Source organism: Primulina tabacum, chromosome 3 (genome assembly GCF_025594145.1).
Source record: "Primulina tabacum isolate GXHZ01 chromosome 3, ASM2559414v2, whole genome shotgun sequence".
Classification (NCBI taxonomy): Eukaryota; Viridiplantae; Streptophyta; class Magnoliopsida; order Lamiales; family Gesneriaceae; genus Primulina; species Primulina tabacum.
The window spans coordinates 17,878,133-17,950,221 of NC_134552.1; the positions used below are offsets into that span (position 1 = coordinate 17,878,133).

The window sequence follows — 72,089 nt, forward strand, 5'->3', positions numbered from 1 at the left end:
ATATTTTTGAAAAAAAAAATGTAGAAAGTATTCGAACGTGTTTTTATCCATAAATTAGTAATTAAAAAACACACTTATTGTTTTTCATTAAAACTAACAATATACGAATGGTAAAACAAAAAATTTTAAGATAACTGCCCCACTTTCTCACTATTTCCTCATATTCATTTCTTAATCACCGATCCTATAGTAATTGAAATCAAATCATTTTAATAGAAAAATTATATAACTATTACTGTATTGTATCAGACACTCTTGGTATGTGCTTTCTCGTTGATATATTATTAAGCACAAAGATTGTATAGTTCACTTGTAAAGAATTCATTAATTACCAAATTAAAGAGTTCAACATCCATGTTAGGGCTACACATTTTTTTTCTTAAATAAAAACAAAACTAAACAAAATAAAATAAAAACTTCATGAACACAACGGCCCACCCGTCGGTTATCTGGTTTAGATTTTGACTTGACATGTTAAAATTGAATCAATCTGAAAAGTGAAAACTCTCCGTTCAAACGTAATTTTGGTTGCAATTGGGTTACAAAGCCATGATGTTCAATTATCTAACTTGCTCGCTAAATTTTTTTTTATCTAACTTGGACAAAAAAGCATTAGAATCTACGCAAATCGCAATTTTGTGAAGATCTTGTATCATAATATATATTTATATTATTTTTTTTTAAAAAAATATTCTAAAAAAGAATATTTAACAATTGTTTTTTTTTGGTAGATTCTAATTTTGGAATTTCTAATTCAAAGGTCTTGGCCTCTGTCAAACTCTTTAGCCGGCCTTCGGAAATGGAGGAGCCCTCGGCGGAGAAGAAACGGAGAGAACTGGAGAGAAGACTACTGGAGAAGGTTGGTGACGTCATCGCCGCAATCAATGGCGCCAGCCAAGTCGATCAAGTAGTTGTCGCTCTTTGTTCTCTCGCCGCTTCCCTCTTTCCTCTTGATACCAATTCATTTTCAGGTTTCCCCATTGATTAATACTGCCGCTTTGCTTTTAGTTACATGCATGTTCAGTGTATCTGATTTCAAACTTTTGGAGAATTTGTTTGATTCCATTGCGTATTAACAGCATGTCATGTTATTGTTTAGCTTATGATACTGTTTTTTTTTTTTTTTTTTAAATATGTAGGTTGTCTCGACGAGAAATTCCGACATGAGGTCCGTATAGATGTAAATTTGCCTAAATTTAGTTGTGGGGAATTTTCAGAAAATTTGAAAAGAAACGATTTTGATTTGTTATGGAACTTTTTGAGCAGTTGTTGGCTATGGAGTTTCCCAGTGAAGATGAGAGAATTGTGTGGTGGAATATTTTCTACAAGGGCTCCGCATTTCGAGCATTTGCCAGATTTTTGTTGTATGGTAAGGTTTTTTATCCTTGATAATTTTTTTGATTTGTAAAGGGTTGGTTGGCCCCATAATACTTTTTGTGGCTTTATTATGTTCCTGTACTTTCATTTTATCATGCATTCTGAGCCCTGCTACTGTTTTTTTCTCTTTTTTTATCTTTATGCTCATGGTTGAATGGATAGATGAATGCATTTTCATATGAACTAGCTCAGGCATATGTAGGATCGAGCGTTTGCCGCTTTACCAAAAGCTATATCTAGTGGTAATGGTGCAACTCAAATCTTTTAAACCGCACAGCAGCTCAAACACCACGGTTCGATCGCTCTACCAAGCAAGGACAATTATTGCACTCAACAATCTCCCTCCCAATAATTGCACTCAACAATCTCCCTCCCAATAATTGCACTCCTTGCAATCAATGGGAATCGAACCCGTGTCCTTGGAATCTCCCTCCCAATAATTGCACTCCTTGCAATCAATGGGAATCGAACCCGTGTCATTGGCTCTGATACCAATTGTTGAGGATTGAGCGCTTGACGCTTTACCAAAAGCTATAACTAGTGGTAATGGTGCAACTCAAATCTTTTAAACCTCACAACAGCTCAAGCATCACGTTTCGATCACTCTACCAAGCAAGGACAATTATTGCACCCAACAGTGTATTTAGCAATTGAGAGCATGCATACACAAGATTTTACACAGTTATATGAAATAACTGGAAATTTTTACTGCCTTAGAAACATGTTGCATGTGTAATAAAATTTTATCTTGCACGACTATTACGCAAGGTTTTTCATTTCCAATGCAGAAGAATAGTTATGTTTTCCTTGATCTTATTCATACTTGTACATTTATTCGTAGATAGATGAACTACAATACATTGTTCATGCTTCAGTGCTTGAGTAGTTTCCAATTTTCTGACTGGAAATTTAACCCATCGTTCAAACTGCCTCGTCTGTTGTGAAGTTTGAATTTGCTCAACCTGTATTGTTTCACATCTCGATTTCTGCTATACTTCATTTTGCCCTATGATGTGGCTTTAGTTGATCTCTAAAAGATATTGTTATTTCATAAAGATGTTGCTTCCAATTGGCTGGCATGCTTCCCAACTTCTGCAAGGAAACAGTCATATGATGTGTTTTTCGTTAACGGCTGTGCTGCTAAGATGGTTTATGAGGTGGTTCCTTGTCTACAACAGATTGGAAGTGGTAGTCATGATTCAAATGCTGTGTGCTCAAATGCTGAGAGGTAATAAGTAAATAATTTTTTAATCACATCCTTTTAATCTTTTGATGTTATCATTTGTTCACATTTTATTGTGTTTTGCATGTTGCTTTTCATTATTCTTATCTTAGCTTAAAATCATCAAACAAGTTTCATAAGAACTTTGTTCTATAATTCTATTTTATATGTCTCCAATCCATACTTATGAGTGATGAAGTCATTGATTTTTTGCAGATTTCTCTGGAATTCTGTCAATTGATTGAGTTATACTAACAAAATTAAAAAAATTTGTTGATTGAGGAACTTTTATATTTAGGGTTGCCTTGTTTTGATATTTTTTAATGTCTTCTGTGCAAGGTTGTAAATGGCGGGAGGCGGTGACGGGGCGGTCAGTGATTGTCTACCTCCTCGGCCGCCTAGGTGGTTGAATTTTTTTAAGTAATTTTTTATAGATAATCATATACAATCATGCAATATAATTACAAATAGTCATCATTTTTTATGCAAGATGTGTAATTAAATAATGTTCAACCACAAAGATGCTTCATACAATATAATAACATTAGATAATGTGCAAATAAATATACAAATGCAAACTAACAAGATAATTAATAAAGATTCATCATCATATTAATGCTATTATGCTAACAAAGTAATATAATTACTTTTACCAAAAAACTAAGTTTAAATTTCAAAGTTTCAATCCATTATCCATCATTAGAACAAGTATTAGACTAAACATAACTAATCTTCATACAATATAATGGTTGAGACTTGAGAGTAAAAACCAAATGTAAAAAAAAGAAAGTAGGGTGTTCTAGGGTTTTGAGATTTAAAATTAGTTGATTTTGACTAGATTTATAAAATTTGTTGACTACAACTTAAAAATCTTGACTGCCCGACTCGACCCGCCTTCCCAACGCCGTATAGCTTGGGCCGCCTAAAACACCCGCCCATGCGTAGGCGGTGCGGTCGAGGGCCGGTGCCTAGGCGGCCGCCTCGACTGCCATTTAGAACACTGCTTCTGTGGTATGTATGGTTGATAACTCACTCACTTTAGCAATTTCATTTGGTTGGTTCATAGAGTGAGTGATTAAGCTCTAAATTCCACCACTGACTTGTGTGGATTCTGTGCCGCTGATTTAGTTGAAACTGATTGGTTAGTTTCTAACGCTGAGCATTTCTTATTGGATTTTGCTTGATATGTGTTGCATAGGGCTTTTAATCTTTACTCGTATGCTATGATTTGCAACCTTTGATTTGTGAGACATAAATTGGAATTTTTCTATCTATTTGTCTAGAAGGGGTGAACTGCAATTTGGTCCTAGAGAAAGTTGAACCTTTTGACTATTAAATATAGGACAAACATTCTAATTTTTTAAAAGAGCAATTATGTCGGGGCTTTTGTTTCACCTTGTTTGCATATTAGCTACCAGTTAAGTATGTCTTATAAGTTACATGTGTAGATTACACCACACTACTTGTTTTTTCATTCATAAGTATGTTTAGGTGATAGAATTCTCTCTAAAAAGCATGTACTGATATTCTTGCTAACATATTGTGAAATAGATTGCTTGTTCTTTGCTTGCTGGAGAATAATGGGGTGCTTCAGATGGTTAGAGATTTCTGTGGTGGTTGTCAATTTGAAGATCTTGGCCAAGAACAGCTCAAGCAGGTTATTTCTAGGGTCTCGCAGCTAATTACATCTATTCCTGATAAAGCAAGACAAGGCGCTCCAACTTCACTTTCACCTCGGTATCCTCATCATTACAAACTTAAGACACGGGTTCTTGTTTGTTTATCCACAAAATATGTGTCCTGTGTTCATATGGACTGAAGTTTGCCTTCATGAATAGGGATTTTTTGAGATTATTTTCGATGAAGCGCGTGGAACATGTGTCTGCATTGTGCTTCACCTATAATCGAGCATCATTTTAGACCTTTGATTTTGTCCACAAGGGAAAATCACTTGTTAGAAAGGAGCATGAGAGCACCTGAATGTGTTTGATAAAGGGTTTTTACTTCCCATTGCAAAGCTCATTAAACTTTGAGTGGTGGCACTGGTGGAACATCAATGAGAATACAAATGTTTTTCCTCTTTAATGGATAATTTCTTATCTTTATGATCATATATTAAGTATTAACTTGTCCATGCTCTTCTTGTTCTGTTTTTATCCTTTACTTTATATTCCAGTTTGTTCTTTAAAAGAATCACGACTCAGCTTTTCCATGGAATGATGGAGTGGGATGATAAGTTAGTTCAGGAGTCATCTTTCGCAAATGACTTCCAGAAGAATAGTGGTATTCTTTTTGTTGCAGAAGCAATTGTCCGTATTTGTCGTCGAGGGTATACTGGTATTTTGAAATTCCTAGATCCTGAAGCTAAAATAACATGGAATGCTTATGCTCATTAAATAGCTTGCTTTTACACTTTTCAGGTGAGCTGTTACGCGATGTTATTCCATTGATCCTTGGAAATGTTCGCAGTATCTTAAAATCAAGCTCTGGGGTGGCCATCGATGAAATTTTTGTGTCACAACCAGGTGTCCGTTTCTGGTTGAAACTCATGGAGGCGGTGAATGATTCCCATTCTGTTGAAAGAATAGCTGAAGAACTCTTGCATCAACTAGCTGATCAAAATGTCAACGATGTTGAGGGTTATTGGTTTTTGTGGATACTTTTTGGTCGCCTCTATAAGCGCCAACCTTCAATCAGGTAATAAAGATTTATATGGCATGCACGGTCCTTGTAACAACGAAGTCTCTTTCTATCGTTCTCTCATGATTTGGCACTGTTATACTAACATAAAGGAACCAAGGAAAGATAAATTACTAATCTGCGTGGACATTACTTTTACAAAACCTGAATGAAATTTGGATGATCAATCAATAAGAAACAATGTGCAAGGGCATGCTTAACACAGCTCAACATTCTACAATTTATTCAAATAGAATTCGGAAGTAGTTTTCATTTTCTCAGCGACTCTATGATTTCTGCTTATCCATGAAGGTGTGATTATGTTTCTATGCTTTGCTGCTCGCAGGTTTGCTTTTCGAGAGAAGTTCTTACTCTGGAAAATGTTTCCTACCTGTTGCTTAAGATGGATTCTTCACTTTGCTGTACTTGAATGCAACCCTGAAAATGCTTTATCAGTAAAATCTCTTAATACTCGGGGTCTCTCGGAGACAGTGCAGCGCCTTGTGGCAGCATGGTCAAAAAGTGAGTTTGTGCAATCAGCCCCAATTGAGCGACAAGTTTGTATCCTTGTAATAAGTTAGTACTAACCAAAAGGTTGATGTTGTTGAGTTTACGATTTGTAAAAACCTGACTTCTTCGTAAAATCAGCCACTCTTATCTTCAGCTCAATACCCACTTTGATAGTTCGATTATTGAATTGCGTGTGTTTCAGTGCCATTTTCTTCTAAACAATGTTAAACCGTACTTTTTATTTCCTGTCATGACATCGTTCATGTTATTTTCTTAACATGAGATACAGATGTAACCGCTGCTTTAGGCCTTTGCCTGGAGAAGATGAGTAAAGAAGATCTTGACGCTACGAAGGATGCACTACCATCAATTCTACAAGGGATCAGCCGTAGGTTTTGGGTCTTTTTCTCTCCATTGAAATGCTTGTTAATTGGTGACCTATTGTGATCCACTAAATTCTTGTTGCTGACAGGTAGGCTGGAGAGCCCTGAGTATTTGGTTCGTAAAATGGCAAGCAGTATTGCTTTTGTATTTTCTAAGATCATAGACCCCAAAAATCCTCTGTATCTTGATGATAGTTGCCAGGAAGAGACAATAGATTGGGAGTTTGGGAAAGCAACCCCAATCAAAGGGCCTTCGACAGCAACAATGCCCAAATTGAATGAAAATTCTGATAGAGAAATTCCTCATGCTATGATCCCTGGAAATGAAATTCGAAGGAATGAAGATAATGGGACCAGTAAAGACTTAACAGCTATAAAAAACAATGTGCCATTTAATTTATTTGACCCTGATGAAGTTATTGATCCGGCAACTTTAAATAATGATTCAGCCTTTGATAAAGATGACAGTGACGATGGAAGTGAGGATTCTGGTACCTCAAGTGACTCTTTGAAACCATATGACTTAACAGATGATGACACTGATTTGACAAGAAAGTTCTCGCAGTTGGCTGATGTGATCGGAGCACTAAGAAAATCGGATGATGCAGAGGGAGTAAGTTCAAGGATATTTGCAACATCCTTACGTGTTTTATTTCTTCAGTATATAACCATATGGAAAACTATGGTTTTCTATCAGAAGATAAATAAGGTTGTGCTGTTAGTTGTCACAGGAAATACGAAGTATTTCATCGTGTGTTACTACTGCCTTTTATTTTGTTACTAATGCTCACCCCCTGATATACCAGAAATGGTTTATCATTTGCAAATTCTGATGTACATTATTAAAAGTATCATATATCTAATTATTTATGGGGTTAATCGCGAAGTGTTCCATGAGCACATTTCTTAATGAGGAATTTTTACCAATATGCAGGTTGAGAATGCCCTTGATGTCGCTGAGAAGCTGGTTCGAGCATCACCGGACGAGCTAAAATATATGGCTGGTGATTTGGCTAGAACACTTCTAATGGTCCGTTGCTCTGACTTCACTGTGGAAGGAGAAGAAGCATCAGCTGAAGGAAAAAGACAAAGGGCACTGGTTGCATTGATTGTCATGTGTCCTCTTGAATCTCTTGATAGTCTTAACAAGCTGCTGTATTCACCTAACATAGATATCAGTCAGCGGATAATCATCTTGGATGTCATGACAGATGCTGCTCAGGAGCTTGCAAGTGCAAGAATCCTGAAATCTGAACAACCGAAGTCCCTTATAACACAAACTTCAGATCAACCATGGTATGTACCAAGAAATGGAGGTCCTCCAATAGCAGGGTCCTGGAAGGAAATTCCGTCAGCAGGAACTCCATTGAATTGGTCTTACTCATATGAAAGAGAACTTCCATCCAAAGCAGGTCAGATCAAGAGAGGGAGGACCCGCCGATGGAGCCTTCGATCAGCAGTTCAAGATATCCAGATTGAGCATTCGCAGAACAGGTTTCCACCATATGCAGCTGCATTTATGCTTCCAGCTATGCGGGGGTTTGACAAAAAGAGGCATGGTGTTGATTTATTGGGGAGGGATTTTATTGTCTTGGGGAAACTCATCCACATGCTTGGTGTATGTATGAAGTGTGCAGCAATGCACCCAGAAGCTTCTGTTTTGGCATCCCCTCTTTTGGATATGTTACGGTCCAGGTATTGACATTTAACAAATGCCATGAGGCATGAGTGTTGAGGTTTGACTACCAATTAACTTGTTTTATTTGGGTAGAATTTTTTTTTGCACTGTTATTAAATTTAAAAAGAATTTGGCAATCTCATTTTTTTATCAAATTATTTAAATCAGCCTTTTAGGTGGATGCTCGTGATTCAGATCTTTCGCTTACTTTAAACAGGGAGGTATCCCATCATGCAGAATCGTATGTGAGGAGATCTGTCCTTTTTACCGCTTCGTGTGTATTGTTGGCCCTGCATCCTTCATTTGTTGCATCTGCTCTGGTTGATGGAAATATTGAGATCTCTGGAGGGCTTGAGTGGGTTCGCACACGGGCAGCGCAGGTGGCTGAATCAGACACAGACAAAGAATGCTACACGGTACGCGAATAAGACCATTTACATAGAAGCTGAATTTTCATATCCTCGTTCTTCTCATCTACCTTCTGTGCTCGATTAATAGACCAGTACAATTATGAGATGGTCCTGTTAATCCCTACAATTTTTGTTTCACAAAAATCGCAAGAAAATGTTGTAGTTGATTGTTCTAATGGGTGTTGTTGAAGCTTGTTTTTGTATTTTTGACTGATCTGGGGTCCACTTTCATCTCTTAACCCGTCAGGTTTTTTACTTATTTGCATTCTTTAGACCTTCGGTCTCTTTCACGGTCAACCTAGTTTTCTTGGATTTTATCTGAATGTGGCTGCCTTTATTGGATTTATATTTTTGGTTCCTTTGGCCACAGTGAATATAATCATATTTTTCATTTTAAAATGCAGCTAGCAATGGCGTGCCTGCAACTCCATGCAGAGATGGCACTGCAAGCTTCTCGAGCTCTTGAATCCACAAAAGATGCATCAAAACAGAAGAATATTAGTATATTCCCTACTTCGTCAAGTGGATCGATCAAACTCCCTTTCTAGACTCCGGAGATCGGTGTTTTTGCCATTCCTGTACATTCTTTTCAGATGTAGCCGTTTATTTTTAGAGAAACTTGACAAATATAGCCATGTCATCTTTTTTCCCCCATGCGTGCAGGTGCCTGCACTCTTCTATTTATTAATTACAGATACCGTGGTGCAAATCCCAATATTACACTCGTTCGATTCCTTAGTATCCGAAGAGGAATTCATCATGCATAAATTGTATTAAAAGGTGGATGCAAATTTAATACTTGAAGTGCAATTAAATTGAATCACGTTAATGATCACCATGGATTCCTTTTTGGATTTTAACAAGGATTTTGGAAATATGGCTGCGTATCCTTAGTACAGATCTCAAGTTGCTAACGAGATGTTAAATTTGGATCACGGTGCTCGACTCGATGCATGCCAGATTCAGGGAGAATAGAAGAAGCTTGACGAAATGTAAGATGTATTCTGCATATTTGAGTTTATTTTTCAGCTTTCAATTGGTTTTTTGTGGTTGACATTATGAGAATTGTGTGATTTAAGGATTTATTGATGTGAGAACACATTAGATGCATGTGGCATGATTTCGGTCTTATATTATATAAGAAGATAAACAAGAATAACAGGGACAAACCATATGTGTGGTATAAAATAATTTTATTTTGAATAATTACTACAAAACTTTTCTATATTACATTCACAATCCAACGTTAATTAGTTGCAAACCATAATGAATAAAATATCAATCAAATTATTTGACATTAATTGCAATATTTTTTTCCCCATTTTTTACACTCTCAAGTTAGAGCAAATATATTTATTATGCCCAATTTGCAGTTGAAATATTCAAACTTTTGTTTGAAATGACTCTTCAACAATCTGTTGGTCAGATGTGACAAAGGACGTACAAATTATTCCTCCTCCAAGCTTTTCTTTGATGAAGTGTCTGTCAACTTCTATATGTTTTGTGCAAGCATGTTGTACTGGTTTATTCACGATGCTAATTGTTGACTTGTCACATAATAGCATAATTGGCACTTCCCATTCAACTTCAATTTTTCTAGAACTAGCTTTAGCCATAGTAACTCACATACTCCATTTGCGATAGCCCTAAGTTCAGCCTATCCATTACCACAAACCACAACATTTTGTTTTTTTACCTTTCCATGACACGAGGTTACTCCATTGAAAAGTACAAGACCCTGAAGTAGACCTCCTATCAGAAGTAGAGCCTGCCTAGTTTACATCTGTTTATATCTTTACGCTTCTCTAATTGTTCTTTTGGAACAATAAACCTTTTCATGGAGAGCTTTTTAAATATCTCAAAATCTTGTAGGCAACATCCACGTGATCCTCATGTGGTGAACGCATGATTAACTAACCACGCTGACAACGAAAGTAATATCAAGTCTTGGATGAGAGAGATAAATAAGTTTTTACCTACAAGACGCTACTATCTTTCTTTTTCGGCGAAACTTTCTCTAGACGCTTCATTTAGCTTTTGATTTGGATCCATGGGTACATCATCACTTGGTCTGCATCCACTCATTCATGTTTCCTTGAATAAATCTAGAACATATTTTCTTTGGGATACATAGATTCTCTTTCTCGATCTAGCAACTTTCGTCCCTAGAAAATATCTCGAGGTTCTCAGATCTTTTATCTCAAATTCCAATGCGATGCAGACTTTTAAACGGGTTATTTCCTCTTCATCTTCTCATGTGAGAATTATCTTATCAACATATACAATTAAGATCACCATCTTCTTTTCTTTGGTATGCTATACAAACATTGTCTGGTCGGATTGTCCTTAAATATATCGTTGTTTCTTGACTGATTTCGAGAATTTCTCAAATCATGCCCGTGGTGACTAATTTAATCCATATGAAGACTTCTTCAATTTGCATTTTTTTCTCCAAATTGTTTTTTAGGCTTGGTGGAGCATTCATTGACAATTCTTCCTCCAATTTTCCATTCGAGAAGACATATTTTACATTCATATGATATAGGGGCCAATCAAGATTTGCGGCCGACAATAATATTCTGACATCATTTAGTTTTACGACTGATGCAAATGTCTCTTGGTGGTCAATCACATATATTTGTGTTAATCCCTTAGCAACAAGTCTTGATTTATAACGTTCCAACGATCCATCATAATTATGTTTCACAGTAAATGCCCATTTGCCTACCATTGTTCGTTTTCCATCAAGCATATGCATTAAATCCACACTTTATAAGTAAGAGATAAAACTCGAATAAGGTGCAGAAAAATTTTTGTAGGACATTATTTGAGATTGGGTCCTACTTACTCTCCCCCATTAAGATTAGTGGTGAAAAAAATTTTAGATTCAAAAAATGTGACATCCATAGACACAAAAAATGTTTATGTACAGCGTTCAAAACATTTATACCCTTCTGGATAGGAGAATATCCTAGGAACACACATTTTACAATACAAGGGTCTAGTTTATCACGAGTATGATGATGCTCATGAACAAAAGCCACACAACCAAATACTTTGAAAAGTAAATTAGAATACAAGTGAGACATGTGAAAGGAATTTTTAAAAACAGTCGAGGGTGACTCAAAGTTCAACACTCTTGAGGGCATTCTATTAATTAAATATGTAGTAATGCAAATAGCTTCCCCCATAAGTATTTCGGTCAATGTTGTAAATAGCAGGAGGCGGTGGCGGCGCGATGAGTGACCGCCTCGTGCCTAGGCGGTTGAATTTCTTTAAGTAATATTTTTTATAGATAATCATATATATATATATATATATATATATATATATATATATAGTCACAAATAGTCATCTTTTTTTTTTTATGTAAGATGTGTAATTAAATCACGTTTAAACATGAAGAAGCTTCATACGAACTAATATCATTTAGATAATGTGCAAATAAATATATAAATGCAAATTAACAAGATAATTAATAAAGATTCATTATCATATTAATGCTATTATGCTAACAAATTATATGATTACTATATTATACTACATTCCATATTCCCAAACAATATGAGTAGACTTCGGCATAAATTCCAACTCCGGTTAATCAGTCTTCAACAATAAATCAATAATAGTAGGAAAAAATAAATTTTATTTTTGAAATCACAAAATATGAAATATTATTAAAAAAAAGTATGTTAAATAATAAACATACAATGCCTAACCTAAAGCTTCTTACTGCTGACGGCGGCAGACTATTTGTGTGGTGGGCTTAGTAGTTGATAGTGAAAGGAGTGAGAACCAAAGTTAAAATAAAAAATTGGGGTTTGATTTAAATAACCAGGGTTTTGATTTTTAAAATTAGTTGACTTTGATTAGGTTTTTGAAATTTATTGACTACAACTTAAAAATGTTGACTGTCTCACGTGACTCGCCTGCTCGCCGTGCCGTCTGGCCCACCTGCTCGCTGCATCCACCTGTGAGAACCTGAATTTCCAGCAGTAGCTAGCATATTTCAGAAGCTAACAATTCCAGTTGAGAATCTGAATTTCCAGCAGTAGCTAGCATATTTCAGAAGCTAACAATTTCAGTAGCAACTAATATTCCAGAAGCTGGTATTTCTCCAGCAGACAGAATTTCAGCAGATAGAATCCAGCAGTCGAAGAGTTCAGTAGCGCGAGTTCCCAGCAGACAACTACTGATTCTGCTTTTGACTTGTAACTGAAACATTTAACATGTAATAAAGGTTGTAATGACACATAATGGCAGATTATGGCCATTTATTTGGGAGGCTAACAGTCAGAATTTGCCTATAAATAACACCCTCAAATCTATGAATTGATGCTACACAAATCTTGAGTATCACTTGAAAATTCGAGTTAAGAGAGTGCCTTTGTTCAAGCAGAAAAATCCAGTAGCGAGAACAACAGATTTCAGACTTCAACCGAAACTCCTAGCAAATTACAGTAAGTGGGCTTATGTATAAATATCTTGAAAACCGTTTGATGACTTCTGTTTTGAAGCAAAGTATATGTATTTTTGCATTCTGATATCTGATTTTTGAAGCACTGAAACCTAGTGAACTAATGGTAGGAATATATATTCTGAACACTACTGAATTCTGATTACTGGCCTCACCCCTTAGAGGAGAGAACATATAGGTGACTGATATCAGTTTAGCCATGAATTTCACAAGCGTGCTCAGTTCTTACTTGTTAAATTTCTGATTTCTGTTCTGAATACTGATTCCTTAATACTGATTCATGTTCTGAAAATAAGAGTTTCTGCATATTATTTGTATTACTGTTTCTGTTGAAAATGACTTTGAAAATTGGGAGTTATTCCCGTCCCCGCTTACTGAGTGATAACCATATCACTCACCCACCAAACTCATCTCAGATAAGAACGAGGAAAATTTGTTAGAAGAAGAAGAACAACATCAGTTTTGGGGCTGGTGAATAAGACTGTTGTTGTTAAATTCTAAGTTATGTTTCCACTATATCTGTAAGACGTTGTGATGTCTGGTTTTACATTTCCGCTGTAAAACATTAGTATTTGAGTTTGTATCAGACAATGAATTATTTAGTATTATGAATAAAAAGACTGGTTTCTGAATTTTGTACTTCTGAGGCTTGTTGCTTTAGAATGTAAATTTGAGAGCAACGTCGGTGTCAACTAACCCCGTTCCTGGGACGTGACATTGAAGTGGTATCAGAGCAAGCCATGTTTCATAATCTGGGGAGGATGGACTAGAAATAATGAGTTCTGATAGACTTCTGAAAATAAGTTCTGATAAACTACTGAAAATAAACTACTGTAACATACTACTGAAAATAAACTACTGTAACATACTACTGAAAATAAACTACTGTAATAGACTACTGAAATGAGTAGGAAAAAAAATTTCAATAGACCAAAATCAGTAGACCGGAACCAGCAGATGACCGAAAAACAATAGCATCAAAACCAGTAGTCTGGAACCAGAACCAGCAGATAGAAATCAGTAGATCGGAATGCAGCAGACTGATTTTAACAGTGCTGGAAAGCAGCAGACTTGATTGCAGTAGCATCAAAATTGCAGTAGGAAGTGAATTCCAGCAAGCGCATGCAGTAGGCCTTGCAAAATTGTATGGAAGTTGAGGTGTTTTTCGCACGAACTTCAAACGGCCATAACTTTTTGATCCAGGAGAAATTTTGACTATTAAAAGATAACGTTGGAAAGCTCTCGACGAGGAGAACCTAACCTAGAACCAATATTTTGTTCTAGCACCACCGACGAACCCCAAAATCCTTCGTTTAGATAGTGATATCATCATTTCCGTAAAATTTTCCATTTTTTTGAAACTTTGAGAAATTTTCATTTCCAAACGGCTCAGTATTTTTGCACCAAATTTGGTACACTTCATGTTCTTGATGTGAAGGATTTTTAGTAAATTTTTCACGGGATTCTGAGACCGAAAATTTTTGAGCTATTTTCTTTTATTGAATGTTATAAGTTGTACTAATTCTTTTCATTCCAGTAATTATCTATAACTCGACTTGTACTCTTGAGATCATTTCTGAACCTTCACTCTCATGTTTTGGATTAGGATATGACTGACCAGAGTATCTACATTAAGAGCTTAGAGAAGAAGATAGAGAAACTCAAGGGACATAATTATTGCTTAGAGCTGGACAAAGATGAATTACAACATAGAACAGAATGCTTAAAAGATGATGTTCAACGTTATGCTCATTATCTGCATAAGGCAGAAGAGAGGAATAAGAGAGCTCAAGAAGAGTTCGAAACCTCTCAAGAGACTGTTGCAGAGTTAATCGAGTTACGTGATACCTTGGTTGAGAAGATCCAAGTGCTTAAGGATCAAAATCACCAACTCGTGCACCAGCATAATCAGTATTGTGAGCATACTGATGTTCAGATTCAAGAGTTACAGAACACTGTTGAAGTTCTCATCGACCAGAATGCAGTTCTGCATGGTCATATTGAACATCTGGAAACAGTAATAGCCAACCATGAAGATGAACCCGAGGAGGATCCCGAAGAAGAAGTCGAAGAGGATCCTATGAATTTGGGATTAGGAGAAGTGATAGATTAGACCTTCACTAGTAGTTCTTCGTAATAGCACTTGTTCTATTTACATTTCTGTTAGCATTTTCGATGTTTAGTTGTAATTGCGCTTTCGTGGAAATCAATAAAATTTATTTATATCCATTGGTTTCATATTTAATTTTGAGCAATTACTCTATCATTTTGATCCCTTTGTTTAGTCTCTATTCTGCCAACAACCTTAGAAATTTCATATTTGTAGGAAATGGACGGAAGACCCGTGAGAAACAATCGCAACCCTCATTATGGAAATCGCAACAATAACCGCACGATGAGGCTGCACAACAACCACCACCAGCAGTTGGGCTCAGTCAGGCGGATCTGATGGCTATAGCCACGATTGTGGCAACCACGATACAAGGATTTGTCAACCCTAATGCTAATCAGCCACCGCCACCACCTCCAGCTCAGAATGGGACTAAGCAGCATTATGAGTCCCTCCGAAGAGCAAGAGTCCCGAACTTCGATGGAAGCTCCGATCCTGAGGTCGGACAGAATTGGATGAAGGAGGTGGAGAATCATCTTCGACTACTTGAGGTTCCTTAAGGGATCAAGGTAGATGTGATTACACATTTTCTTGTGGATAAAGCAGCCAAATGGTGGGAAGGAGTCTCGCTAGCTATGTTAGGGACGGGACCTATCACGTGGCAAAGGTTCCAAGAGGCATTTCTGAAGCAGTACTTCCCGACATCAGTTCGAGTGCAGAAGCTGTCAGAATTTGAAAGCTTGGTTCAAGAACCAAACATGACAGTGGTGGAGTATTCATCTAAGTTCCACTCATTGGGAACTTACTCCTCAACAATAATGAGAGACGAAGCCTTAAAGATACAACGCTTCAAGAAAGGATTGAACAGCCGTATTCAATCTGCCCTTGCTGTTATCGAGCCCAACAGCTTTGATGAATGGATGGGAGCCGCCATCAAGGCTGAAAACGACATCAAGAGGCGTGAAGGTGAGAACAAACTCAAATGTCCTCAGTCAAGCCAGTACTAACCGGGCCAACAATTCAAGAAGCCTAGGTTCTCAAGCAATTAGTTTACCAGTGCTCCAGCCCAAGGAACCACTTCTTCTCAATCAACCAGAGAGAAAGTCAAGTGCCAAACTAGTGAATGCCGTAGGAATTCTGGAGCTTGTTTCCGTTGTGGAAAAATGGGCCACCGCATTGCTCAATGCCCTTTTCCAGATCCAAGGAATGGTCCAGCAGGAGGAACAACTCCAAACAAGTCTAAGGAAAACAAGCCCAATGCTCGAGTTTATGCTATTACTCAAGAAGAGGCTGACAACTCAAATGATGTCGTAGCCGGTACCACTCTAATCAATAATATACCTGCTTATGTGTTATTTGATTGTGGTACTACGCATTCATTCATGTCTGAGAGATTTGCCAAGAAGTTAGGAGCTAAGCATGATAACTTAGAAGAACCATATAGAGTAGCAACTCCTGCAAATCGGATTTTAGAAACTCACACTCTATATCGGGATATTAGTGTTCTCATAGAAAATCAGGGCTTCAAGGCAAACCTAATCCAACTAAACATGGTGGAATTCGATGTAATTCTTGGAATGGATTAGTTAGCCAAGAATCATGCTTTGGTAGAGTGTCATGGAAAGACGGTAACCATCCAAGCTCCACACCAAGAGAAATTTTTTTTCATGGTAAGACAAAAGAATGAAAGACTCTTCTTTCTGCTTCTCAAACTTGGAAAGCAATGAAGAATGGAGAAGAAGTTTACCTAGCTATGTTAAGCGAGGTAAAGGAAGAAACCACACTTGCACTAGAAGAGATTCCGGTAGTACAAGAGTTTCGGATGTCTTTCCTGAAGAACTTCCTGGCGAAATTCCCGATCGCGAAGTGGAATTTGAGATTAATTTAGTACCCAATTCTACACCAATCTCAAAAGCATCATACCGAATGGCTCAGGCAGAGTTGAAAGACTTCAAAGAACAACTTCAAGAATTGTTGGATAAGAAGCAGATCCGACCCAGTGAATCTCCGTGGGGAGCCCCTGTACTATTTGTTAAAAAAAGACGGGAGTATGATGTTATGTATCGACTATAGAGAGTTGAACAAGATTACAATTAAGAATAAATACCCTCTCCCGAGGATAGATGACCTTTTAGATCAATTGAAAGAAGCCAAGGTCTTTTCAAAACTCGATCTGAGGTCAGGATACCATCAACTGAAGGTCAAAGCAGAAGATATCTCTAAAACAGCCTTCAGGACAAGATACGGCCATTACGAGTTTACAGTGATGCCGTTTGATGCCGTTTGGACTAACCAATGCTCCAGCAGCATTCATGGACCTCATGAATAGAGTCTTCAAACCATAGGTTCGTGGTCGTATTCATCGACGACATTCTGGTATATTCTTCAAGTGAGGAAGACCACAAAAAACATCTTCGTTTTACCCTCCAGAAACTGAGAGAAAATGAACTGTACGCCAAGTTCAAGAAATGTGAATTCTGGCTAGAGAGAGTCACATTCTTGGGACACATAATATCATCAGCAGGAGTATCTGTGGACCCTAAGAAAGTAGAAGCAATCTCAGATTGGCCTAGACCAAAGACTGTGACAGAAATTCGAAGCTTCTTGGGATTAGCAGGTTATTACCGAAATTTTGTTGAAGGATTCTCTTCAATAGCAATACCTCTCACCAAACTCACACATAAGAACTCTAAATTTCAATGGAGTGAAGATTGTGAGAAAAGCTTCGAGACTTTGAAGAAGAAGCTTACCTCCACGTCAGTGTTGGTATTACCTATGAAAGGCAAAGACTTCACTATCTACAGTGATGCATCTAAAGGAGGTTTATAATGTGTACTCATGCAAGAGGGAAGGGTGATTGCATACGCGTCGAGACAGGTGAAACCGTATGAACAGAATTACCCAACACATGACCTCGAGCTAGCAGCAGTGGTATTTGCACTGAAGATTTGGAGACACTATTTATATGGTGCTAGGTGTGAAATATTCACCGATCATCAAAGCCTCAAGTACTTGTTCACTCAGAAAGAGTTAAACATGAGGCAGAGACGGTGGATTGAATTCTTGAAAGACTACAACATAATGATAAGCTATCACCCAGACAAAGCCAACAAGGTAGCAAATGCTTTAAGTCGAAAGAGTACGAGTAAGGTGATCCTGGCATCACTTTCAGCACAACCATGTCTTCGAGAGATAATCAAGATAAGTCAAGATAGAGATTTCGTTTTGGCAAAACTGAAAGAGCAAGTTAAAGAAGGAAAATCACCAGATTTCGAGACGGATAACAAAGGAATCTTGTGGATGAAAGGACGATTGTGCGTACCAGATATCGATAACCTTAGACAAGAAGTAATGTCCGAAGCACATAATTCAAAATTTTCAGTCCATCCTAGCAGTACCAAGATGTACAGAGACATGAAAAAGAATTTCTGGTAGAGTGGGATGAAAAAAGATGTTGCGATATTTTTTTCCAAGTGTCTTGTGTGCCAACAAGTCAAAGAAGAGTACCAAAGACCTGGAGGATTTCTTCAACCTCTAGAGATTCCAGAATGGAAATGAGAACATATCTCCATGGACTTTGTTATCGGATTACCAAAGTCTAGACAAAGTCATGATGTCATCTGGGTAATCATAGATAGATTCACAAAATCTGCGCATTTCTTACCTGTCCGCATGAACTATAATTTGGACAAGCTAGCCACATTATACATGAATGAGATTGTACGATTACATGGAGTTCCAGCCAGCATACTATCAGACAGAGATCCTATGTTTACATCTCGTATTTGGAAGAGTTTTCAACAAGCCATGGGGACTAAGGTCACTCTTAGTACGACCTATCATCCTCAGACCGATGACCAAACAGAAAGGACAATTCAAACTCTAGAAGATATGCTAAGAGCATGTGCTCTAGACTTCAGTGATAATTGGAGCGAACATCTACCCTTAATCGAGTTCGCATACAATAATAGTTAACACATCAGTATTGGAATAGCACCATACGAAGCTCTGTATGGACGAAAGTGTAGATCACCACTATATTGGGATGAAGTAGGGGAAAAAGCCATCGTTAGACCCGAACTGATCCAAGAAACAGTGGATAAAGTTGCTATGATCAAGGAAAGACTAAAGACGGCACAAGATCGACAGAAAAGCTGGGCTGACATGAAAAGAAGACCCGTGAAATTTGAAGTCGGAGAAAAAGCATATGTGAAAGTGTCACCTATGAAAGGTGAAATCCGATTCAATAAGGCTGGAAAACTGAATCCCAGATATGTTGGACCTTTTGACATTCTAGAGAAAGTGGGAACACTTGCTTATAGATTAGCACTTCTCCCTGAGATGTCAAGGATCCATAATGTTTTACACGTGTCATGGTTAAGAAGATATATTTCCGATCCAAATCATATTCTTGAAGCTGGACCACTGTTGGTTGAAGGAAATTTAAATGAAGAACTGAAGTATGAAAAAATCCCGATTCGAATTGTGGATAACAAAGACCAAGTACTGAGGCGACGAACTATTCCATATGTTAAAGTACAATTGTCCAATCACACCGAAAGAGAAGCTACTTGGGAATTAGAAGAAAATATACGAAAACAATACCCTTACCTCTTCAAGGATCAGGTATAGCCAATTTTCGAGGACGAAACTTCTTATAAGGAGGGAGGGATGTGTTCTTCCAGCAGTAGCTAGCATATTTCAGAAGCTAACAATTCCAGTTGAGAATCTGAATTTCCAGCAATAGCTAGCATATTTCAGAAGCTAACAATTTCAGTAGCAACTAATATTCCAGAAGCTGGTATTTCTCCAGCAGACAGAATTCCAGCAGATAGAATCCAGCAGTCGAAGAGTTCAGTAGCGCGAGTTCCCAGCAAACAGCTACTGATTCTGCTTTTGACTTGTAACTGAAGCATTTAACATGTAATAAAGGTTGTAATGACACATAATGGCAGATTATGGTCATTTATTTGGGAGGCTAACAGTCAGAATTTGCCTATAAATAACACCCTCAAATCTATGAATTGATGCTACACAAATCTTGAGTATCACTTGAAAATTCGAGTTAAGAGAGTGCCTTTGTTCAAGCAGAAAAATCCAGTAACGAGAATAACAGATTTCAGACTTCAACCGAAACTCCTAGCAAATTACAGTAAGTGGGCTTATGTATAAATATCTTGAAAACCGTTTGATGACTTCTGTTTTGAAGCAAAGTATATGTATTTTTGCATTCTGATATCTGATTTTTGAAGCACTGAAACCTAGTGAACTAATGGTAGGAATATATATTCTGAACATTACTGAATTCTGATTACTGGCCTCACCCCTTAGAGGAGAGAACATATAGGTGACTGATATCAGTTTAGCCATGAAATTCACAAGCGTGCTCAGTTCTTACTTGTTAAATTTCTGATTCCTTAATACTGATTCATGTTCTGAAAATAAGAGTTTCTGCATATTATTTGTATTACTGTTTCTGTTGAAAATGACTTTGAAAATTGGGAGTTATTCCCGTCCCCGCTTACTGAGTGATAACCATATCACTCACCCACCAAACTCATCTCAGATAAGAACGAGGAAGAATTGTTAGAAGAAGAAGAACAACATCAGTTTTGGGCTGGTGAATAAGACTGTTGTTGTTAAATTCTAAGTTATGTTTCCACTATATCTGTAAGACATTGTGATGTCTGGTTTTACATTTCCGCTGTAAAACATTAGTATTTGAGTTTGTATCAGACAATGAATTATTTAGTATTATGAATAAAAAGACTGGTTTCTGAATTTTGTACTTCTAAGGCTTGTTGTTTTCGAATGTAAATTTGAGAGCAACGCCGGTGTCAACTAACCTCGTTCCTGGGGCGTGACACCACCCGCGTGCCCGCCGCTCTTGACCACCTGCCCACCACCGTATAGCTTGGGCTGCCTAAAACAGCCTCCTCATGCGTAGGCGGTGTCGTCGAGGGCCGCCTACCGCCTAGATAGCCGCCTCGACCGCCATTTAGAACACTGATTTTGGTACATTAGTGGTAAACATAAGTGACCTAGCTACTTCTAGAAGGTGTCTATTCTTCCTTTATTGCTACTCCATTTTGTTTTGGGTTTGAGCACTTGAATTTTTTCATGAATTTGTGTTTCAATCATTGCATAGAAATTTTTGAAAATTTGTTCGACTTCCGATTATCAACAAGAAAACCAAACTCAAACATGTATGATCATCAATAAAGGTGATAAACCATCGTTTTTCTGAAATAGATGTTTTAAATGGTCCTCATACATCACTATGAATAATTGCAAAATGTTTTGACACTTGATGTGGATGAACATGAAATGATGCACAATGATTTTGGCAAATTGACAAATATCACATTGAAAAACAGAAGAATTTTTGTTACTAAATCACCAAATGCTTCAACTAATGAAAATTCAGGTGTCCTAATCTACAGTGCCAAAGCATTATCTCATCACTACTAGAAGTAGAGTTTGGTATGAGACTAGAATGTTGGGCTTGTCCGCGTGGTGACTTTCTTTCTCAAAGTAGTAAAGGCATCCACGTTCCTTATCAGTGTTAATCGTCGAACCCCGAGTCGAGATCATGTAATACACAAAAATTTGAGGAAAACTTAGCACATCACTTTACATCATGAGTTAATTTGCTAATAAAAATTAGATTACAGGAAAGATTAGGAACATGCAAAACATTTTGAAGAGTCAAAGTTTTTGAGATGACAATAGATCATTTTCCAGCAATAACAGATAAAGAACCATCAGCTGTTTTAATATTTTTGTTTTCCAACACTCGGGACATAGGAATGAAACAATCAGGAGGGTCCCTTCATGTGATCAGCAACACCTTAATCTATTATCCAAGGACATATGGATAGGGTGAAAACATTAAAAACAGTAGATTGCGAGTTAGTACCTTTCTGGGCGATGGAACAAGCCACTGGAGTAGATTGTGAAAAAGGTGTGGATTGAAAAAGCTTATACAATTGCTCTAATTGTGCCTTACTGAAAGAGGCAGTCCCCGGAGATTTTCAACATTGTTTTGTTCCTCCAGTCCAATTTGATAAGCCCTTGAACTCCCCACTACCTGTTTGATTGAAAGACTTTGGTTTCCAGTTGGGTAGTTTGCCGTGTAATTCCCGACATGTTTTTGTATTATGCTAGGGCTTTTTACAGTGTTCACACACTTCTCCCTTCCTTGGCTGAACAATATGTTGTCGGTTTTGAGGTGCAGTAGGAAATTTTTTGCTAAACAGGGCTGAAGTTTCTGAAACTGATGATGTCTTCTCGCTCAACATGATTTATTCTGAATAAATCACAATACAACCTTACACTATACATACAAAACTTATTTCCATATTACATTCACAATCTAACCTTAATCAAATATTATGACACTGATTACAATATTTTCTTTCTACAATTATCACTACAAGAAATTTCATAATCAACAACACACATAGGACAACAGTTTAACTAAAACCGTTGTTAAAAAACTTTTAACAACGGTTTTAGTTAAAACCGTTGTCATAGATCATTTTTAGTCATGAATCGTTGTCTATTAGCGTGTTTTTTTGGACATTCAACAACAGTTTTAGAAAACCAAACACAACGGTATTAGCGACGAATTTCTTACAACCGTCGCTAATGTTAGTTATAGATAAATCGTCGATAATTTCAAATTAGCGACGGTTTAAACTAAACCGTCGCTAGTGTTAGCAACAGAATCAAGTAAACCCGTCGCTAATTTGAAATTATAAACCGTCGCTAATTTGAGCGACGGTTCAAAGAACACCGTCGCTAATTTCAAAAATTCGATATAATTTGACCATAAGCTCGTGCAAAAATGCAAAATGCTTCCAGAAGAATAATGTACAGTCTTCGGTCCTAGTTACCGAGTGTTGGTCGATTCAAGCTTGGTTCGGATGTCGATTAAAGTGTAGTTACTGTTTCTAGCTACTGTCTTCGGAATGGAACAGTTTCAGGAAAGTTGGATGGCAGAATCAACAGCAGGCCGACAGAAGTATAATTCCAGTGAGACCATTGGACCAAGTCCTCGGTCTCAAATGCAGATTCATTTTTAATATAACCAAAAATGAAAAAAATATATAAATTATAGGATAAAATGTAATTTTCTCTTTTTTCGAGGTTACAAGTTTTGTGAGTCGTGAAGATTTTCTATGCTTGCCTTGAGATACCAATGCGAACTACGCCCCTCTGATGTTCAAGGACTTTATTTATTTAAGGTTCTCAGCCTTAAATAAATAAAATGCATAATTATTTTAATACAAAACTCATATGAGATAGTCCAACATATCAATTTTACGATACATATATTATTCTCGACTCATGAAAAAATATTGTTTTTAATCACAAAAATATTATTTTGTATTCTAACTTATTATATATGTATAAATCTGTGATATCGTCTCACGAGAAATATATTCTATTTTAATCCATCAAGACAAAATTGACTAAAACACAATTTAACTTCTTGTTTCTAGTAAACCATGCTTCCTTATGCCAATTTTTGCAGTGCATAAAATTTAAATTATGATAATGATTAAAATAAATTATGGTTACTTGATTTCAACAACATTGAAAAGTAAATCACGTTAGTCAACAATATCGAATAGTCTTATATCATATGAGCTCATGGTATGAATAGTATTTGCACAATATTCTCTTAAATAAATGTTTTTTTTTGTTGAAACTCTCCAAAATTTAATGTGTCTGAAAACTATAATTTAATAAAAGCTTGAAACTTTTTATCAAAAATTCAACTCAATTCAATTTAATAGTTTTGTTGTATTTGAAGTCTTTAATGCTCGTGTTTTAGTAGTTCCCCATTGCATTGCAAACAGTCAAAAACTAATGGCAAAAACTTGTGTGAGACGGTTTCATATGTCGTATTTTGTGAGATGGATATCTTATTTGGATTATTAATGAAAAATATTACTTTGTATGCTAAGAGTATTACTTTTTATTGTGAATATCGGTAGGATTGACCCGTCTCACAGATAAAAATCCGTGATACCGTTTCACAATAGACCTACTCAAAACTAAATTTGTCTCATTATAGAAACATGTTTCTTTTTTCACACAAATTAATCAAATTATTGAAAAATTCATTTACACAAATAATTTTAAACTTTTACTCTTACTTAATGAGTATCTATAATATATTATTATTATTATTATTATTATTATATAAAGAATATGTCACACAGAGGACACCATCTTTTGTTTGCTAAATTGACCTTACACCAACATTTTTTTCCTCAAAATTGCCACACTTATTTTCAATATTACTTCTCTCAAATTGCACTATCAAACAAAAGCCGGCGACTTCTCGGAAAATTGCTCTTACACCAACATTTTTTTTCTCAAAATTGCCACAAAATATTTTCAAATATTATCTCTCTCAAATTGCGTTATGGTTCTTCACTAATTTCTATCAATTATTATTAAATTAAACAAGAAATCAAACGTTTAATAAAATAAAAATATATATAAATTATGATTATAATTTTACACAAAAAATGTTTATGCATAATTTACTAGTTTATGTAAATATTTTGTTATCTTTCGAATATTTAATTGATTATAAGATCTTAAATTAAGTAGAGGTATATTATGAAAAGAATAGAAAATTATTAAATAAACACACACACACATATATAAAGCCGCGTTTGGTTCGGATGATTAGCCGGGATAGATTATTTTATCCTACCTAGTCAGCTGTTTGGTACACGTGATTATTTAACCAAGTCAATACTTCATATGAATGATTAGGTTATATTAGGTAGGTTAAAATAATACCTCCTCACCCCCTAGGATTATTTATCCAACTCTTAATACCTCATATTTTTCCAATTTTACCATTCTCTTATATTCAAACTCATCACCACTTCCCGCCATCGACCGCCGCCGCCGCCGCCACGATCGCCGCCGGCCGACCGCCGGCGCCGACGCCGACTATTTCCGACGCCGGTCAAAATTTCCGGCCGGCCGTTTCTGGCCGTCGCCGTCGCCGCCGCGAAAGGGAAGGGCAATTTTGTCTTTTCATCATAAAATTCAAAATTATCCTACACTTAAAAATCTTACCAAACATAATATTATTTTACACCATATATTACAATCCTACCACAATCATTTTCTTTATCATTTACATACTAATCATTAGTTTATCATATCTTTCCAACCAAACGCAGCCAATCAATCATAAAATATATAAAATTTTGATGAAGGGATTAATTACTCTTTGGAAAATATATACTACTTTTTTCATCAGTCAATCATATCGAATTTAATTGAACTTTTAAATATAGCTTTTATTCCCTTTAAGAAATCTTAATTTCAGCAACATTGAAAAGTAAATCACGTCTCTATTTTCTTAAAAAATAAAATAAATCACGTGAGTCAACAATAACAGATGTACACGATGGATTTTGGGATATGAATTTAATAAAATTTTAAAACTAAAATTAGAAATCAATAGAAAATAATAAATCTAAACGAGAATTAAATTACCAAACTTTGATTCGAGGGAATTTTCACTATTCAATTGTGTCACTGTTCATCGGCTAACATATTATTTATTCATGTAGTTACAAGTAATTAACCTTAGAATTATAGGGATAGCCGCTAAAATCCTTGTGTTTTCCTAATTTAATTGACCAGACCCAGCATCCAGTCAAAACTTATCAATAACTAACTGGGCACGATAGCGTTCCATATTAATTAAAAATAGCATTTAGATCTGTGAAAACAGTTAATCTTGAAATCTAATAATCGAGATAGCTTCAATTGATAAATCCAATTTCGTTGATTTATTTAGATTAAATATATTATGATAGCACAACACATTTAATATATGTTATTCGTGTACCAATCATTCATGACAATTACGGATCACTGAATTCATGGATAGCAGTAGAAAATTATATATCAAATAAAATTTTCAGATTAATCAACATACAACTTTCATATAAATAAATCATAAATCAACAAATACTTGAAGAAACACGAATATTAAATTAAAACACAAAAAGTCTCACAGTGATATATCGAAATAGTAAAAATATCCCTTGAATCAAAAATTAAACTTAGCCTAAAGGTGTGGAGAGGAGGTGAGAAATTCTTGCGTCTTCTTCTTGTTCTTCACGTTGAAAAGAAGAGCTTCCTTTCTGCCTCCTTTCCCCCCTAATGTGCGTGATATTGGTTTGGGAGGATTGTTTCTTCTTTTCTTTCTTGATTCTTGCGCCTCCCTTCTTTTTTGTGAATAATAGTCAAAATCAAAAGGAAAAAATAGGTCTTATATGTGAGGTAGGTTCTGGCAAAAATGGGAGATTGGGTCCAACAAGTAATTAACCCAATAATCTAAAAATAATAACATAATCACTAAAATTAAAAGATATTTAAAAAATATCCTCCAAGAATATAGAGTTTTTTATGTAAAAAACTCTATCTTATATTTATTATCTGATATGAAAATTCCTCAATTCTCACTAGGCAGTCGAGGAGTAGTCACGTGGCGTGATCACGCCTTTTTCAAAAACCACTTTCTGAATTTTCCTGCTTCAAGTCTTCCACTAAGATCATATTGACAACTTTAATTGTGATATAAAATCATCTTTTTTAGCCCAAATTTATTGCAAGAGCAGAAAACTTCATTTTACAATAAAATCACACAAAAATGTATTAATTAAGCATGTTGGTAGTGGTAACAATGAGAGATATGACAACAAAAATACAAACTATTATGAGCCTATCATTATACGATTTCAAATTTATATTTTCGATATGATATTAGTTATAATGGTTTTCAAAAAATAAATGGAATGCTAGTATTGTTCGAAACATGTAATTCGAGATCAAGTCGCTACACAACATAATTTACTGTCACGTTGAATGATAATGATGTTACCAATTTACACCTGGCTATAGCAGACGAATTACTGTCAAGTATCTCTGAGATAATAACAACAAAATTTATCTGGGATACTATGACAAAGATGTTCGAGGTCAAGTCGCTACACAACATGATTTTCGTATAGAGAAGGCTTTATACTATTCGGATGACAGAATCCTCATCGATGATCGATCATATCAATACACTAAATATTCTATTTGCCCAACTCACTTCCATGGGACATAAAATAGAGAAAAATGAACGTGCATAGCTTCTACTTCAAAGTCTATCAGATTCATATGATCAACTTATCATCAACTTAACCAACAATATTCTTATGGGCTCTCTAAAATTCTACGATGTCTTAACTGCGATTCTCGGAGAAGAAAGTCATCGCAAGAATAAGGAAGATATGTTGCTAACTTCGAAGCAGACAGATGCTTTGCCGATGATAAGAGGAAGATTTATTGACCGTGACTCCAGTGAGAGCCAAAGACGAGGTAGATCAAAATCGAGAAGTAAGAAAAAAATTATTTACTGCTTTAAATGTGGCGGTAAATGGTACTTCAAAAAAGAGTGTACGAGTATCAAAAAAATTATCAAGGAAATATGGCCAATACTTCAGGCCGTGGTGAAATATTATTCAGCGAAGCGCCAACGATGGCAGAAAACAGGCAAATTTTGTGACAGATGGATTAAGATTCTGGAGCGACATGACACATGACATCTTAGAGAGAATGGTTCGATCATTATAAACCAGTCTCAGTAGGATCTGTATTTGAAACATCTACAACTTGAAAATTCTACAAATTTTTTTAAATACTTATTTTAAAATTTTAAAATTCTGCATGCATGCACTAATGCTGAAAAATACCTTTTTTATAATAATCGTAACCAAATAACAGATAAAATACTACAGTTAAAAATTGCCAACTCGGCCATCATAAATGTATGTAATCAACATGTCAAAAACATGTTTCATCATATCATCATATACGTATACTTTTTCCTTTTATTGAATTTAGTTCATTAGTTGTGAATTACGTATCAGCTCTAATCGTATCAGATCTATGGTATCGGCTCTATTCATTGGATCCATCTACATATAACAGTGGTACCCGGCGGCGGGGACGTCAGCGACAACATTACCCGTCCACTGAGTCTTAGCCTCAGCTCATCGTATACACATATCGTCAGTCACAACCAACTCTCATCCTTTAAAAACATCGTCATTTTCATCACTTATCAAAATCATGCATATACGTAATTTTCCTTAAAACCAAGCATGCAACGAAATTTTGCATAATTTCATGTAAATCTCGTTGTTCAATTTATTTTTTATTTTCATATTTATTATCTCAAGTTGTCGTACGTGGGACCAACATTAACAAACAGAAAGAAGAAAGTTCTCAATCATATTATCTCTGATTCTCAAAGTTATTTTACTCAAAGAAGCTGTATTACAAATAATGTTCTAATTGCTTTCGAAATTGGTCATTATTTAAAGCGGAAAAACAAGGTAAATGTGGTGAGACAAACATTAAAGATTGACATGTCAAAAACCTATGTTCGTGTTGAATGGACTTTTCTAAAAGAAATGGTGCTTTAGATAGGGTTCCTTAAGAAGTGGGTGGAGATGATAATGCTTTGTGTTACTATGTCCAAGTAATCCGTGATTCATAATGGTTATGAGATTGGTCTCATTGTGCCTCAACGTGGTTTGAGTTAAGGCGATCCTCTCTCACCTTATTTACTTCTTATATGTGTTGAAGGTTTTACTTCCATTTTTCTGTCCGAAGTTCTTTAAGGTCATCTCCAACCACAAAATATATTTGGCGCAAATTTTACATTAAAATAGTACGATTTCTGCATCAAATACAACATCTACTCCAACTCGTTTCCCTCAAATGGGTTGAAACACAATGTAGATGCGATTGTTTTCGCTAATTCAACTAATATTGGCCATAGCTGCATTATTCGAAATTCTCATTTCATCGTGATAGCACCAATCTATGGTCTTTTTGCTGGTAACTTCACTCCAACAATTCAGAATCTTTGTTCATTCAAGAGGCATTAAGTTGGCTTAAAAATTTGAACGTCGATCATGTCATAGTTGAATCTGATGCCTAGGTAGTTAACGAGTTGTTGAATACGTCAGAGTCGGATTCTTGGTGTTTAACACTAATCGTCGAAGATTTTAAAACTTTTATCAGGAATATATCATCTTGTATGTTTAGTTTTTCGTATAGATAAGCGAACCAAGCTGCCCCGTTTTTTTCAAAGCATCATTCAAATTAATTGCCCTTGTTTGAGTTGTATCAATATCAAATCCACTCGTCACAATATTGTGCTCATTTCCTTTTGATTTAAATGTAGATATAAGAGAATCCAAAATTTGGTGGAGATTCAAAATTCAAATTACTTAATGATGCATTTGAGGGAGAGTGGTTTGAAATCCATGGATTTTGATTACAATTTTATTGTTTGCAATAAAATAATAAATCAAATATTAAATTCATACTTTACTTATTTATATAGGCAAAAACTTGTGTGAGACGGTTTTACGGGTCGTATTTTGTGAGACAAATATCTTATTTGGGTAATCCATAAAAAATATTATTTTTTATGCCAAGAGTATTATTTTTTATTGTGAATATCAGTAGGGTTGATTCTTCTCACAAATAAAAATTCGCGAGACCGTCTCACAAAATACGAACTCATTTATATATTAGTAATACAAAGTATAATGTATTTTAAATGACATATTATTGAAATCCATCATAATTTCAAATGATACCATTATTGATATCCACAATAATTAATATGAAATAGTACATAAATATATAAGTGATAGATTTGGAAGTGTAGTCTTGCTTTCTAAAAAATAAAAAATACATATGAAAATATAAATTATACATTTGTATTAATACATAGATTTGAAATAATCGAAAACATAATCGAAAACATAATCGAAAATGAAATGCATAATATATAAATTGAGCACAAAAACACTCATGAGACGATGAGTCAATTTTATGAGATATATTTTTATTTAGCTCATTCATAAAAAAATATTTTTATGTTAAAAATATTATTTTTTATTATAAATATAATAATGGTCGACTTTCTTACCAATACTGATCCACAAGACTCGCAACCTACAAGCTTTAAATAGAGAGGATGAAGTAATAGATACGATGAAAATTTGAATATAAAATAGAATACGTGTCCGTTAAATTTTTTTTAAAAATTATTTTATCCGAATTTTAGAACCCTTTCTAATTTTTAAAAAATTAATGAAAATTCAAATGTAATAAAATAAAATAATTTTATAATTACGACTTTAAATTCAAATATTTCCCAGTTTTCGATCCCTCCGCCCAAGTTTCCTCTTGGAACCCATCGTCCAGAAATCACTCTCCGTCTCACATCCGAGTTCTGTACCAAATTATACTCAAAATTCAAAGCAATTTCCTCAAAACCCTAGAATTCCGCTGATGGGATTTGTGTAAGGATCATGGCAGCTGAATTTTTTGGTCAATGAATCATTTTCACAAGAAACAATGGCGACTTCGGCGTTTAAATCAACGACCAAGAGAACCCCAATAAGAGGTAGCTCCAGCTCCGAAGACTCCAGCTGCGCTAGCCGCTCTCTCCGCCGTTCCCGGAGTCTCAGCCGGTTTTCCCGGCCGGCCCATCCGGAGTGTGATACTGAACAGCCCGTGCTTGATTATAACAAGACCGGGCCGAGGGGGAAGTTCGTCAACACTGTGAGGGGATCGGCGGCGTTCCCGGATATCAGCTTAGATGATCTCGCGCTTGAGTTCTTCGGTTCGAGGACTGAAAATGAGAGTGATGCAGGGGTGGTGAAGGAGAGAAAGGAGAGGGAGGGCCGTTCGGTTGGACGATGGGCGAGTGATACGGTATCATCCAGAAGAAGGGGGCGTTCGGTATCCAGGAGCCGTGGGGATAGCATTTCGAATAGCTCTGCTTTCGAGGGGAACAAAGTTGTTTCTTCCTCCGACGCTGGTTCACGTCGTCGGAGGTCTTTCTCTGTGGCTCGCCATCAGATTAGCGATTCAGAGGTGACTTTGCATTTCCGTGTTTTTTTTTTAGCGTGGCTACAACTTAGAATTGCATGAGATATTGCTTCTGCACGGGTTGCTCAATTTTGAATATTAGATGAAGTGATATGATATACTAGGAATTCACTTTGAGAGCTGAATTTTTTTTAAAGTTACTGATGCTTATGTAACGATTAATTGAATTAAATGGAAATTCAAAAACTTTAGCTAAACATAACAAAGGAATCATCATTGAAAGAAACCAAGTGTGAGATGCTTAAGAAGTTGAATTTCATTGTGCTTTATAATTCTATTTGTTATAAAAATATATTTCAATCGAATTTCTAATGTTTGTCTTTCATGTTTATCACAAGTTTGTCTAATTTTTCCAAGTTAAAGTCACCCTTTCGTGTTTGATTAATTAATTATCTCCGAGGTCTAGTCTAAATGTTTAAATTACCAAAAACAAATAAACAACTATAGTTTAATGTCTGTGTTGAAATTTGACTCCTTTATTTAAAAGGCTAGTATTGCTTAGCAATCGATGTCAACTACAATCAATCAATGTTAGAGGTGGCTAATCAATAATATAAAATGTATTTAACTAAGAAAATGAACCTAAAAATCAAATTAATTGAGCCATCAATTCAAAAATCCAGTGTTCTAAATGGCGGTCGAGGCGGCCGCCTAGGTGGTGCCTAGGCGGTAGGTGGCCCTCGACCGCACCGCCTATGCTTGAGACGGTGTTTTAGGCGGCCCAAGCTATAAGGCGTTGGGGAGGCGAGTCGAGGCGGCTTGAGGCGACGAGCAGACAGGTCGAGGCGGGGCAAGGAGGGGAGCAGGCGGGCGAGACAGTCAAGATTTTTAAGTTGTAGTCAACAATTTTAAAAACGTAGTCAACAATTTTAAAAACCTAGTCAAAGTTAACTAATTTTAAATATCAAAACCGTAACATACCTCACTTTCTTTATTTTATTTTTGGTTTTCACTCTCAAGTCTCAACCACCACACAATATCTGCCGCCCGCGGCATTTTATTAATTGCACATTACCTAGATGATATTATATTTTGTGTTTAACATTATTTAATTGCATATTTTACATAAAAAATGATACTATTTGTGATTATATTGCATGATTATCTACAAAAAAATACTTTAAAAAATTCAACCGCCTAGGCACCGCCTGGGCTCCCGCCACCGCCTCCCGCCATTTACAACCTTGCATAAATATAATGTGGCATGTGTTTCATCGATTTATTTGTAAACATATTAGTTTATGGGTGTAATGAAAGGAGCAATTGAGAGATAAAATCATGTCGAAAGTAGTAGTAAACCCATTCCCAGGATTCCTCTGCACACTTAAATGTTCCTAAAGAATATTGAAGAACGTAAAAAGAAATTATATATCCTAATAATTTAATTTTTTGTTACTATGAGTAATATCTGTGATTCGAAATCCTCTTTATTGGCGTAAACCTCGTTCTAATTTGTTTAGTAGGAACTATGTCGAAGGGAACTGTTGCATTTTTTAAATTGCATCACCAGTTCATGACATATTCAAAATTTTAGCTGCTATTTCTGGCCTCCAGTTGGGCATATCCCTGAACACGAGATTGTTACTCAATTTTGAGTGGCTTCAATTTTTATGTGACATGCTTAATCCTTAGACATGGGGTCTATCCAGCATGCTACTCTCTATCGGACCAATCCAAGATTTTGATCCTCTTGTTCAGCACTCCTGACGAGTGCACAATTTGTTTCCTTTATACCGTGTCTGCCCTTTTCATTTTGTTTTGCCTTTGTATTGATAAGTGATAACTAATGCAAAAAGGTTTAATGCACTAAAAAAATATAATATTATTTCACGTGTTAAACATGGATTGCATCCACTTCATGAAGGGTTTGGGAGTGGATTTAGGCAAATAATGAGAACTCAAAATTGGCGACTTTTACTGGTCTCCTTCCTGCTCCAGTGATCAGGTCCAGTCCATGATCTTGGCCTGACTTGAACAAAAGACACCGAAACTCAAGCAAATGGATAATGATTTTGGTATACCGTATACATCACGTACCTATATCAACAGTCAACACCATGTCAATCATGATTAACAACATTTCCACCATCAATAGTCCACATTCAAAAGATTGTTATAAAAATACTAACATGAGAGCTAAGATCAACATCTACCAGAAGGTATGGCACCAGTGTTGCCTGGCTTGTTTAATTTTTTGCTCAGCCGCTTCATATTGTGGGTTAAGGCATTGATGCAAGATATTTTTTTGAATTTTCATACCTGAAATGTGTAACAAGCTTATTTTTCTCAAAAGGGATACATAAGTTGCCGTTAAATTTGAATTGCAGAGTGAGGTTGATTATACTCTGAGTTCAAGAAAACATTCTAATATGAAGGCTCCAGCTGATGGGAACTACCAAATGCATTTAAGTTCAAGCAACAGGCGACTTGGAAGATCTCGGAGCCACAAAGATCTTTCTCTATCACACGATGGTTACTCTGTAAGGTCTTTATCCCTTGTATGTATGTTGTTTGCTATTGTGCTTCCGGCTCGTATGTAATTGTGATGGCTACTATACATCATTTCTTTCTCGGGTATTTCTCAGTGAGCATTTCTTTAATTGTCAATCTTGACTCTTTTTCCCTTTATTGTGATTGCATTTCAAATTGAGCTTTTTAAAATTTATTAAATCGAACTGAAACTCGAATAGTGACTTTTACACTGAGATCTGTCAGAGTCAATCTTCTGTACTCACTGATGATGAATCAAAAGACACTCATTTTGGGAGAAACAGAACTGAGAAGATAATCCACGCAGTTTATGCTCAGAAGAAGGTCGATTTAACCTTCTTTGTTTGATTTAATTGCTATATTTTATAATTTATATTTTGTTAGTAAGATGGTAGTCCATTAAATTTCTATATCATATATTTTCAAATTATCCTTGGATATTTGTTCTTGCTTCAGGCTGAGCACCATACAAAGGATGTTCCAAATGGACTATATGAGGCAATGCGAAAAGAACTTAGACATGCTGTTCAAGAAATCCGAACAGAATTAAATCAAGTGGGCTATAAGAAATAAGTTTGCTGAAATAATTCAAATACCTGTTCTTAGATAGTCTTTTGATGGTAATACACAGATTGGTTATTCTTATTTAATTATCTGTACTATGTACAGGCAATGGGAAGAAATCAAGTGGCTTTAACTATTGGTGACTCCTTACAATCAGACAATTCCGAGAGACTTCCAGATTTGTCTGTTATCAGAAAAAAATACGCCACAAAATTTGAGCAGGTGATAGCTCTCGTTTTTTACTTTAGACTGTATCTGGTTAGTTCCTGTTAAATAAGTGTCTTGTAAAGTATGGGTAGGCAGAAGTTGGTTCTGGAAACTATTGAACACAAATCTTGAAGTGGTTTGGCTCGTATAACACTGAAATGATTTACTGTGAATGGTAGTTTCTTAAAAGCAGACTGTCTGCTGTATATTTGTGTGCTGTCTTAGCACTCCACTGACTTGTATGGATGTAGGCCTCCAAGGAGAGCCCCCAAACCCAAAAGACTGGGTGGAAGTGTAATATTGAAATATTTGGTTCAGTCTGACATTTTAAAATGAAATCCTTGGAGCATTTTATTCAAACACCCAGGTTGTGTGATTAGATTCTGGGAGAATCAAATGACAAAATAATAATAAAGATTTCTGTTCAAATGGAAGAATGATGCTTGGAAAACTTGTGGATAAATTTGGCAATCTATGTTGTTGGAACTAACTACTTTAAAATTCTGGGAAAAAAACAAAAATTCACCACTAGTTTGGTAATCTAGGTCGTGTCCTGGAATCAGCTCTTCTGATGAATTGTAAACAAACCTGAAGAACTAGAGTTCAAAATTCTCTTTGTTTTTACATTAAATCATTTTTATCTGTGGGGGTGTTTTAGAGTCGTAGATTTAATACCTCATTATTGCGAGACAGAATTTCTTTGTACTGAAATTCTCAAAAAGTGAATGAAACATTCTCTCAAATTTGTAGTTGGAAAAACGTAAACAGAATTTTTCGCCTGAAATGTTGTTTGAGGAGCAACGAGGTCGAGATGCCCATAAGATAGTCAAAGAACTTTCTGATACAAGGAGTTCAGCTGTAGAAGAGCAGCATTCACAAGCCAGAAAGGTATATCCATCGCTCAGTTTTAGTCCTATAAACTGTTTGGTTTTAGTCTAATTGTATTGTTTCTAACTGTTATGCTTTCTTGGTGTTAAAGAGAAGTAGCGACAGAAATTGTATGTCAAAACGATTAAGCGAGGAAGCAGAAAGATATTTCGAGGGCTTCACTTCTAATGTCGATACAGACATATCTTCACTGGATGGAGAAAGAAGCGACGGAAGTTCGACTTTAGGAGGGAAGGACAGAGGCACTGCAATAAATAGGAAAGGACCTTATAGTACCGCAGCATCTGTTTCTAGTCCTATTATAATTGATGATGTTAGTTTGCCTTGGTTGCTGTGGGAAACCAGTCACGATGCTTCTCTTACAGGCAAGAACAAGGCACAGACTCCTGTTACTCCAAAAATTCTGAATTTGGATTCAGAAAAGGTTAATTTTTATGTCTTGCTAGTAATCGTTTTGATAATGTTCGAATTGATTTCAATTTTTCCATCTCACTGTTGTACCTTCATAACTTCATTAACCATATCTCAGTCATTCAAAATACCTATGTTAGTGTAGTGTCATGTATTATGGAATTCCTTAGTTGTAGGAAGATTTTGATTTTGTATGTGTGAAACAGCGATTTTCCCTATTGACATTTTGGCCCTAAGCTTTAGAAAAAAATAAATGGTTATAAAGTTTTCAATGTTTTAGCTTAATTATTCAATCTGCTGAGGTAACTTTCTGTTTTTTCCCCTTTTTATTTTTGGATATCAATATGTTTTTTTACATCCACGATCAATTTTAATGAAATCAGTGTTTCCTGCAGGACGTTGTCTTAAATGATCCAGGTAGTCATTCTGCTAGCAGTCAAGGAAGCTGGAGCCCTGGTCGTCTTTCCAGTAGCCTGACGAATAAAAGAGGTGACAAAGGCAAAACTAGAAAAGTGGGTGATTCGCCCATTGATATGGCCGAGTATCATAAACTTCCCAATAATGAAGAAGTTCTGTTTGAAATGTATAGGCAGCAAAATAGAATCAATTCTGGTTGTCTATTTATTTGTTCTACTCAACTTCTGTAAACAATTGACTTCTGGATTGGGATAATTCCTCTCTCATCTTTTGCAACAGAATCTCTCCTTTTTTTTTTTTAAAAAAATTAGTTCTGATTTTTTGTTTTTAATTATCAAGTAATTAGATGTTCGCTTAAAAGATATCGTAATTCGGAGTATTAATAGAGAAGTAGTTGCTTACAGAAATATTTTGAAATATTTTCTCACAGTAGATAGTAAGGTGTAAGCAAATCAAATTGAGACAATATTAGTAAAATTTAATACTCGAATTCGAGCTCATATTTAGTATATTTTACTTCGAGCTTTGAAATTCAAATAATTTTTTTTAAAAAATTTTTTCGCTCGAGTTTGACTCAAAATTTTCAAACATATTCAAACTATTGTTTAGATAGAAAGGTTTTCGAGAAAGGTTCGAAAACGCAGTTTTGAAAGTTTCAAATGTCCGAAAAAGCTCGAAATATATATATATATATATTTAATATATAATTATATTATATTAATAAAATATTCAAGCTCGCGAGTTATCGAACAAAATAATTTCAACTCGAGTTCACTGTGAAAAATATTCAAACATATTCGAATTTTGCTCGAGTCCGATAAATTAAAATACAAATAAAATATTTATCGAATCAACTCGATTCGTTTACGACCCTAATAAGTAGTGTTAGTATATATGACTTTTTCTCACATAAAATTAATAGTAATTCATTTAAATTAGTAATAGGATATTATCATATCCAAAATCCTACCTAATGCAAATCATTAGAGATCACAAAGTATTTAATACAATTTATCTATATTAACAAATTGATTTATGAATAAGATGATATCTCTTGCCCCAAAAAACTGTAAGTCATAAAAAATATGTAGGAAACAATGAATTAGTCAAATTTTTTTTTTTTGTTTTTAGTTTTTGTCGATTCATTCGCTAAATATCCAAAAATTAGGATGCAATATTGTTACTATAATTTAAATAGAGATTTAGAAATTTAACTCACTTATCTTATCTTCTTATTCATAAATCTACTAAAAACAAAATTCTAGTGCTGATCGAAGTCTTATTTCTATAAAGATATTGTTAATATAAAAAAATTGCATTAAATACTTTGTGCTCTAATGTTTTGGATTATGAGATAAAATTTAATTTGGATATGGAAATATTTTATTAATTTATTTAAATAAATTACTAATAATTTTATGTGAAAAAATGTCATGTACACTAGCACTATTTAGTTGGAGAAACTGTTTTTTTTTTTTACAAACTCTATTAATACTCACCTAATTACTCGATAACTAAAACCATAAAATCAAAATTAATTTCCAAAAAACATAAAAAGAGATTCTGTTGGAAAAGATTTCCCAATCAAAAAAGTCTAGGAGAGAGATTACTTAACAAAATTTTCTTATATATACGAACCTACACATCTATTGAAGATAGTTAGCTTCATTATTCATACCATTTGCCAAAACCAAAAAATGGCTGCCGTAGAATCCCGTGAACAAAAGAAAGATTTGAATGAATGGCTTCCGGTAACGTCGTCGAGGAACGGGAAGTGGTGGTACTCCGCTTTTCACAATGTCACGGCCATGGTTGGAGCCGGTGTGCTCGGTCTCCCCTACGCCATGTCCGAACTCGGATGGTAAGTTCCTGAAAATTACTTGATTTAAACAAATATCGTGTTTGAGATTATGAACTTTTTTTGTATGAAATTGGATTTTTATGAAGTTTATTTTTACGTTTTTGACGTGCAAATACTTTTTATTTGAGTATGGTAAATTATCTTTTAATTCATAGTAGATGCATGTTTAATTTTTACGGTTTTGTTACCGTTTTGTCTTTTGATCTCTCTTTTTTTAGTAGATGCATGTTTAATTTTTACGAATGTTAGGAAAAATTGCTTGATTCTCGCTGTATTTTTTCAATAAATAAATTTTACCATTATTACGGCATATTGGAAAACATACATTAAAGAATTTGTCCACGAAATAGCACCGATTTATTTTATGAATGAATTATTAATTGTATTTTATTTTGACATTATAATGTATTTCGATTTATTATTAAATATAAATGAGTCTTATCAGAAATATTAATATATGCCACATGATCGAGCACACTGCATACACAAGATAAATAATATATTCAATTAAAGTTATATCATATAAAACCAAAAATTTATTAATTGATACTGTTTCGCAAATTTTAATTAATTTATTTTTTGAGATATCAACGTAATAAATATTAAATTTCAATCCCATTAATTTTATTGTAATATCACTAAATAATTTACAATAAATATCATCTTAAAATTTTAAGACATATCAATATGTTATCAAGTATGTGTATAATTTTTTTTATCAGGTTAAATATATTAAGAAACAAAAATAATAAGATGCTGTTATGAATTTTAGGGGAGAAAAATTTAATATGAATTTTTTTTACAATTTTTTAATATCAATATTCGCATACATGCAATTTTGTATTAACGTTGTTATTTTTTTATTAATATATTGTTACTTTTATTATTTATATTTACACAAGTAAATATTATACTACAGGGGACCAGGGGTGACCGTGATGGTTTTGTCTTGGATCATCACTCTTTACACTCTGTGGCAAATGGTGGAAATGCATGAAATGGTTCCCGGCAAGCGTTTTGACCGGTATCACGAGCTAGGCCAGCACGCTTTTGGCGAGAAGCTTGGCCTCTGGGTGGTGGTGCCGCAACAGCTCATGGTGGAAGTCGGTGTCAACATTGTTTACATGATCACTGGCGGCAAGTCCCTCAAGAAAATACATGACATTGTCCGCCCCCACCAATCCATTCGACTCACCTATTTCATCATGATATTTGGCTCTGTCCATTTCTTCCTGTCTCATCTCCCTAATTTCAACTCTATCAGCGGCATTTCCTTAGCTGCTGCTGTCATGTCTGTCAGGTATCACTTCTACTATATAATCTAATCTATGTTATTTTTAAGTTTAGTTATTTGTGTTTGTTTGGAGTATCAAAAAATCAATTTTCATGATTTTTCTAATATGATTTATTATAAGATGATGTTCACAAAAACATGAAATATTTATTGCAGCTATTCAACTATAGCTTGGGTAGCTTCGGTGCATAAAGGGGTTAACAAAGATGTAAAATATGTGCCTCGGGGATCGAACAACTCAGAAAAGTTCTTCGGATTTCTTAGTGCATTAGGGGACGTAGCTTTTGCCTTTGCTGGGCACAATGTTGTGTTAGAAATCCAGGCCACGATTCCTTCTACTCCCGAAAAGCCATCCAAGAAACCCATGATGAAAGGAGTTATCATCGCCTATGTCGTTGTGGCTCTATGCTATTTTCCAGTTGCATTTATCGGCTATGCCATTTTCGGAAGCAGCGTAGAGGACAATATCCTTGTATCACTAGAAAAACCTGCATGGCTTATCATTGCCGCCAATTTATTCGTTGTTATCCATGTTATTGGAAGTTATCAGGTAAAAATTTTGGATTCTTTTTTTAAAAGGTTGTTTCTTGGACACAATATCATGCAAGTATTTATCTTCATGAGTTCGTAGGTTTTTGCTATGGGTGTATTTGACATGGTCGAATCATTCTTGGTGAAGAAAATGAAGTTCAACCCGACACGACTTCTACGCATTGTCACTCGTACAACCTATGTAGGTGAGTGATAAACTTAAATTACATTTTGATGGTAAAATGAACTTTTGTTAGAGTTTATGACTTCCATTCTTTTGGTCCTAATCCAAAAAGCCAACTCCTCGCATTTCTTTGTTGCCCCTTGGCTATGAACTTTTTATTATTTTTGCGACACATGTTTACTATAGATAAGAAAATATGGAAAATGGTTTTTAGATGCATATATATATATATATATTATTCTGTTGCATTATTTCGTAATTATTATTTCATGTGTGTGTGCTACCTTGCAGCTCTCACCATGGGTTTGGCAATTTCATTCCCTTTTTTTGGTGGACTTCTAGGATTCTTTGGAGGTTTTGCTTTTGCTCCAACAACATACTATGTGAGCTATTCAAATATTGCTCTGTCAAATATATATATATTGTTACTATAAATTATAATTAAAATTCGGTGAAATTTATCTAATCATACATTTTCAATCATTAAAACAATACTCTCCAATTCTGATATCATTTAAATAAAGTAAACTAAAGTTAAAAAAAGTAAAACTTGATTGTGATATTTTCTTGCAGCTTCCTTGTATTATGTGGCTTGCAGTACACAAACCTGAAAGATTTAGCCGGTCTTGGTGCATCAATTGGGTATGCCTCTAATAGTTTATATTTAAAATTTCCACTATTTAGTACCATTTTAAATATTGGTGTGAAGTTAAGACTAATTTATGACAATTTTAAATTAAATTTGCAGATATGTATTGTGATCGGTGTTCTATTGATGATTTTAGCTCCAATCGGTGCTCTGAGACAGATCATATTGCAAGCTAGAGACTACAAATTCTTCTCATAAAATGAGCAATTTTTGTAAATTTTATATCGATTTCTCTAAAGTCAATCTTTTTTTCGATTCTAAGATTTTCCTTAAAACTATTAATTTTTTTTTAAATCTTGAATTTTTTTTTATTATCTCATTTTATTTGTTAATTTGTTCATTTGGACAAGAGCTGATTGAGCATTTAATTATTTATTGTGCAAGCTTTTGTGTATCTTAATACATTAATTTGTTTCCTCCAGTTTTCTGGACCCTCCCATATACCACCGATTCAACTCTTCAATATATAATTCCACCTATTATCTTTGACTATTTTTTTGAATGAATTATAATTATTATTTTTCTCTAATCATCAAATTAATTATTTATTATCATAGTTTTTCATATTGATATTTACCTTTACAAATATACATGTTGACTGAAATTTCAATTGTTGAGTGTATTACAAATTAATCTACAACCCTATATATACAAGTTGCCTCCAAGAATGTATGACTTGGATCATCCTAATCTAATGGTGGAAGTTAACTCCCCAAAATATTTCACACCACTATGCAATAAAATATTTTAGAAGTTTTTAATATTTACATTCTACAAAAAATTAGAAGAAAATCTTAGAATAGTCTAGATAATTCTCAAATCTATCCATTTGCGCTAGATTGTTTCGGAACCTTCTAGACTTAGTCTTCTCTACAACATTCTAGATCTTTCTACCCGAGCCTAGAATATTCAAGTTTTGTGCACCATATTCTAGATCATTTCATATGAACTTAGAGCTTTCAAGTTTTTCTCACTTCTCAATTAGTATAAAAAATTAATCTTTGAGAGAATCTAGATCACTCGAGAAATTTTTTGATGCGAAAAGAATAAAATTTATTCCTTAATCATGTTTTTCTTTTTGACAATATTGTGTTTATTAAATTATAATGTTTTGTCTTTCTAGACCATATATATTTATGATAAAAACTCCAGATATGATAGTATTGTTTAAAAGAGTTTAATTGGTAATAAAACTCTTGTTTTTATATCTTGTAGGCTTTTTTTTTTTAATGAAATAAACTTTAGGGCAAATGAAGCTTATAAATAAGAGAGAAGTCAAGAGAGAGACGCCGCAAGAGAGCAAGCACGAGAATTAGTGATTTACATCGAATAGATCAAGTGGTCAAGCCAATGCATATTGTTGTGTTGCCGTGAAGTGTTGAAAACACGAATACACAACATCTAATCACAGTGGCGATTAGTATGTTGTTCATCAAAAAGATTTTCGGCTTCAAAAACGCTGCATCTGTAGTTATGGTTATTTAATTTGATAAATGTTTTGCATGCGCTTTGCTTCCTCACGATGCTAAGAGAGTTATTTTTTCTTTGTTCACTAGTATTGATTTTGTAATATGACAAATTTTTTTAGTGAATCTTTTGCCCTGAGACACCACACAAGTGCGCTCGCTTGTGCATAATTCTTTGTGTCTTATTTAATTACATAAAGTTTTGTGTGTTGAGCTGCATGTTTTGTTAGGTGGTACAAGCAACACTTAACTGAAACACACATTCACGTTATTATATACTACTTTTATATCATGCAACCACCTTTCAAGTAGGTATCAGAGCAGACACTTGACGTTACTAATTGAGATTATGGTTAGTTTTGTTTGAGTATGAAAAAGTACTATGAACGCGCCGCTTGTCAACACGACACTACGGATACTTGTTCTGGATGGATTCAACTATGCTCTTTTGAAAGTCAAGATAATGGTTTACATCAACTCCAGTGAAAAATATGTATGACAACGTGTTATAGATGCTTGGACTCCACCAAAGATAGTTGATGAAGATGGTGACAGTTTGGTTAAATTAAAAAAAACGCATGGATGACTGATGAAGTCCAGATTTTGAACTTCAATTCAAAGACATTCAATGTCATCTTCACTTCTGTTGACATAAATATGTTAAGTTTAATTACTAACCATTTCTCTTCCAAGGATACATGTTATCCTTCAAATACACTGTGAAGGATCTGAAAATGTACGAATAACCAAGCTAAGGAAGTTAACCTCAAAAATTGAAAATATCATGATGAAATAAATAGAATCTATCACTGTTTATGATATCCGACTGTGAGACATTGCCAACAAAGCTTTTAGTTTTGGTGACCTGATCTCTAATGAGAGATTGGTCATCAAGGTGTTAAGATCACTTCCAAAAAAATTTAACATAAATATATGTGCAATCGACGAATACAAAGACACTATGACGGGGTATGATATAAATTAGAAATGAGCAGAAGTCGTACGGAGCCGAATTCCAAATTATAGATTTGGTTGGTTTTTTTTTTTTTTTAAAAAAAAAGAAAAACAATGGTTTTTAATCATGAACGCTTTGGTATGTATGGTCTACCACTTAGCAAAACCGATATAATATATTTTAACTCGAAATTTTATCTAAAGTAAGCCAATCCAGTTTGCTCACCTCTGATATAAACGATCATGAATCGCATTTGTAAATTCTATCAACAGAAATTAATACATCCAATTTTAAGGACTTGAAATAATAGAGCTACAAAGTAATTTTTCTTTACGAAAGAAAGACAGGTATGGTGATTCTTTCATATGTTGATGCTGAAAAGAATTTTACTTAGAAGCATATTCTAATGCTCTACATAAGCATACACTGCCACAAATTCGCACCTAGAACCAGAAGCAACCTTTTGTGCCCTGCATTCGCTGATAAATTTATAAACCCTCTCTACATTACCAATCGTGCATGAAGACGATGTGCCAATCAACAATGGTGATCTCTCATGAAAAAAAATTGCGAGAGATGGACCCTGTAACAAATCATGTGATGTAGAAAAATAAGCCCCAACTTCTATCCTATACGGAAAGAAACAGAAACGAGGACACACATTTGCCTTATATGCATACCAACACAAATTTTCATCAAACCCAAGGAAGATGGTTTTCATATATATATCGAGCTTAGTTCAAATTCACTTCTTGAGTGACCCCTGACAAATTCGAAAATTTTGATCAATTAATCGCCCCTTCTTCTGGATCGTTTGGAATATCAGCAAAGCTGTGAGGTTCAACTTCTTCATCCTCTTCATCGTTCTTCATGTACAATCCTAGTTGTTCCAATGGATTACAACTTGACTGAAATTTGAAACTACCATGACAGTTTTCAGAATTTTCAGGGCTCTCCTCCGATAAGTTCTGCAGGTTCTCATCAGGGGTCTGCAGGTTCTCATCAGGGGCAGCCCTAAACATTTCGAGATCTTCCATGAACCGGCAATTCTCATTGATTTCAACAGTCTGCTCCATCTGTTGAGAGCTTGAGGATTAAATAAAGAATATGGAATAGTGGATGTTCCTTACTTTTTCATATCAAGAGGAAATCTCTACACTATTACCTTCTGCAAAGCCTGACGCGCAGCTTCCCTCTCATGTTCTATTTTCTTTCTAGCTTCAGAAGCAGCTTCTGCTTCAGCTTTTCTTCGAGCCAATTCTGCAGCCTTAGCTTCAGCTTGCAAGCGTGCTTTCTCTGCTAATATAAAAACTCCACAACACCATTTCATGAGCAAATTTAATTATAACATTTCAATTTCAAGCCCAAGCAAGAATACAACTCAATCACATAAATTCATTCACATAATTGCTTTTTGACTCGGACCTTCTCTTCTACGCCTCTCAAGCTCGTCCCTCTCAAGCTTTAGCTTCTCTGGATCTGGTCTCTCTCCCTGAAATTTTTTAGCTGTTACTATTAGTAATACTGCATGGAATGCAGCAGGCTCCTATTTCACAAATCTATGAAATTTGCATGCGTACTTTTTCAATGGAATTCTCTTGGGCTTTAATAATAATGTCAGCAAATCGGCTTCTCAATATAGCTGCACGATAAAGCTTATCAGGGAGACTTGCCTCTCTGTTGGAGCACTCTCCCCTAAAATTATACAGCTTGTTGGTGAGATGATGATGCACTGTAATAGCATACATTTCCTCGTGGTTTTTCATTGCTTACCCTCTTGCAAACATTTAGGCTCGGTAGGGGGAGATCTTAAAAGTAAGTTATGCTCAGTTTGCCTGTCCGAAAAATCTGCAGATAACCCAAAATAAATGTTAAACTCAGAATGAAAACATAACTTATTGAAAGATTCTTCAAAACCCAAAGGTGACTACCTCCATTGTTGGGAAAGCCAACATTATTTTCCTTCTCATCTACATTTTCCTGGCGTCACGAATGGAAAGGAAGAAAATACGAGTTACAGGCCAATGAAAGTTCAAAAGGTAACAGCATCATAATGGCAGTTAAAAGAAACAATCAAACAAAAGGAGAACAGGAGGAGAAGGAAGCTATAGGCATACACAGGTAACTGAAAACTAACATTAGCAGGACTTGAAGGAACCACTTCCTTGGCAACATGTAATTCACCAGGAGCAGAACTTTCAGATTCTGTATCTGAATGAACAGAAAACCAAGAGATATTAGATTAAAACATAGTAGATTCACATCATTTTTTCATTCTCTACCTTTCATTGCATGTGTCACTACGAGTAAACTGCCTCCACCGAGAACAGTAGTACCTCTAACAATTAAGTTTGATGTAGAAAGTAAAAACATCGAATTACTATGAAGTATTTAGTGTGTAACACCACATGGTTGCACGATGTAACATCATAACATATCATGGTTTTTCAAACTGTGAACTAATTCAGCAAATGTTTATAACAAAAATTAAACAGATTGTAACATTAAGGCGTACTGAGAACAACTTTGGGGCTTTAGATGAACCAGGGGTGAAGGATATAAACGCAGAATGTCAAACATTCTCGATCATACTTGAATTCACGTCCCGAAACATGCATAGTATTTTTCTTCCCATTGTAGGTTATCAAGAAAAACCGCAATGTATTTCATATGGTTTAAGATGAGAACAATGTTATGGTCCTTCAAATAAGAAAAATAATAATTAGAAAGCATTAGAATGGAAACAAAGGGAATATCCACCATCTCCAAACAGAACGTTGTTAATACGAAAAATCAGGAAATTTTCAATAGGATAGATTCATATGCTGTTCCATTCAAAATCATTTTCCATTACATGTCTCAATCAGATACAAAATCAAAAAGTTACTTGACAGTTGCAAGTAAGCTATGAATACCTCAATAGCATGTATCAAACAACTACTCTTCTCAACATGATAAGGGTCATATATCTTTTAAATAATTAGATAGCGATGGAATGGAAACAAAGGGAATATCCACCATCTCCAAGCAAAACATTGTTAATAAGAAAAATAGGGAAACTTTCAATAAGATAGATTTATATGTTGTTCCATTCAAAATCATTTTCCATTGCATGTCTCAATCAGATACTAAATAAAAAGTTACTTGACAGTTGCAAGTAAATATATGAATACCTCAATAGCACGTATCAAACAACTCAACACATGATGAGGGTCGTTACATTGTTAAAGGAAAATCAGAAGTGTTAAAATTTAGCATTCACGAGTCTGGTGATCTGGTCTAAAATATCTTGAAGGTGGTTAAGACCACGTGCTGATTAAAGTTGAAAGATACTGGCACCCATAATATGCAACATGATTAGCAAATAAAAGTCCAACAAATTTTCACTTGTTATGCTTTATATTCTTCTCATATTTAATTGGTTTTACTTCTTTCTTCCACCTACTAGTCTATGATCCAAGCCTTTGGTATCATTACAAAATTCTCCCTTGCAATGCTAGGGATGTAACAGTGTTTATCAAATTAAAAATGCCTTTGAGCAATTGGATAGAAGAGAGAGTGTGTGTTCTTCTCGAAACTCTCAATTTAAGTTCCTAGCATGAAGGTATGGTAAAATGCCGCAGATATTAATTTCAAATTACAGACACACCAATAATCAGTGCTATAAAAGATCTCCTGGCTGAAGGGAAATTATGATATCTACCATTCATGATACATCCAAACATAGTAGGGCAAACATTGAAATTTCGTGAGATACTGAACAAGATAGAAAAACTTATAAACTGATGAGATAAGAAAGTGCATAAAGGGTTCATTAAAGCACAAACCATTGGATGAGGAGCCTAGCTCACTACTGGAGCTTCTCGAATTACTATATCTACTGACATCAGTTCTGGCAGCATCCTTATCAATCCCCATTGCAGGAGAACCGGACAAAGGTGGCCAACTGTCTGATATTTGTTAGGGAAAGCAAAGGAAAAAACAATGATGTTATACCAAGAACATATGACAGCTGCACTCCACAATCAAATGCAACATTGTCCCAGAAGGAAAATTACCCTTGCACGGCTGTACAGATAAATCGCTAAATCCTGAATGGTTGCACATCTGTAATGATACATTAAAGAATGGTCAAGAACAAAGCATAAGCGTTCGTTGTGGAGATAATTATAAGTGCATGAGATTATAAAACAAGTATTCAGATGCAAAGCACTTGAACATAAGCACCTCGAGATTTCACATGGCTCTACTTTTGCCTGATTTTTCTGTTTCTGTAGTAGATAAGCGTCCAGAAGCTTCCTCAACATGAATAGGTTCTCATTACTAAGAGTGTCAATGTCAATTTCAATCTCGTCCTCAATCACTTGATTCCCATTCATTGTACTCTCTTTCAAGAAGTCAATTATTTTGTCAGGCAGTTCTGCCAACAAGTCCTCCAACTCTGCACCCAGTTTTTGTTTCTCAAGATTACTCATTAATGGCCTATCAATCTCCTGATTGACCTGGTTTTTTAACAAAGTGGTTTTCTGCTTCTTAGAAGGTGGCACGTGTGGTTCAATGATAACACGGGATTTTGAAGCCCTGGATTCAGTTGCAGACACTGGAATTTTCTTCTCAATTGCTTTCCACCTCATTTCAAAGAATCTACTCAGTGCCTCAGCCATACAATGGACTTCAGTCCCGCGTGAATTATAAGTCAAAGCATTTTCGAAGGTAAGCCTCACATCTGCCGCAAACTCCATTGTACTGGAATAATGATTAGCACGTAACTTGTCTTTTATTGTACCCAAATCCATAGGATGCTTGATAATACTGCGATAATCCGGTATATTCAGTTTTACAACATCAACTGGCTCATTGAAGACCCATGCATGCTTTTGTGACATTAAACTATTTAACAATGTCACACACTGTTTCATCAACATAATGCATTTAGTATTCTGTGTTACGCACTGCTTCGTTATCTCATTTCTTCCAGATGCCACAGCTCCACCTTTTGCACGAAAGCCGTTTTTACCAGAAGGGGCCTTTCTCTTCCCTGATGGTACAACCACTTCATTCATAGTCATAGACAATGGTTTTTTTCCCTCCACAGCGGTTCTAACTGACCCACGTTGATAAATATAGTTATCAGTTTTGGGTTCATACACCATGGCACCTATTCCATACGAACCTATTTTCATCTGAAGCATCCTAACTTTTTTCAGATCAGTTTTTAACTTCACCTCCAAATCCTTCCTTTCCGAACTTGACATCTTAGACACCGACAACACCTGCATCTGCAGACCAGACATATCACAAGTATCCACATTCAAGCTAATGCATTTTCGTTTTGGAGCAGAAGAGTCGTCTAAGGCAGTGAACTCCCCAGCAACCTGGCCTGAGCTACCAAACCCTTCTGATTCAGCCATTGCCTCCACTGCTTGCCGATAATCCGACACAGACCTGGAGGAATAACCTTTGGAAAATTTCCATCTATTCCCATTCATGTCAGCTGACAGATTCTTTGGACACTTCTTTGATTCCCTCAGCCCAGTGTAATCTACTGGAATAGTAGGTGCCATAAATTTCAACCCCAAATACCGCAAACATCGGCTCTTCTTAATTCACAATTTCTCCTCAGAGCCAAAAAAAAAACAAAACAAAACAAACAAAAAACTAAGCTTCCAAAAAGAATTCAAACTATATCCGACTCGGTGCCAATGAGAGACCAACCTTTAGGACTCCACAAAGTAAAATTATATTTTCAAATTCAAAACGCAAAACTTGAAAAGGTTTTCCTTTTCCAATCATCTTACACGGATTAATTTCATATCCCCAAAGATTACTCGAAATCCTGCCCAAATGCAAGATAAACGGCAAAAGATTAATCAGATCGAAAAAACACACACGTCGCGACCAAGCCCTAAATCCAACTATCTTAGTTCAACCCCCGGACACAAAACATCACAACGAAGCCCTAGAAAGGTAAACCCACGAACCTAATCGCAAAAGCTGGGGGGGAATAGAGATCAAACAACACAGTCGGGGCTGAAACAGTGTACGTGAAAAGTGCTTGGTGGGTCCGACAGATTTCGCGTGAAACAAATACACGAAACCAAAAACAAAAAAAAAATACACAAAAAAAATTGACCTAGAATTTACGAAATCTATAGATACAAAACAATTTCTATAGAGAGGAGGGAGGAGGGAGAGTGCTTACGATTTTGGAGTTGAGATCTGTGATGTGCTCAGGCTTCGGTGGATCGCCACAACATTAAAGCCGATGTTGCATTAAAGCTGGCCGTTGATCTGATTGCGGCTGAATCCAACGGATAGTGTTGATTGCGTCTAATGATTCCTATCTAAATGTTTGATATATTTGAGAAAAATACACACGCATATGTTTTAAAAATGAGAAAAATTTGTGTGAGATTATCTCACAAATCGTATTTTGTGAGATATATTTCTTGTTTTGGTCATCCAAGAAAGTATCACTTTTTATGCTAAGAGTATTACATTTTATTGTGAATATCGGTAGGGTTGACCCGTCTCACAGATAAAGATCCGTGAGACCGTCTCATAAGAGACCTACTCTTAGATCACGATATATTCGTTTCAAAAATTTGTTAGACTTTTTTAAATAATTGATTTTTGAGCCATAGATTTTCACTCATTTTTACATAATCTCACATATATTTATTTCACATAACTTTGTAGATTTATTTTGCATAACTTTTATTAATCTTTATAAAAAAATTATAGCATTCTATGTATTTTTTATTTTATGATTGTGTTTTTTACTAACACTTGAACGTCAATAACTTTTATTTATTTTAAATATTTTTATTTTTCAAATAATATTTTTTACTTATTAATTTAATTTGCGAAAGACAATAAATAAATAAGTACAAATTTATTGCAATTAAATTTCAATTATTAAAATCAATTCAACATATTTATTTAATTAATTAATATTTTTAAAATACATAACAATAATTTCAATATTAATAAATAATCAAAATTAAAATAATTTCATTCATTTTAAATAAATTTCAATATAAAATATATCAATTTTGTTTTTATAATATTTCAAACAAAAAATAAATAAATAAGACAATTATTTGTATGAATAATAAGTATGTTAAAATATTTGTAATTAGTGTAACTTTATAAAATTTTAATATATTTAATTTATTATAGTTATTATTATATATGTGTTGATAATCTTTTAAAATTATATATCAATCACACACATATATATATTTATTCAAATTAGTAAAAAAAATATTCATAATTATGTCACGAATTTTGAGTTTCAATCAAAATTAAATATAGATTAACTAAAATTATAAAAAAATAATTAAACATGCTATATAGAAATTAATAAAAAAAATTAAATTTTACTAATAAAAATAATTATTATTTTCAATTTATAAGTCATTAAAATAGTATAATTTTTTTTAATAAATAATTTAAAATTTTACAAGGTTTTGTGAGTGAAACTCAAAAAATAAAATGAATGATATTAATAATTTTAATTTTAAATTATTATTAGCGATAAAAAAATATGTTTTCAAAAGTCCAAATAAACGGAAAATATATAAGAGAGAAAATAATGAAAATTTTATTGTTTGTATAGATATTATTTTTAATAAAATGAAAGTAAATATGTGAGTTTGAGAGATTTCTCAACTAAATTTACATCTAAATCTTTAAGTTGAACCAAAGATATTTTTTGTTATTTTATAGTGGTACCTCAGGCTTTAATTCTTGTACATAATAGAATTCCATGAAATCGTTAAAAATTTATTGGTATTTTGAATACCTATAGAATGTTTAAAAGTCAAGTTTAAATATCACATGATTTTTTAAACTCTATAAAAGTTTATATAGAATATCACTAAATTTTTATATAATATATAAAAGTTTAGATTGAATACGTCTAAACCTTTAAACTTTATGAAAGTAATGAAAAATGTAAAATTAATACACTCTTACATTTAGTTTGATCTATCTACTATTTTTTGTGAATTAACACATGACAAAGCTCTATTTTAATTATAACTCTTTCCATGAGCCATTTTTATTTTAGGCAAAAACTTGTGTGAGACGGTCTCATGGGTCGTATTTTGTGAGACAGATATCTTATTTGGATCATCTATGAAAAAGTATTACTTTTTATGCTAAGAGTATTACTTTTTATTGTGAATATTGGTAGGATTGACTCGTCTCACAGATAAAATTCGTGAGACCGTCTCACAAGAGACCTACTCTTTATCTTATTACCCTTTTATAATTGAGTAGATCTCTTGTGAGACGATCTCACGAATCTTTATCTGTGAGACGGGTCAACCCTACCGATATTCACAATAAAAAATAATATTCTTAGTTTAAAAAGTAATATTTTTTCATGAATAACCCAAATAAGAGATTCGTCGCACAAGACCGTCTCACAAGTTTTTGTCATTACAATTAATAGTTTTTTAAAATTCAAAATAATCAATTGTTTCTTCTTCGGTTCCTCTCCTCCTTTCCCGGCTAACCATTTTCTCCCTCTCCATTGGAAACCCTCACTTTTTCTCCTCCCCTCCCGACTAATCATTTTCTCCCTCTCCTATCCGTTTTGGTTCTCCCTCTGACCAAAACAATTTGCTCGCCCCCAACAAAACCATCGGCACCCTCACCCCCGACCATTTGCTGCCCCTTCGGAGGTGGAAGAATTCCAGAGGACTGCAAACAAAGGTAAAGAGGCTTGAATTTATGCTAGAAAATTTTTTCAGACAAACACCGATTGCACAAAGAAGCTCGAACAAGGTAAATATGCTTATTAACAATTTAGGGTTAACTTTGTGTGAATACATTGTAGCGCAACATTTTCATGTTGAATTCCTTTCCGGTTGAAATGAATACCAATGAAGATAACTTAGGCCACATTAAGTTCTTAATGAGTAGCTCGTGGAAATTCATATTATGTGTGAGTTTGTGTTTGAGAATTTGAGTCTCCATAGCTACAGGATTTACTGCATAAATTCATATTATGTTTTTTTTTTAAATCTTAGTTGGGTTTCCAAATCTAAATAATATGATTATTTGAGGCTCAAGTTGAAAAGTAACTTTTTTTTTTATCATTATTATATGTTAATAGTTGGATAGTAACATACACATGGGAGTTGTGGAGAGTTTAAACTTTTTAACTTTATTTGTGAAGCCAACTTATGTCTATATTCTTTTTCTAATTAATTGTCTGATTTTGTAAGACATTCATGTGGGATTTCTAAGATGAAGTTTTTGGTTTTACTGAATGCTGAAGAATCCGATGAATAAAATTATTGTGGCTATCTTGTACTGTAACATGAGTTCCATGGATTTTATTATATAGTTGTACAATTACCAAATTATTTCACTGTCTAACATGTATGATGATTTTGAATATATTATGATTTTGAATGTATTATGTAGATTAATATGTTACATTGTGTTTTCTATTAACTTATTTTTTGTAAATATTTGTTAAAATAATTGATATTTTTCTTCGTAGATTAGAAATGACAGAGACTAAAAAAAACAAGGAATGATAATAATGGAGATGTTGGACTGATTGTAAAAGAAGGTTACTCAAGGTATTCTCCAACAAAATTTTTATCTGTTGAGTGAACTACAATTAAAGAGGATAGAGTCTTCACCTCTTGCGCTTTGGTTGAAGATCCAAAAGTTTTGTATAACACCTCAAGAGTCTATGCAATGCTTGAACACTTTGAAGTAGAGACGTACAACTTTTGTTTTGGAAGCAATACCGTGGTATCTTCACTAATAGGGATTTCTCGATTGTTATAGGTTTGCCTAGTGTTGGTCAACCGGTTAACATCGATTTAAAATTGGGTTCTAACTACCTTCATCGCCATTACAAATGAAGGAATTGTTATGATCAAAGCCAAAATTTAGAGGGATTTGAATACCTTTAACCAAAAATATACTTCGTTAAGTTAGCAACATTGAAATTTGATTTTTATCAGTGGAGTTTTTTAGCAAGTTAATCGGTTGACCTGTACAGAAGTAGACTTACTGAAAATTGTTGAACAAATGACTCAACAGAAATGGGTGAAGAATGTTGAGTAAAATAAAAGAAAAAGTAATCTGAATGTGAACAATGTTTCAGGATGTTTGGAGATTTCAACACTCCTATGTTACCTCATCTTTCTCGCGAAAAGTTTGCACTAAAAGATTTTGGTACTTACAAGCAGTTTGAAATCACCCACTTCAGCATGCGTTAAAACACTTTCTGACTGAAACTCTTAGTAAAAACTTTGATCTAAAGAATTTTGAGAAATAAGACTTCTTACTTCCAATTACAAATAATATTGAAAACTTATCGGGGTGTGCTGATTTTTAAGTTGGGCTGTGAAAGCTTTATAAAGAGATTATTGGTTTTCTTCGTATGATTGAAGGTCGGGAGTGCTTTTGATTCAAGTCAATTGATCTATTTATAACTACAATTGGCAATGACAACATGCTCCAAATATATCCGTTCATGAATATGGACGTTCTTGCTTGCCAGGTCATCGTCCTTTCTGATATATGCAGAATTCTAACTGTAACTCTGAACCTTAATCACTGATCGGTAAATAAGGATCGATAAACAAGGAAAGCTTTATCAGTTGACTTTGTTCCTTAATCATTGATCAGGACTAATTTACCAGAAAGTGAAAAGATTTTATTCTATTTGATAGACTATCGGTGTATCTATATCAGTCGACCCAAAATCAGTTTAGCTAATGGTATCCTTCACACTAGATTTATCAGTTAGGTTTGTAACCAGTTAGATTTCTGAGTTCAGTTTACCTCTAGAATTCAGTTTGGTAAGGTTTCTTTTTCCAATCACCATAACTAAAATGTTCCAACACAATATGTATTATGAAAGAATACTAATATGTACAATATTAAATTAAGTATCATCTTGTTTCATTAATATCCATAATTAATATGAGTGTCTTAGAGACCAAAACAAGTTTTCGAAAACTCAAACTAGATGCTTGGTAGGTAAAACTAAATTATTAAAAAAATCCATTATTAGTTTTGAATTTGTTTTTTGTTTTTAAAAAATTTAACTAACATGAATAAGTCTTCCAAATACATTTTCCATGGAAAACACTAACACTTGATGAATTTACTGTGCTCACTCGAAGATCAAGTATTTTATTATTTATTCTGAGTATCCAAGAGACCTAATCAAGTATTTGGAAACTCAAATTAGGTATTTCGTACGTAAAATTAAGTACTTAAAAAAATAACATGATTAGTTGAGAACTTGTTTTCTTTTAAAAAAATTAAATGATATGAATATGACATCCAAATGTATCTTACGTGGAGATTCTAACACTTGGTGAATGTAGTGTGCCAACTCAAAATCTGGTATTTTATTATATATCCTGAGTACTTAGAGACCAAATCAAGTCTTTGGAAACTCAAATTACGTACTTTGTAGGTAAAACTAAGTACTTAAAAAAATTTAATGATTAGTTGGGAACTTGTTTTTTTTTAAAAAATTTGAACTAACATGAATAAGTCATCCAAATGCATCTTCAATGGAAACGTCAACACTTGATGAATTTACTATCTCCACTCGAATATTCAGTATTTTATTATATATTCTGAGTATCTAAGAGACCAAATCCAGTATTTGAAAACTCAAATTAGGTTTTTCGTAGGTAAAACTAAGTACTTAAAAAAAATTCAATGACTAGTTGAGAATTTGTTTTTTTTTTAAAAAAAAAAATAAAACGACATGAATAAGTCATCCAAATGCATTTTTCATGGAAACTCCAACACTTGGTGACTTTATTGTGCCCACTCGAAGATCCGATATTTTATTACATATTTTGAGTATCTAATATACCAAATCAAGTATTTGAAAACTCAAATTAGATACTTCGAAGGTTTTCATGATGGGAACTTGTATTTTTTAAAAAATTAAATGACAAAAATAAGTCATTTAAATGCTTCTTCTATGGAAACGCCAAAAAGTAACCGAATTTGTGGTGAATGCAAAAAATCGAGATTTAAAATTATAATATTAGTTAAAAACAAAATTTGGTTATCATTTTAGGGAAATTAAGTACTGACAGCTTAAAAATGGATAATTTTTCAAACCATTCTTGGTAAAAAATTGTGAGGGTTTATTTGTAATTGTAAGAAATCACAATAAATCAACAGTTTAATGATTAATGCATAAATCACTTCAAATGCATCTACGAATTAAAGTTACACAAACAAAATCCAATGTTTGTTGGACGACATGAAGTTTTTAACTCTTACTCAAGCATCAGAGTTTGATACCAACAAAGTGGTCTTGTTGAATGAAAACCAAAAATTAATTATGTAATGCTACCACATCTTGCAAGTCTTTTTCAACGACTTTAAGTATTACTTCCTTAGTTTAGCAACTGCTTATGCATGCAAGAAATTAAAACAAAAACTAAGATATTGATTTGGAATTTTGAAAATAAATAACATGATGTATTAGGATTCCAAGACATGTTTTAACTTGTGGCAAAATCATTTCCAATTAGAATCGTTTTCTGCATCCATAATTGCATACACAATTGTAAAAATATCATCGTTGGCATCCTTAACCATAGCGACTAATAAATATCTTTTGTACTTGTTCTTAATGTGAGTTCCATCCAAAAATATTAATATCCGACAACCACTAATATAACCAACAAGACATGCGTGAAAATATATGAATAATCGTCTAAATTTGTTTGTCACCGGATCAGTTTCACATTCAACAAAAATCATGAGATTTGTTTCTTTAACAGCATGAGAATACAATCACAATTTATCATACGACCTCTTATCAGGTCCATGAATATCATGCATTGCCATCTCTTTGCCCGCCCAAACTTTATAATACTCAAGTTTACTCCATAATCTCGTTGAATGCTCTTCATCATTGGCGATATGATGGTTCTCCCTTAACTTCTTATTCACAATGTTAGCTACCCATGATGAATCGACTTTAGGTTGACCTCTAGTCCGCAAATTGTCATCTCCAAAATTATGGCTTCGGTTGCACTTTTTTATGGCAAATGAATTGTCTGATTTATGTTTTGAGGCATAAATTTTCCACTTACCATTCTCTTTGTTGCAAACAACTAAGATCTTATTACTATCATTTTCATGCAAATAAAATATCTTCTATTAGCAATGACATAGTTTTGATGAAAAATCCTGAATTCTGCAGCATCTTTAATGTTTGGCTAACAACGCCTATGCAATGAATCCAAGAATCAATAGAATTGCTTAAAGTTCCTAACTTCAAGGGGAGAACCTCATATCGCCCATGTGTGATCAGTCATTGTTGAAGCATAAACTCAAATTATTCACATTATATTTCAACAAAATCATCCAAATATTTCGGTACTGATTTTAGAAATTGTTTACTTGCAAAATCATCATAATATTTCATCAATTATTTTCAAAATTGTTTGACAAAAGATAAGTAAAATCACAAAAAAAAAAAATCGTGAAGAAAATAAATTAATTGAGAAGCATAAAAAAAGACAAAAAAATCATTCAAATTAACTTAGTATCAAAACAAACTCATAATCAATAAAAGTGGTACTACCAACCGCAATTGAATTTTTGGTGACTACTCAAAAATCCAGTATTTTCATATACATATTTTGACAAAAATTAAGTATCTGAAAATTCAAATTAGGTACTTTGTAGGTCAAAATAAGTACTTACTCGAAACAAACTGATAACAATGAAACACAGATCGGCTGATTTGCTTGTCACAACTAAAACAAATCATCAAACACATAAAATGCATTACATGTGACCAACAATAGACTCGTATTCATGAAAATACATAGATTGAATACAAATCTCTCAAGACTTCTAAAATAAGTATGTAGGTTGAACAACAACAATCTCATATACATTATTCACATATAAAAACAATAAAGGTGGAAAAAATCATAATAACATTTTTCTATAAATTGAATTTCATATATATTTAAACTTGACTTTCAAATTTACTAAAACAGAAGGAAAACAATTGACTTACACTACTGACCTTGACCTTGAATCACTTTTTTTGAAGCCAAAAGGGAGGATGATAGATCGAGCATATGAATTTGCTTGGGGTAAGGGACGGTGGATTTGGTCAAGGGGAGGAGACAATTATTTGGGCAGATGTATTTGGTTGAAGAGAAATAAATTTATATATTTATGTAAATAACAAAGGATAAAAATGTAAATTTTGTTGTGGAGGGAGTTAAATATATATTTGGTGACTGTCAAGTATCAATTCCCAAATTATATTTCATGCCGAATTTGTAAACAAAGATTGACAGAGAGATTTTACTTTAGTTTGTCCCAAAATCTGCTCTAATTATATTTAAGTTCGTAAAAAATCTCATAAAATAATAAAATTATTTAATATTATTTCACTACATAATATACGAAAGCCCACACTCAAAATTTTATAATTTAGTTTGTCCCTAAATCTGCTCTAATTATATTTAAGTTGGTAAAAAATCTCGTAAAATAATAAAATTATTTAATATTATTTCACTACATAATATACGAAAGGCCACACTCATTAAAAAAACAAAATTTATTTATCGTGAAATTCATTAATATAAATATCGTCAGGCTAACCCGCCACGCAATAAAAAAATTGACACATTGAATTATTATTTTAGTAACACGTTTGGATACAGGTCAAATCTGTTCATTTGAGTAGTGGGTCATGGCGGGTCCAGCCAGTTTTTAAAAAATAGATTTTCTAATTTCCACTATTTCCTTTTGGATTGTTAAATACATACTTACATTTAGATTATCTATTTAGATAATTGAAAATTAGTATTTGATATGTTTTTAATGTCTTACATTTTTATTTTGTAACTAAGTTTCTTTTATGTTATTCATATTATTTGGGTACATTATTTTTTATTCCAAATATAATCGGTGATTGAATATGATTTATTTGATAATGACATTGATTATTTGTTACTGTGTAACATATATTGCACATATTTTTGTTCAAAATCAATATCAACGTTGTTTTCGCATTATTTATTTATTCATTAAAAAAAGCAAAAACTTATGTGAGACGGTCTCACAGGTCATATTTTGTGAGACCGATACCTGTCTCACAGATAAAGATTCGTGAGACCGTCTCACAACAGACCTACTCCTAAAAAAAATAACGGGTTGAGATTTTTTCAACTCACCGGATTTGCGAGCCGGCCCGTTTGACAGCCTGATCGACATCTCTGTCTTTCTCGATTCAATATTACTACAACTTATTTAAGCTTAGTTTCATCAGTCACATGCATCTATTTTAGCTAATGACATACATGGGTAATTATTTGAATTTGATTTTTATGGTCAAAAATATGATAATTATGCACATATAACACGGGTGTCAGTCAGCTAGTATTAAAAATACCTCGTTGTGTTCGAGCGAGATAAAGAATATAGAAACTAGACCGAAAATCAAAAGGGTGAGAAAAATTGAATAGGCAAGCATACTACCAAAACCAAAAGTGGGAAAAGAGAAAATTGACAACAAACATTTAGCTCCACTGGTTCTGGTTCTGAACAGCAAATGTAAATTTTTTCGACAGAGACTAAGATGATCTATAGCTGTTCGGTGCGCCTACTGGTGCAGTTCTGTTAAGTGATTTTAATGACAGGGTACGGGTGTTCGTTTTCATCATTCCAAAGAAATAAACAGAAATGCAGAGCAACCATTCACGTAGATGAAACTGCTTCTTTCTTCTCTTCTCCCAAGTACCTAAGATGAATGTGAGAAAATTGATTACATTTCTTCTGCAAGAGTTTCACCATTAGCGCATAAACGATGAAACTTGAGCAAAGGAAAAAAGTAACAACGAATTGGCAGGAAGAAAATAAAAATAAAACCGGGTGGGTCCGGAGATATACACGTGATGTTCCAGAGGGCTAAGAAGAATAAGATTTGCCAAGTTGTAAACTCAGGGAACTTACGTACCCCTGACCTTTAGCCCAACGGGGTAGTTGATAGAGTTGAACTGACTCATTTGAAGCATGGCAGGCAACTAAGAGATAGTTGCGAGGCTGTACCATCCATGCAAATCTCATGAACAAAGCCGAAGTTATACACATTGCTGTATCATAAAAGCAAAAAAGTTGGATATAATCGAAATTTTAGAGAATAATCAGTTTATGAAATTTCACTTCAAACCTCCAGTCATGTTGCCAGATATCATTTCTGGAGGTTTCTTCATGTCTACCAGCCCCTGAGAAACCAGTTTGTCAATATTTCAGACAAAAGTTCAACATATTATATATTTTGAAGCTCGGTAAAAGAAGCATACAGCAAGGACAAATCCCCAATTAGCTACAGGACCCCAAAAGTGAGTTGTTTTGGGACCAACAGGACTGTTTAAAAATGCTTTGAAGGAAGCCATAGCTAAGTATTAAGACAAACCTGCATAAGACAAAAACCTTTTAAAGTTTATTCATAAAACCAAAAGACATAGCAGGAGTAGAGATAGGCAAATTTGGTAGTTTGTATGTTGAGAAACGCAAAAGGACCCTATACTGCAAACCAAGCACTAGCCATAATGCTAAAAATAAAAGGTGGTATAATGAATAAAGAATAAATAAATAAATAAAAGCTGCTGGCAACAGTACGATTCATTATGTCATATAGACAGCCACCCATGGCAACAGGGGTTAATACCAATAGTCGACATCCCAATAATTGCAAAAGCTTGGAACTCACAAGAATCAAGTATTGTAAATTGTACGACAAGCGCTTACAACCATACGAATAACTATGGTTTATGCCAATGGACTATTCAAAATTTTAAAATTGCCCAAAAATTATATTTGGATCGTTATGTGGTTAACATGGGCAATAGTTGCATTCAAAGATATATAAATGAAACAAACACATTGTAATGAAAATATATATGGATGCTTACAAAAAGAGCGGGTTGATCTGACCCAACAAAAGAAGATGGTCTCACAACAATTCAAAGTACCGGTAGAAATTTCATGCACCGCCTCCAGTGGTGTTTGCTCTTTAAAAAGGACTTTCATGTGACAAATTATTGATCTTCATTCTCCCACTCCAGCGTTCATATTTTATAATCAGAACTATGGTTTGACTCAGTTTGAAAATGATCTGATTTAGATTGTTTATTTAGTCAGTCCAGCAAACTAGAGCCAGTACAATCTGGTAGGACCCAGATCGAATTTGTTCCTTCCATCTCAAAATTGGAACCGGCAGTGACCAGTTAAGAACTAGTCCAACTGGACCGGTAACATCCCTAAATAGGGCCTAGATTATGTAGAGAGGAATACGTCAAGGAATGAATCAACAATGTTGAACACCACCAGTAACTTAAAATCAGAAAAGATACCAAGATTGATAAACAAATGCAGACAAACATATATATTTTAGAGTAGGTGTCCGGTAAGCCAACATATGACTCCGGTTTTATTGACTCTAATGTAAAACAATCTTTAATTTAATAATATTTTACGATTTCATACGTTTATGACATTATACTTTATATGTATACTCATGCAAGCTGCATAGATAAAGTCTTTGAATATACAAAAGGTACCATGAGGTCTGCGTCACAACGTAAGATCATGAAACTCATTAAGAAGTGTACCGTATATTCTAAACAGGTTCTTAGTCGAATCAGCCTCCTAAAACAGGGATAAAGGTCACTCGAGCTCGAGACTAGCATCTGTGATGTAAACATCATGTTTCATTGGCAAGGGCATGTGATCATATGATGATACACTGAACAACCCTCTCTCGGACTATCCAAGTGGTTCTCACTTATCGAATGGAATAGTCCACAGTTATGGTTGCACACCATTAGTCCTTTGACCCGGGACAAGGTAGGGGCTATACGTATTAGCATGCACTTTGATCCATTTACCGACTCCATTGAGGGTCATCAGGTGGCGATGTTGGGTGTAGTTTGGAAATATGTATGAGCAAATGTATTGTGGTCGGGGATTCATCGTTCGCATACGGGTGAAGATATCCTATGTGATCTGATGAGTTAATAGTGCAAGGAGTCTCTGGCCAGAGCAAGAAGTGTGCTTTAGGGAAAGATGTTTTCCTAGTTGCACATATCATGCCACTGTTAGTACTCAGAGATAAATCGCATCGTTATCGAATTCATTTGCAAATCTCGATATACCAATAGTTGCAGATTCGATCGAGATATATATGTTGAAGTGACCGTACTGTACGCTAACCATGACTAAAGGTTCTTGCAGGCATTATCAGTGATACCTAGGGGGATCATGGGGCCATGCTACTAGACGTTCTTACCGTACCATGATCTGATGAGTGCAATCAGAAATGAGTTCTGACATTCTTGATCAAAGAGTTGATGAAAAGAATGGGGTTAACTAGGGTAAACCCGAATAAAAATAAACGTTATTCTGAATCACATGGAGATGTGAACCCACGGCTAGCTGTATCCTTGAACCATTGAGATGCACACAAGTATTGGATTATGTGTTCCCATTGAGATAGTCAAATTTCAACGAGTTGGAATTTGACGACTATAGTTTGATGAAGATCAAACATGAAGTTTATAAAGGAGCTTATGAGCTGATTCCATAGGATGGAAGAGATGGAAGTTAACATGATTGCTAAATAAGAAGGCGAGTGGAACTGCCTGTTTTGTGAAGGAGTTCATTAAAACTACCGGCTTGCCCAATATAGTAAATGAAAATTTTGATCTTCGAAAATTTCAATTTTCATTATATGAACAAGATTTGTATTCTTGGTACATCGGCGCTTTCGGATCGTCAATCGGGGTTATAATGAGTTCAGAATCATTTTTTTTTAAAATTTGAAATTTACTAATCAAATGATTGTGCTAGTAGTGGTGACTACTAACATGCACAAATTCTCATAAATATTCTAGAGGAGTCTAGAATTAAATTAACCACCGAGTTAGTTTCTAAATTAAATAATGATTATTTAATGTAATATACATATTATGTATATATTTTATATGGTGATATAAAATATGTGTATATGATATTATTATATAATGTATTATTAAAGGTCAACAAATACATTATATATTAATTATATGGGAGTTTAAATATAATGAAATTATTAGAGTACTTGTGGAGAGGAACTCCTAATTAGATTATGAGTCTCAATCTATATATATACTACTAGGACTCATAATTATTAACCTAATTTTGCACACAAAACAAAAAGTAAATTCTCTCCAATCCCCCAAGCAAACTCACGGCCATCACCAAAATTTGGGAATAAAATTTTGCCCAAACTAAGCAAATTTGATTTGCTTAAATTATTGATTAAGATAAATAATTATTTGGCTAATTATGGATTAAGAATAAATAAGATTTATTCAAAAATCCTCTCCAATTTTCTCCTTGAAAGTCTCGGCTACCATGAGTTTCTTATGAAGAAATTTTCGGCCACCTTGTGTCCTTCCTCCGCCGCGCCGACGCCGCTGCACCATCTCCGGATTTTGGAAATTCGAAGGCTACAGTCTCAACGCATAAATCGTTTGGATTTTCTAGTGCAAACCAAACGAGGAAAAAAGTCTCTGATCGTGGACCTAATTAGACTATCAAAGGAAGAACGTTTGTAGGGAATTAAAATAAGGGCTATATCCGCCTCAAACCAGAATATTTTGTTGTCCAGCGTAATAAACGCGAAGGTATGACTCTAAACACCCCATGAATGTTACTAAACACACGACACCCAATAACAAAAATTTTTAAACTTCCACTGCGTCTTGGGTGCGAGAATACGATGTCTCAACAATATCTGCTCCAGAATCAAGATGTAAAAACAACCTTGATGTAGTTAATCTCGACAACCTACGAATAGCACAGGCGACTTGAACATTTAAATACTGAACTAGTGCAAAATACATGATCAGTTGACGGTTATCTAAAGATAATATTATCGAAGTCGAAAGAAACTTATATTAGCTGCCTCCAACTCTTCCTGCCAACAATACATTCATTTCTGATCCTATAAAAAAAAAAACAAAACAAAACTTAAAATGGATCAGTTGATCCTATTACGGACATATTTTAACACTCAAACGAATTCCTAGAATTTTAGGTGGGATGAACATTGTAATTCTTTTTACTTCTCACGTATAATCACTGAAACCTTAACAACCAGATAAAAAATCATTTAGTAACGCAAATAAAATTTAAAAACTATATCATTGTTCAGAATCTTAAAAGCAATTAATTATGGAATTAATCCCAAAATCATTATATATATATATATATATATATATATATATATATATATATATATAACTTAGCCAAACCTATTTTCGTCACCCAGTTAAATATGCTTCCATCGAAGCAAAGACGCTCACAATCAATTCTTGTATGTCTATGTCACACCTCTCACAACCCCAGTGAAAATAATAAATGGATCGTAGTTCATCATCTATGTCTCAGTCTCACCTCTCACAACCTCAAATTAATTTTTCCGAAAAATCCCATGCATGGGTGGAAGCAGCTATCACCTCAACTAAAAGCCAAAAAAATAATTTTCAAAAGCCATCAGTTAAACATTGTATAGCTCTACACCCCCATCAGCATGGTTCGCCGGGACTGCCGCGGCGCGGCCGGAACGTGCATTCCAGAACGGGAACGATCACCGACGTTCCAAAATTCCATGGAAAATCGGTGATTGCTTTGTAGCGCTGTTCTTTGACGTTATAGCGGCGCTTTAATGGTGGAACGAAACGGTAACAGTCGGAACGTGAAAGTGCTAAATAGACGTACCATCTTCAGCAAGGCTCGCCTGAATCCACCGATCGGAAGGTTGTCTATGTGTTTTTACTACAGGTCTTTTAATCATCAACTGTGTGATGAAAAACATCGTTTATTGGAAACTTTATTCAGAATTATGTGCTGACAGTGATCATGGTTTGCTGAAAAGGTATCGGAACGACCGTTCCGAAACGAGAACGAGGCCCACCTTGACGAAGTTCTGGGGTGTGAACGTTGATGCTTTGGGGCGTTGTTACGTAGATAGAAAACATCGTGTTATCGGTGAAACGTCATGGATCGACGAAACAGCACGGAACAGAACGGTAAAAAGAAAAAAAAAAGGAATATAGGAGCAAAGTATTCTGGAATACTTGAATACACAAACAAACAATTGCAAAGCTTGCTGTAAAGAATATTTAATTGTGAATCTCCCGCTCCATCCATCAAAGAAAGAAGAGATTTAGCTATTTATATTGGAAATTTTCATCAGAATGTGTAATAATAAAATAATTAAATTGATTGTAAAATATTGATTTTAATTAATGTATTTTAGTTGATGTTAAAAAATATGTAACTCTAAGTAAGCTTTAAGAAATTTGATTCCAATTTGGGTTAACATATGTACCTCCAATTGAAATTTTTTCAAAAGTTTAATTGATTACTAACTCAAAACTTACTTAATAGTATATTTCAATTTTGAGAAGATTGTGAAAATTTCGATATATAACAAAGATATGTTTTGTGATTCAATAAGACGTGAATAAAATTTAAAAAACATATCTACTATATAGTTTTAATCAAATAATCTATTTAAATGATATTTATTTTGATTTACATATTTTTAAATATTTTTCCAAAATTTTCAATTTATATTAATTTTTAAAAAATATCCACGCCGTGACCGTTCCGCGAAATATCATGAGAATTGGAACGGTAACCTCCACGACGGTCTCCCCGATCGCAAACCATGCCCACCAGCTGTGTTACACATTTCAGTGTCATATACAAATCTTGGTTGACCCACCATATCCATGACATATAACACACAAAAACCTACAATCTAAACTAAATTGCAGAGATTATTTAAGACCCATCTCCGTAATATACCTCTAATCAAACCATACGATCACCAAGATAAGTAGATACACAGTACATACACTGCATCTGTCACCTGATATGCGAGATTAAGGTGCCAAAGGCCGTACCTTTACCGGGTCTTTCTCAGTTCTGTGAGCGTAAATTGATTGTTGGCGGGACGCCTTGACAAGTTGTAAATGCTTTAAGATCTGAAAACAACAGTACTAGGAAAATTAGTCGCTTCCTCTTGAAGATTGAGGTCCGTTATGGTTGGGTTGACAATGTAATTAATAAACTAATCTGATCTGACTTATTTCTAACATTGATTATTTATCAATGTAATAATTATTATAATATTTATTAAAATCTTACTACTTTATTTCATATTTAATCAATAAAACTCTAAACATATTATTAACGTAATATTTTAATAATCACAATATTATAAAACCAACTAAATGAATATAAATCCCCCATCCATTGACTCAAATAATTGCGTGCTTCCTCAAGCAATTCCATCGGCCCATCCAACGTATTCTCTTTTGGCGTCAAAAAATGCAATTTAAGGTCAAAGTCAAGCTCAGCAGTGTAAGTTTCATACTTGTTTTTTTCTTAATTTCTAAAGCCACAACTCCAAAATCGAATATACTTGGACGATTTTTCATGTGAAATGGTTGAAATATGAAAATTATATATGAGTTTATACTTCTAGTTTGAGTGTGTTTTTCACGAGTCATGTCTTTTTATGTGTGATATATTATCTTGAATTTATGATCCGAGTTTAACTATATTGTTCAAATGTCATTTTTTAATTATTTGATGATTTGCTTTAGTTGTGACTAGAAAATCTGGCTATTTGAATTTTATGCCTTTTATTGTTATTTCTTCTCAATTGATTTAAGTTTTTCATAATTTTTTTGGTGGTTTCTCTCGTTGCAGGACTTGGGATAATACTTCATTACAAAATTTATTGTAGCTGCATAATAGAAGAACATGCAAAAAACTTGTTTCATATATATCTTGTTTGAGTCACTTAGGAATAAATATTATATCTTTTCATGGAATTAAATTGATTATATCATTTTGTTAGTTATTTATTTTCAAAATTCCTGACCAACATCATTATAAATATCTTAACACGACAAACATTTAATCATACAACAAATTCTTGTGGTGTAATAAATTTTTGTCATGTTTTTCTTGAGTTGTTCTACGGTTTAAATATCGAATTTGCATAATTATCTCTATTCTAGTTTTTGTAAAATGACAAACATTTGATCCTAAAATAAATTTTCATGAAAGTTAGAAGAGTGATATTCACACACTAAAAAATATTAATAACACTGCACATCACCTAATTAACTTTTTATTAGACAAGATTGTCATTATAATATCTTTTCTTATATAAAAAATATTGATTTTTCTAAAAAAACTCAAATACAATCAACTAAAATTTTAATATTTTTAAAAGTTTTTCACATTATTATTTAATATATAAATAAAATATAAATAACAAAAAGATTTAATTTTGATCTTTATTATTATTTATAATTTATTCCAAGTTCTAGCATGAATTTTTATTGGTAGATTTTTCACAAAAATACATAAAATTTTAAGATGTAAAAATTTTGATTTTCAGGAATTTTATTCATTTTTTATAAAATACAAAATATCTTAAAATTTAATAATAAAATTAAGATTTCCGAATTATTTTATATTTTTTGTTTTATATTATCTCTTCTAATGATTAACAACTTAATTTCCATAATATTAAAATATTATTCTAACTATATTTATCTAGATAAATACTTAAAAATGTGTTGTTATTTATATTCCATTTTTTATTATTTGCACTAGACTTGTAAATAAATTTTATATAATAAGCGGAGTGTAAATAATAAAAAAGAAGTGCAAATATCATTATCCATGTTAAATTAATTTATATCTATTGTGTTTTTCTATTTTCAAGAACGCTCATATCTAAATATATTAATTATAGATGTGTTATTTTATTTTACAATAATAACTTGTTAGTAGGCACACCTCTTTCATAAGATAAGATTAAAATAAAAGTAATAATTATTTATTAATATTTTTTTACCGTATCTTTTTACATTTAATGATATTAACAAATTTAACTATAAATTATTGAGTAAATAATATTTTAGATAAATTATTATAGGAATTGACACTATTAATATATTTACTTAAAAATAAATTAAATCAATCGAGGCCTAAAAGTTTTATTGGCAATTATGAATATAAATATTAAAGATGGAGTACATTAAACAAAAATTGAAGTGTAAATAAATACACCTCTTTTTGTTTATATTGTCTTTTTTCGTCCACTTCAATTTGATATATAAAAAACTATTGGTACATGGGATAATGGAAGGATTGATAAATAATCCTCTTTGTCTCAGGTTTGGTACTTTTTTAAAAAGCCCAAGATAATATCATGGGCCCTGATAAATAATTTGTTAGAAGGATAAAATGCCTCTTCTAATATATAAATAAGATTTATGATATTATATTTAATGTTTAGTATGATTTTAATAGGAGTGATTAAATTTATATGTTAGATTGTAATGACAAAATTAACCTTATCATAATAAATTTTATAAATAGTTGTTGCTTGAGTTCATATTTTTTATCTGTTCATGCGCCGACAGTGCTTGCATGATTTATTTATTTTTACCTAATTTTATATATTATATAATATGATAATTGAGCCCTTGATTTTGTTAGTCAAGTCAAATATCAATTTTTAAGGTTAATCGAGTGATACTAATAATTTTATTGATATTTATAAAAATTATTTATATAATTATCTCGAATTCATTTATATAATTATCATATTTTATAATATATAAAAATAAATAAAAATATTTATTTGATTTTAATTTCTACCTACTAGCATAGATTTATAAAAATCATATATAAATTGAGGGCAATTAAGTCATTTGTAGTGTATTTTATCATTAAATTAAAATTATCACACTTAATAGAAGGGACATTTTATTCTTCTAAAAAATTATTTATCAAGGCCCATGTTATTATCATGGGCTTTTTAAAAAGGTACCAAACATGGGATAATGATGATTATTTATCAATTCTTCCCTTATGTCATGTACCAAACTATACCTTAGGGTATTCCTAACAGCTTAGCAACTTGAGAGTCACCACATGATCCAACGAAAACAATTTTGGTTTTTCTATTTTCTTGTTCATTTTGTCAAATAATGAAAATAAATATTAATTTTTTAAAAGAAAATAATCTTTGAATCGGACAATCATCTCAGGATATGAAATGTTGGTGACTAGGGATGTAATTGAGTCGAGTCGAGCCGAGCCGAACTCTTGAATGTTTGAGCTTGACTTGTTTATAATTGAGCCGAGCTCTAGCTTTATTTAACAAATATATTCATGGCTCACGAGCTTATTCAAGCTTTTATGGAACCTAAACGAACTCAATAAATATGAATTGTACATTTAAATATTCATTAAATTCATTAAACGATAAATTATACATTTAGAAAAAAATATAATATTCTTATTAAAATTTGTTAATTTATTATAATAAATAAATTTAATAGATTTTTCTATATACTTCATAATTAATGTGTTAAATCAATAAATTAAATATCAAAATTATTATTTTTAATCTAAAATATTACTTATGAATTTACTAACGAACATGTTCACGAGCTAACGAGCCGAATATTGTAGAGCTTGAACTTGGTTCGTTTATCTTAACGAGCCTCATTAAACGAGCTCAAACGAGTTTTTATCGAATCGAGCTTCGAATAACTCACAAACAGTTTGGTTCATTTACATCCTTATTGGTGACCCATTTTCTCATGTGGGAGGTGAAATAATTAATCGAGACTGCATTCTGTATATATTATTTAATGTACCTCACTGTTTAAACCTGAAATTTGGTACCAAAATTAAAAATTGCTTTGAATTTTGTTGACATTTGCTGCCCAAGTCAATTGGAGAGGGCCAAGTTGCAAAAAATCTAAAATTTATGGCAATCCTAATATCGCCAGCTACCAATGAAAATTGGAATTATTGCATGGAAAGCTTTTAATTGCAAGCGAATCGTGACACATAAGATATATGTATTTTGTAAATAATAAGATCAATGTAGTTTTTTAATTTAAACAAAAGTTATAAATATTAAGAGGTAAAATAAAATATAAAAAATGTTATTATAATATATTAAAATCATGTAGTTAGTTTGACGAAATAGATGATGTTTTAGGCAACTACAAAATTATATTATGATTCCATATAGTTATTAGCGCACCCACAATGGGGTGTTTGTGAGTGGGCGTTATAACGCCCACTCACAGGAGAGAGGGTATGAGGCGTTCAATTCTTTGAACGCCCCTCTGTCAGTTTATTTTTTTAAAAAAATTGGACAATTAAAAACCGTCTCTAAAAAGCCGTCGCTGATTTGCTGACACGCGGGTCCCACATATTTTGAATTATTTTAATTATATTTTATATTTTATGAACGCCCCTCTGTCCGGTTATTTTTTTAATAAAATTGGACATTTAGCGACGGTTTCGAAAAAACCGTCGCTATTTGCGACGGATTTCCACAAACCCGGTATATCCAGATCAAATATTTCGAAGACGATTTCGCATGCGAAGAGAGTTATTCTTTCGAATAGTGAATGCACTTGAGGATCGTTCACCGTATTTTCAGCAAAGGGACGATGCTGCGAGGATTTCATGAATATCTCCGAACAAATTCCGAAATACGTGACACTCATGTGCATCACCAACTTCGTGCCGACTTAGTTGAACATATTTGGTCACAATACAACAACAATCATTGAATTAGTATTTTTCATGTTCTCTTAAGTTTAATTTATTTTCTTTTATTTTTATGCAAGTATTATTTATTATTATATGTTGTACCGTTTTATTTTAGGTTTATAATAAATTTTTAATTTTAAATAACCGACACTCTTAAAATTAAATTATTTTACGTACTAAATATATAAAAACATATTATTATTAATATAAAATAATAATAATTTAAATTTCTTAAAAAATTTGAAATTGAATTTATTTAATTTAAAGTAAGAATAAGATGAATGAGTGGACAGCGGGACCTACAAATAATGAGTGTGAATGTTAAAATGAATGTGTGAGAATAGATGTGTTAATGTAATGTGTATGTGACATGTGGACCATACGATTTTTGATGAGATGGTGGGTGTTATAACACGCACCAATGCGGGTGCTCTTATAAGGTGATATTGTATTATGGGCACCCACAATGGGGTGTTAAATGAGTGTTATAAGAGCACCCATTTAACACCCCTCTCCATTGTGAGTGGGCGTTAGAGAGGGTATGGGGATTGAACGTCCCCGTGTCAGTTTATTTTTTTCAAAAAAATCGTCGCTATTAGCGACGGCTTTTTAGAAACCGTCGCTGATTTGCTGACACGCGGGCCCACGTGTTTTGAATTATTTTAATTATATTTTATATTTTATGAATGCCCCTCTGTCCGGTTATTTTTTTAATAAAATTGGAATCGTCGCTATTTGCGACGGATTTCCACAAACCCGGTATATCCAGATCAAATATTTCAAAGACGATTTCGCATGCGAAGAGAGTTATTCTTTCGAATAGTGAATGCACTTGAGGATCGTTCACCGTATTTTCAGCAAATGGACGATGCTTGCGAGGATTTCATTAATATCTCCGAACAAATTCCGAAATACGTGACACTCATGTGCATCACCAATTTCGTGCCGACTTAGTTGAACATATTTGGTCACTCTGTCCGGTTATTTTTTTAATAAAATTGGACATTTAGCGACGGTTTTTTCAAAACCGTCGCTATTTACGACGGATTTCCACAAACCCGGTATATCCAGATCAAATATTTCGAAGACGATTTCGCATGCGAAGAGAGTTATTCTTTCGAATAGTGAATGCACTTGAGGATCGTTCACTGTATTTTCAGCAAAGGGACGATGCTGCGAGGATTTCATGAATATCTCCGAACAAATTCCGAAATACGTGACACTCATGTGCATCACCAACTTCGTGCCGACTTAGTTGAACATATTTGGTCACAATACAACAACAATCCTTGAATTAGTATTTTTCATGTTCTCTTAAGTTTAATTTATTTTCTTTTATTTTTATGCAAGTGTTGTTTATTATTATATGTTGTATCGTTTTATTTTAGGTTTATAATAAATTTTTAATTTTAAATAACTGACACTCATAAAATTAAATTATTTTACGTATTAAATATATAAAAACATATTATTATTAATATAAAATAATAATAATTTAAATTTCTTAAAAAATTTGAAATTGAATTTATTTAATTTAAAGTAAGAATAAGATGAATGAGTGGACATCAAGACCTACAAATAATGAGTGTGAATATTAAAATGAATGTGAGAGAATAGATGTGTTAATGTAACGTGTATGTGGCATGTGGACCCTACGATTTTTGATGAGATGGTGGGTGTTATAACACCCACCAATGCGGGTGCTCTTATAAGGTGATATTGTATTATGGGCACCCACAATGGGGTGTTAAATGGGTGTTATAAGAGCACCCATTTAACGCCCACTCACAGGAAAGAGAGTATGAGAAACCGTCGCTATTAGCGACGGCTTTTTAGAAACCGTCGCTGATTTGCTGACACGCGGGCCCCACGTGTTTTGAATTATTTTATTTATATTTTATATTTTACGAACGCCCCTCTGTCCGGTTATTTTTTTAATAAAATTGGAATCATCGCTATTTGCGACGGATTTCCACAAACCCGGTATATCCTGATCAAATATTTCGAAGACGATTTCGCATGCGAAGAGAGTTATTCTTTCGAATAGTGAATGCACTTGAGGATCGTTCACCGTATTTTCAGCAAAGGGACGATGCTGCGAGGATTTCATGAATATCTCCGAACAAATTCCGAAATACGTGACACTCATGTGCATCACCAACTTCGTGCCGACTTAGTTGAACATATTTGGTCACAATACAACAACAATCCTTGAATTAGTATTTTGCATGTTCTCTTAAGTTTAATTTATTTTCTTTTATTTTTATGCAAGTGTTATTTATTATTTTATGTTGTACCGTTTTATTTTAGGTTTATAATAAATTTTTAATTTTAAATAACTGACACTCATAAAATTAAATTATTTTACGTATTAAATATATAAAAACATATTATTATTAATATAAAATAATAATAATTTAAATTTCTTAAAAAATTTGAAATTGAATTTATTTAATTTAAAGTAAGAATAAGATGAATGAGTGGACAGTGCGACCTACAAATAATGAGTCTGAATGTTAAAATGAATGTGGGAGAATAGATGTGTTAATGTAATGTGTATGTGGCATGTGGACCCTACGATTTTTGATGAGGTGGTGGAT

General features: G+C 33.7%; 5 protein-coding genes and 1 long non-coding RNA gene across 13 annotated transcripts; 4 read left to right on the forward strand and 2 right to left on the reverse strand.

The window, feature by feature from the left end:
- Window positions 1-756: 756 nt before the first annotated feature.
- Window positions 757-9,356, forward strand: LOC142540910 (uncharacterized). Its single transcript, XM_075647372.1, has 13 exons — window positions 757-971; window positions 1,140-1,168; window positions 1,267-1,369; window positions 2,434-2,605; window positions 4,151-4,336; window positions 4,776-4,936; window positions 5,020-5,296; window positions 5,625-5,839; window positions 6,078-6,176; window positions 6,261-6,784; window positions 7,106-7,866; window positions 8,067-8,265; window positions 8,664-9,356. Exons 1-13 carry the CDS (start codon window positions 800-802, stop codon window positions 8,805-8,807), a joined length of 3,042 nt encoding a protein of 1,013 aa, XP_075503487.1. The 5' UTR covers window positions 757-799; the 3' UTR covers window positions 8,808-9,356.
- A 20,670-nt stretch (window positions 9,357-30,026) lies between these two features.
- LOC142540916 (uncharacterized) lies at window positions 30,027-36,137 on the forward strand. Of its 3 annotated transcripts, none has more exons than XM_075647387.1 (8): window positions 30,027-30,848; window positions 33,191-33,343; window positions 33,579-33,677; window positions 33,810-33,908; window positions 34,023-34,139; window positions 34,920-35,012; window positions 35,104-35,436; window positions 35,819-36,137. In XM_075647387.1, exons 1-8 carry the CDS (start codon window positions 30,327-30,329, stop codon window positions 36,068-36,070), a joined length of 1,668 nt encoding a protein of 555 aa, XP_075503502.1. In that variant the 5' UTR covers window positions 30,027-30,326; the 3' UTR covers window positions 36,071-36,137. The 3 variants fall into 3 exon arrangements, with proteins under 3 accessions (XP_075503502.1, XP_075503501.1, XP_075503500.1); XM_075647386.1 differs by having other exon boundaries at window positions 30,028-30,848; window positions 34,893-35,012; XM_075647385.1 differs by having other exon boundaries at window positions 30,030-30,848; window positions 34,875-35,012; window positions 35,819-36,136.
- Window positions 36,138-37,530: 1,393 nt separating this feature from the next.
- LOC142540917 (lysine histidine transporter 2-like) lies at window positions 37,531-40,583 on the forward strand. Its single transcript, XM_075647388.1, has 7 exons — window positions 37,531-37,701; window positions 38,621-39,001; window positions 39,152-39,545; window positions 39,627-39,732; window positions 40,002-40,093; window positions 40,284-40,352; window positions 40,459-40,583. Exons 1-7 carry the CDS (start codon window positions 37,538-37,540, stop codon window positions 40,555-40,557), a joined length of 1,305 nt encoding a protein of 434 aa, XP_075503503.1. The 5' UTR covers window positions 37,531-37,537; the 3' UTR covers window positions 40,558-40,583.
- Window positions 40,584-43,133: 2,550 nt separating this feature from the next.
- Window positions 43,134-49,015, reverse strand: LOC142540915 (transcription factor GTE8-like). Its single transcript, XM_075647383.1, is given in 11 exon segments — window positions 43,134-43,856; window positions 43,946-44,076; window positions 44,206-44,272; window positions 44,361-44,446; window positions 44,449-44,475; window positions 44,554-44,628; window positions 44,712-44,760; window positions 44,918-44,991; window positions 46,608-46,730; window positions 46,839-46,871; window positions 46,994-49,015. Coding segments are annotated over 11 exon segments (2,307 nt in total). The 5' UTR covers window positions 48,345-49,015; the 3' UTR covers window positions 43,134-43,565.
- A 2,253-nt stretch (window positions 49,016-51,268) lies between these two features.
- Window positions 51,269-57,063, forward strand: LOC142540911 (uncharacterized). Its single transcript, XR_012819183.1, has 3 exons — window positions 51,269-51,504; window positions 52,301-52,382; window positions 56,870-57,063. It is a non-coding gene; the product is annotated as an uncharacterized LOC142540911 (long non-coding RNA).
- Window positions 57,064-58,246: 1,183 nt separating this feature from the next.
- On the reverse strand, window positions 58,247-64,925 carry LOC142540912 (mitochondrial pyruvate carrier 1-like). Of its 6 annotated transcripts, XM_075647376.1 has the most exons (7): window positions 64,788-64,803; window positions 62,635-62,661; window positions 59,745-59,878; window positions 59,133-59,245; window positions 59,000-59,054; window positions 58,794-58,922; window positions 58,247-58,570 (listed from the first exon to the last, which is right to left on the reverse strand). In XM_075647376.1, the coding sequence occupies exons 4-7, from the start codon at window positions 59,223-59,225 to the stop codon at window positions 58,404-58,406; spliced, it is 444 nt and encodes a 147-aa protein (XP_075503491.1). In that variant the 5' UTR covers window positions 59,226-59,245; window positions 59,745-59,878; window positions 62,635-62,661; window positions 64,788-64,803; the 3' UTR covers window positions 58,247-58,403. The 6 variants fall into 6 exon arrangements, with proteins under 6 accessions (XP_075503491.1, XP_075503488.1, XP_075503492.1 ...); XM_075647373.1 differs by lacking the exons at window positions 59,745-59,878; window positions 62,635-62,661 and having other exon boundaries at window positions 64,788-64,925; XM_075647377.1 differs by lacking the exons at window positions 59,745-59,878; window positions 62,635-62,661 and having other exon boundaries at window positions 64,794-64,883.
- Between the last annotated feature and the right edge of the window lie 7,164 nt (window positions 64,926-72,089).

Bases quoted from the DNA above. Each gene is read 5' to 3' on its own strand.
- LOC142540916 (XM_075647385.1), top strand. From the start codon at position 30,327: ATGGCGACTTCGGCGTTTAAATCAACGACCAAGAGAACCCCAATAAGA. The intron at 35,013-35,103 runs GTATATCCATCG...TTGGTGTTAAAG, and splicing joins AGCATTCACAAGCCAGAAAG to AGAAGTAGCGACAGAAATTG. The intron at 35,437-35,818 runs GTTAATTTTTAT...TGTTTCCTGCAG, and splicing joins TGAATTTGGATTCAGAAAAG to GACGTTGTCTTAAATGATCC.
- LOC142540912 (XM_075647373.1), bottom strand. From the start codon at position 59,225: ATGGCTTCCTTCAAAGCATTTTTAAACAGTCCTGTTGGTCCCAAAACA. The intron at 59,055-59,132 runs GTATGCTTCTTT...CTGGTTTCTCAG, and splicing joins ATTGGGGATTTGTCCTTGCT to GGGCTGGTAGACATGAAGAA. The intron at 58,923-58,999 runs GTTTGAAGTGAA...TTTATGATACAG, and splicing joins ATCTGGCAACATGACTGGAG to CAATGTGTATAACTTCGGCT.
- LOC142540910 (XM_075647372.1), top strand. From the start codon at position 800: ATGGAGGAGCCCTCGGCGGAGAAGAAACGGAGAGAACTGGAGAGAAGA. The intron at 1,370-2,433 runs GTAAGGTTTTTT...TATTTCATAAAG, and splicing joins TGCCAGATTTTTGTTGTATG to ATGTTGCTTCCAATTGGCTG. The intron at 5,840-6,077 runs GTATCCTTGTAA...CATGAGATACAG, and splicing joins CCCAATTGAGCGACAAGTTT to ATGTAACCGCTGCTTTAGGC.
- LOC142540917 (XM_075647388.1), top strand. From the start codon at position 37,538: ATGGCTGCCGTAGAATCCCGTGAACAAAAGAAAGATTTGAATGAATGG. The intron at 39,733-40,001 runs GTGAGTGATAAA...GCTACCTTGCAG, and splicing joins CACTCGTACAACCTATGTAG to CTCTCACCATGGGTTTGGCA. The intron at 40,353-40,458 runs GTATGCCTCTAA...TTAAATTTGCAG, and splicing joins GGTCTTGGTGCATCAATTGG to ATATGTATTGTGATCGGTGT.